Source organism: Hyalella azteca, unplaced genomic scaffold (genome assembly GCF_000764305.2).
Source record: "Hyalella azteca isolate HAZT.00-mixed unplaced genomic scaffold, Hazt_2.0.2 contig2070, whole genome shotgun sequence".
In the NCBI taxonomy this organism is placed as follows: domain Eukaryota; kingdom Metazoa; phylum Arthropoda; class Malacostraca; order Amphipoda; family Hyalellidae; genus Hyalella; species Hyalella azteca.
Genome location: NW_025932358.1, coordinates 14714 through 76551, shown reverse-complemented (window position 1 = coordinate 76551; position 61838 = coordinate 14714). Strand labels below are relative to the sequence as shown.

General features: G+C 43.7%; 2 protein-coding genes across 2 annotated transcripts; both read left to right on the top strand.

Annotated features, from left to right (window-relative positions):
- Nucleotides 1-20863: 20863 nt before the first annotated feature.
- Nucleotides 20864-53308, top strand: LOC108664486 (ribosomal protein S6 kinase alpha-1). The gene is made up of 14 exons (XM_018151081.2): nucleotides 20864-22264; nucleotides 25708-25827; nucleotides 27045-27126; nucleotides 27516-27676; nucleotides 27916-28022; nucleotides 28345-28522; nucleotides 28904-29069; nucleotides 29286-29447; nucleotides 29944-30095; nucleotides 31412-31570; nucleotides 35414-35652; nucleotides 42793-42910; nucleotides 50051-50211; nucleotides 50529-53308. The coding sequence occupies exons 1-14, from the start codon at nucleotides 20975-20977 to the stop codon at nucleotides 50653-50655; spliced, it is 3222 nt and encodes a 1073-aa protein (XP_018006570.2). The 5' UTR covers nucleotides 20864-20974; the 3' UTR covers nucleotides 50656-53308.
- LOC108664489 (rho GTPase-activating protein gacF-like) lies at nucleotides 50661-53308 on the top strand. The gene is made up of 2 exons (XM_018151083.2): nucleotides 50661-51666; nucleotides 51697-53308. Exons 1-2 carry the CDS (start codon nucleotides 50740-50742, stop codon nucleotides 52288-52290), a joined length of 1521 nt encoding a protein of 506 aa, XP_018006572.1. The 5' UTR covers nucleotides 50661-50739; the 3' UTR covers nucleotides 52291-53308.
- Nucleotides 53309-61838: the final 8530 nt, after the last annotated feature.

The following is a 61838-nucleotide window of genomic DNA, read 5'->3' as shown; positions in this document are numbered from 1 at the left end:
TATATATACTTTACTCAATTAAGCTAATTTAGGTCTCTAATTGCTAGTTTTTATGATTGTATCTGAAATTGTTAGGCGAAAATAGCCTGCTTGCCGAATTTCAGATCTCTGGAGCAATCAGAAGTGGGCTAATTTTCGTTGTCAATGTTAATAACAAACAAACAAATAAACAAACGCGAAGCTGAGTAAAGAAAAACGTGTTAACGGTGTTAATAACTAATAATAATAAGCTACAAAAAATAAAGGTAAATGCTAAAAATGACAACAATATGTTATCTAGAAACCCTGCTAAGATTTCTAGCTTAAATGGGCATTCGCTATAGGAAGCTTTTGATTATTTTTTTCATGTCGCTTTAATATTTATTTACATTTGCGTACCTACTCCTTAGTGAATAAAGAATGCAAATACGACATGGACTTGGCGCATGCCTTTATTTTATGTAGTCACATTATTTCAATCAAACTTTGACAGACTAGAATTTTTAAGTATCCACTATCTTCTTCAATCTCCACCAAAGTTTTCTATAAATCTTAAAAGTTTTCTATGAATTTTATCGATATTGCCGGGAGATTTACCATGTATCGAAAGTGGGCGATCCACTCCGCAGATTTTAAAGCGATTTGATGCCACGGGTCCAGCCTGCACCCAGAGAAATGAGTGGGAGAGTGTATAAATAGCGATGCACTTTTTGCTGATGTGCGAGTCTTCGTGACTCAGTTTGGCCCGACAAATCGGTGTATCAGTGCAAAAAGTCGGTCACTATTCGGACGACTTGAACCATAAATTTTTTTTGAGTAAACGCGATTTTTACTCCTCTGTTCTTCCAATGCGCTTTCTTATTAATAAAAATTCATTTTATAACTTCATGATCCATGCAATAAAAACTGCAAGATTTTGCTGGCTATTTTTTTAATTGCTTTATTTTTGTATTTTTATTTTTGCTGGAGTACACTGGGAAAAATGAGCGAAATTTTGTCCCAAGTATATCGATGCATTTGTTGCTCACCGTAAAAATGCGTATCTGTGCAACGTGCATAAAAATTGTCGCTGTTCACTCGTCTTTAAATTCATTTTTTTGGAGTGTAAGGTACAATAGTACCTACGCCATTAATTTTTCCGAGTGTTCATTAGAACACTATATAAATTTTTCTGAGTTTACATCATAAAGCTATTAATTTTTCTGAGTGTACGTTAGAACACTATTAATTTTCCTGAGTGTATATCAGAACACTTCCATTTCTTGAGTCTACATTAGAACACAATTAATTTTTTGGTGTATAATGGAACACTTTCATTTTTCTGAGTGATACAATAGTTTTAAGTGCCACAACGCTTGGTTTGTGATGCTGCAGAGCGACGCGAGGGTCCCGAGGGTCTCGTAATGCTGACGCCTGCCACCGTGCTGATGTCTCGAGGGCAGGCTGTGCTGAGGGCAGGCTGGTGCTGAGGGCAGGCTGGTGCTGAGGGCAGGCTGGTGCTGAGGGCAGGCTGGTGCTGAGGGCAGGCTGGTGCTGAGGGCAGGCTGGTGCTGAGGGCAGGCTGGTGCTGAGGGCTATCGTTCTGCCGTTAAAGCCGATGCGTTGCGACTTTGCCACGGTATCCTGGATACCGCTTAGAGTGCAACGACATTGTTGTACGAATACCGACGTAGGTACGACATGTGTACCTACTGTACCGCTGTGTGGTACACGAGGCCGCTGTGTGGTATACGAGGACCACACGATGCACCTGTGTTATGCAACTGAAATTAATTACTTTCTTCATTATGCAGATTTTTTAGTGAAACTTCCCTTCTAATCCTTCCCTCACTTCCGTCCCTCGCCACGGCGGTGTTTACCTCTGTCATCACGCGGGGAGGGTGAGGGCGGGGGAAGGGTGGGAGGGAGGATGGGATTGAGTGAGGGAGGGGGTAAAGAAGGGGAGATCCGGAAGGGGAAGGGGAGGTTGGGAAGGGGGCAAGCGTTTTCTTGGCTGCCTTCCAACGTCGCGACCAGCGGCGCTGGAAATATTTTTCCGGTTCAACACTCACATACACTCGTGGCTCTCCCCCCTCCCCCCGCACTCTCCACCCTCAACCCCGCTCTCCACATTCTCCACCTCTTCACCTCCCGCTCTCCACATTCTCCACCCTCACCTCCCGCTCTCCACATTCTCCACCCTCACCTCCCGCTCTCCACATTCTCCACCTCTCACCTCCCGCTCTCCACATTCTCCACCTCTCGTCTCCCGCTCTCCACATTCTCCACCCCTCACCTCCCGCTCTCCACATTCTCCACCCCTCGTCTCCCGCTCTCCACATTCCCCACCCCTCACCCTCCGCTCTCCACACTCTCCACCTGATGGAGATCACAACCTCGTATCCTGATAGCACGTAGGAGTGCACGCGGCCTTGACGCGCGGGATCCCCGCTGTGCATTATTGAAGTGCCGCCGCGCACTCACACAAATGAGTGGCACTTTGTCCAGAAAACTTTTGCCCGCGCGTGGGTTATCTTGACCCAGTTTGGCCCGTTAGAGGGCGTATCAGTCTCATGTGCCACTCTCTGCTCACCTTGTGGGTAAGAAAGTGTGTCATTATTTGGACAAAATGACACATTGATTTTTCTTATTGTGACCGATTGGCCGCCTGAAAAGCGACAATGATACGTATGCCTGGAAATTCAATAATAACTCGTTGTTTCTCTACTAGACAAATGTATACTTGTATAGGTACCATACAAAGCTATATTTATTTATTGATGATTAATTTATTTATTTTATGATGTAACTAGTGCTTTAAAGGGCTTTTTATAATGTCACAAAATTGCTGACATCGCTGGTTCGCCAGAAATTAATAGGCGAAGAAAATTCCAAAATGTTCTTTGAAAGGAAATGGTAAATTTTTGTGGAATTACTTTGGCTTTTGAATTTCTAGTACGAATTTATCTTACGTTTTTAGTTGTCATGATCGTGGTAGTACCTATACAGGGTTCGCCATATTTATGGCAACGCATGTTTTTTGTTATTTCTTAATGAAGCAAACAGGTGCATTGTTTTTTTATTGGATGAGCTAGTAGCCAAGAATTACCTAAATCATGAGGTGTTCTGCAGACCCTATACTCTCTAAAATAGCCCACACAGAAAAGTCGAGATGATTCAAATCAGGGCTTCTTGAGGGCCATTCAGTTTTGCTAATGAACCCTGCGATGTGACCCTGAATCCAGTTTTGGGTCATGTTTGAGCCATGTGATGGGGCAGAATCTTGTTGAAAACTCCATGGTGAGCCGTTGAAGTGTTTACGGACCCAAGGTAAGAATACAGCTTCCAAAATGTCCGAAATGTATCGCTGACTGTTCAATTTTACTCCTGAGGGGACAAAAACGAGTGGGGACCTCCCAGTGGCGGTTACCGCGGCCCAAACCATCACGGACATGGGATTTTGAGGTCGTGTTGCTGTTCTGGTTGCCACAGATCCAACCCGACTCCAAACTCTGTCATTTTGACGGTTAACGCTTTGTTCAATGTTAAATTTTTTCTCGTCACTGAACACCAAGTTGGGCAGCGTGCCATCCTCAATGAGATCCAGAATGTGCTGGCATCTTTCGAGCCTCATTCGTTCATGACGGTCTGTCAGTTCATGCCTTGTTTGCATCTTGTAAGGGGAGGTTTTGAGGTCATCTTTGACGACTCTACGCATTGATGTCTGACTGACTCCTGCTTCTGCAGCCAATTTTGCAGCTGAGTGACGAGGGTTTCTCCTCAACTTCTCCCTCGTGTTTTTGACCAATTGTTTTGTTCGGGCACTTCGTTTCCTTCCTTGACCAGGTCGATTGCATGTTTCACCAGTTTCTTTGAATTTATTACCACCTTCCACACAGTTTCACGACGAATTTGGAGCTTTTTTTGCAATGACTGAATTACTCTCGCCCTTTTAATGAAGGGTTACAATTTCATTTCTATCTACTGCCATAAGTAATAGTAAATTTAGACACCTTAGACATCTGCAATATAAAATAGATGAATTAATAGATGATATTAAGCTTCATTATATAAGAAAAGTCTCCTAGGAAACCAATTTATTTTTATATAGCAAACATCCGTTGCCATAAATATGGCGGACCCTGTATAAAAAATTTCCTCGCGTACGGTAACTCATCTGATTAAATATGTACCCTGCTAAAGATGTTTTTTTCCTACGTTTACGGAAATTTACATCATAAAGCAATATATTATTTATATTATTAATTTAGCGTTATCCATTGTTGCTTATTGGTGTACTGGTGTTGTTACTGAATATAGCATTTTGGTTTTTCTATCGGCGCCTGTTGCTTTTACCTTTGTGTGCGAATAGGTTTCACCTATCGTAGCCTATAATTGTCATATCCGTTGCCTAACTATCTGCTTTTCATTTCAGGGCCACAACAGCACTGAAGATATGACCATCGAGGAAAATGTAAGTACCATTTCCACGTTTTGATAGCCTTGTTCTAAGATAATGAAATTTTTAAGCAACTTACTTGGAAGTTAGATAAGTAATAGTAGGTTTGACTTAGTAACCAATAGAAAATTTCTCGTTTTCAATGTTACGCTTCCGTAGAAAACGGCGGATTCTTGTTGGCAGACTCCTCAATACTTTCCCGTGCGTGGAGCTCATATTGCATTCATATTGTGTGATTAATCTGTGTTTGGGCACACGCAACGTTAACTCTGCTTAGATTTCTAATAATTTAACACAAAATTTGACCGCAGGTCAAAACGGTTCCCTTCTACCAATAAAGTTACTCCTTCACTCGTCTGAATCACAAGATTCAAATTGATGTGAGATGAGGTCATGGTTCGACTGAGATGGAAAGCACAATTTTTATTTCGATCGTTACCATTGTTTTACGTTTCATATTACTTTATTTTTAAATTACATTTATTATAAATTTCATTTTTACGTTTATTATGTTTCGCTCATCCTAAAATTTGAGGCTCATATTTGATATTGAAAATCTGCGGTGTAATATTGATCGCATCATGAACACTGCATGGCGATCGATTAATAGCCCTGTGAACTTTATTTAATAACCAGGAACTGAAAAATGGTTACGCCTACCTGCTGTACAGTGGAATTTGGTCAATATTGTGCCAGAAAAGTGAAAATTTTAAACTTGAAACGGCGAACGGGAAAGTTAATAGAAAAATCGGATCTGGAAGGGGAAGTGTATAATGTTCGTTGAAAATTTTTTCATGGAATAAATTGACTTTTTCATTAATTGAATTTATTCATTTACACCATTAATTCATAAAATTCTTTGAATTTGCTCACCTACTTCATACAGTGACTTCATCCATTCATGGAGTTCATGATTTGCTAGTTCATTCACCCACGTGATGTAGATGAAGGAAACGTGCAGGCGCTGTAGCGGAAGTAGCAGTCGCGTCTGAAGCGCGGTGTTGCAACTGCGGCAGGAACTGCTCGGACAGTGTGGTGCTAACTGCTCGGGCAGTTAGGAGCTAATTGCTCGTACAGTTAGGGGTTAACTCTCGGACAGTTAGGGGTTAACTCTCGGACAGTTAGGGGCTAACTGCTCCGGCAGTTAGCGGTTACTTGCTCCGGCAGTTAGAAGTTACCTGCTCCGGCAGTTAGAAGTTACCTGCTCCGGCAGTTAGAGGTTAACTGTTCTGGCAATTAGAGATTAACTGCTCTGGCAGTTAGGGGTTAACCGCTCTTGCAGTTAGAGGTTAACTGCTCCGGAAGTTAAAGGTTAATTGCTGCGGCAGTTAGAGGTTAACTGTTCTGGCAGTTAAAGGCTAACAGCCCGAGCAGTAAACTGCTCGGGCAGAAATGGGCTAACTGCGTAACAACGCGCTTAATGCGTTGCCGTTGCTGCAGTTGTGTTGCTTCTTTCTCGTGTTCCTCTTGTTGATGTGGTGGCCGTTGTGCTCCTGTTATGTTTGCCTCTGTTGTTCCTGTTGATTTTTGCTCCTGTTTTTCCTATTGATTTTTGCTGCTGCATTGTTCCTGTTGACTCTTCCGCTGTTAATTCTGTTCTGTTGTTCTAACATATGCCGTTGCACTACAGTAGCAGACTTAACATTGCTATTGCCAGGGCGGCTGTTGCGTACAGTCGCGCCGCTTTAAAATGTCTTCCCTGCCTCACTTTAGGGCCATGACCCACTTTAATGGGCAACTTTTGACCTACTTTAAACGGGCGCCCTTGACCTAAAAGCCGCCTTGAGCGGGCACCCTTGAGAACCTAACAGCATAAGTTAGTCATTCGTGAGTTGCTCACTTTGTTGGTGCTCATAATAAAACATTAAATAAAAGTATACTTTGATTTAACTGATTAATTAAAATCAAACTTGTTGAGCTCTTTCTCTATAGATGTGTCTGTGTAAGTGGAGTGCCATTTTGTGTCCAGACACACGAGTTCTGTGTAAGTGGAGTGCCATTTTGTGTCCAGACACACGAGTTCTGTGTAAGTGGAGTGCCATGTTGTGTCCAGACTCACGAGTTCTGTGTAAGTGGAGTGCCATTTTGTGTTCGAACTGACTTGACGAGTTCGCCAGACACACGAGTTAATTGAAATTAGACGGCGATTATAATGATGTTTTTTTTTATGCACGTGACTGAGTTTGAACTTGCTATTTTTTAGCTGAAATTTTGGCATAATGACAGCAGTTAATATTCCAATTGGGATAGACAGTGAGAACAGGTTTGTTGGGAGTAAACTGTAAAGCTTTTTCTGGAAAAATGGTAACAACAGAAACTATACCGAACGGTATAGACAATCAGAACCCGTTAGATTCGAGGGTTATTTTCTATTCTTTATATTATAGGTTATATTCTTTACAAGCTTTTCTTGTAACGGTTATGACGGTGATCTAACTGAATGGTACAAAGAACAGGATCAGTTAATTTCGAGGGTAGACCATACATATAACCTTTAAGTACAATGGTTGTAACAACAGTGACTATTTTGAAAGCAGTTATAAGTCGGAGATGCTAAAAATGCAAACACAATTAGGAATGCAAAAAAGGCGCGTGACTCATAAAATGTGACTGGATTATTTGTAAAGTTAATTCGAGTGTCTCGCTTCTCCTGCTAACGAGCTTACCTGAGAGCCTTCACGTGCCCCCAGCGGTGAAGGTCGGGGAGCCCTCACCTTCCCTCGTGACTTCAAAGCACGTGACTTCTTTGCTAGGATTCTTCACTGTACGTAGGCTCTATGAGGGCTTCAGGTCATCTGCATGCTGGCTTCGTGACTTATTTATGTGGGATTCACGTTGTCGACATGTGAACATCATGTCGTCGTCATGTGGGCTTCGTTCATGCTGGTATCATGCTTGCTTCATGTTGGTTTCGTGTTGGCTCATGTCGTCTCCATGTTGACTTCATATTGCCAGCATTTTTAGCGTCATAATAGCATCATGTCATCTTCATGTTGGTTCTAGGTCGGCTTCAAATTATATCCATGTAGGATTTATGTCGTCTCTTTGTTGTCTTCATACAAACTTCCTGTCGTCATGTGTTATATGAATTGAAATATAGAATATCGATATTGTAGTCCTTCTCCAGTCATTTTATTCCTACTAATTAACAATTGTTTATGCAAAGTCTCCAAGCTATAGCCTATTTTTATTGAACAGCTTCTGAATTTTTCCCAAGTTTAATCTTTTTTATTGGAGAATGTATCGAAATTTTCTTCGGTGTTCTTTTCCAAGTTACAAGCTGCTTCTAGGAACTGTTCCCTCGAAGTGATCTTCTGTTCCATCATAGCAGACAATCTCAAGCTGTTCCCTCGAAGTGTTCCTTTGTTCCATCATAGCAGACAATCTCAAGCTGTTTCCAACTCAAGTTGTTCCCGTTACACGCCCGCACAAGTCTGGCAATGTGGGGCAATCGTCCAAGGCTGTTCCGCCGAGTTCACCTTTTCCGTTATTTCGCAACAAGAATCCATGCAATTTTCCGTGCGACATTAGCGCTTCATTGTTANGAGCTATTCATTTAAGTCGCCACTGAGCTATTCATTTAAGTCGCCACTAAGCTATTCATCACATGGAGCTCTCCTTGACACAAATCCATCAACCTTCCTCCAGGTGCGACGCGGAACACGGAATGGGATAACACGCATGCGTGTACTGTGTGACTCGCATGCGTGTACTGCGTGGCACGCATGCGTGTACTGTGTGACTCGCATGCGTTTACTGTGTGACACGCATGCGTGTACTGTGTGGCACGCATGCGTGTACTGTGTGGCACGCATGCATGTACTGTATCCTGTCGTAAGGTGACATGCACGTTTGCGTGTACGGCGGTTGTTAGCTGCAATAAATTATCGCCGACTCTTTAGATACGTTATTTTTTTATTGTTATTGTAATTGAGGTAAATAAGTCCAATCGTTTATACTGCCCAATTAGGCTTCATTGTTACAAACTATAAATTACTGACGGTGATTAACTACTGAAAATAATTATTCAGTATTTGTGATTAGTATGGATAATAAATAATAGTAATGAATATTAAGCTTGCACGTCAGCCTGCACGTCAGCCTGCACGTTCATGGCGCTCTGTTCATGGCTGGCGGGAACATCTTTCTCTCAAGAACCTTGACACAAAAATCAAATATTGAGGCACAAATTAATATATTGTGATAATGACTAGCAATATTACTTATGCGTGCATTAAAAGGTTATTCATGGAGTCGCGAAGGTTTGAAACACTCAAAGAAACGAGTGAGATTTGGTCCAATTGGCAATGCGCTTTTTGCCCTTGTGGGGTCCATCCTGACCCAGTTTGGCCTGACAAAAAGGCGTAACAGTGCTACGTCCGCCTTCAGTTCGTGCTGTGAGTGTGAAAATGGATCACTATTTGGACGATATGACGCATTAATTTTCGTTAATGTAGCTGTGTTGCGGTGCAGCGAGAGTTGCTCGTTCGAGGTTACGTTCGCTGGAAGGCGTGAACCTGCGCCTCGATTGTGCAGTTAACTGCCAGCGCTTGAATTAGGTCACCGAGGTCATAAATAAGAGCTTGAGTCATGAATTCCTGCTGCTCAACAAACTTTCATTTTCACTGCGCGAGTCTCCAGCTGTTGTTGCTGTTTTTGTTTATTTTCTGCACGCCGCAATACCAGCTGTGAGGTTTTTACTATATCAGCACCAGCTGACTTGCCATGTTAGTTGCCTAGCGGCGGCCGTGAGGGGAGGTGTGCGTCGCGGTCGCTCCCGCCCCCTTGACTGGTCGACATATCCTAACTCATTACTTCTGTTACCATGAGTGTTTAATGAAACATGTTAAAACATTCTTAAACGCAGTGATGTAGAAATGATTATATGTAATGATCCCTTCAAGTGTTATTGGTGACATCCTAGTGTGAAGGGTGGGCAGCGTTACAAGCTGCTTGTGTATAATGTATGAGCTGTGTTGTGTGAGACATTCTCTTGTGTTATTCAATGTTTGTGTGGCTCGTGGTCATTTTTAAGACCTTGAGTTAAGTAGTGCGCCAATATAACAATTCAAAGTGATTTCAATTTGTTTAAAGGTAAATTTTTTTACAACACGTCCAGGACCTGAGATATACGAAGAACAATACATGTGTAGCCTGCATATCTTTATTTATTTATTAAACACTATACTTTATTGAAGCCTCGTACTCTTTTTGTTTTGATGATATACTTGACTGACTTTGCAGCCTTGTCTTTGTGTGCGTGTGTAGTTGCGTGTGTATGTGTCTTTGTGTGTGTGTCTTAGTGTGTGTCTTTGTGTGCGTGTGTATGTGTGTGTTTGCGTGCTTGTGTGTGTGTGTGTTCGTGTACGTGTGACCAGCGTATTCGTGCGATTGCTGTGCTGCCTGTACACGCAATTGAAGGTGCAACAGTGAGAGGAAATAGCGGTCACCGCACAGCTGGACTGAATGTGATGTGTGTGGTGTACGGTGTCTGTGCTGTGTTACACTGTACAGTGTCTGTGCTGTGCTACACTATACTGTGCTACACCGTACAATGTCTGAGCTGTGTTACACTGTACGGTGTCTGAGCTGTGCTACACTGTACTGTGCTACACCGTACAATGTCTGAGCTGTGTTACACTGTACTGTGTCTGAGCTGTGCTACACTGTACGGTGCCCGAGCTGTGCTACACTGTACAGTGTCTGTGCTGTGATACACTGTACAGTGTCTGTGCTGTGCTTAACTGTACGGTGTCTGAGTCTTGAGATAGCGAGTTGAATTTTCATGTCTATCTTCCAGTCGAAAGTTTTCACTCCTCCAACACCGAACTAAGTCTAACATTATTGTTGCGGTGCTATAGTGTCCAATTCAATATTTATTATCTTCTATGAAACTATTTTTATTTGAGAGTTTATGTTATCATAAATACAAAGAAGTGTGTAGCTATTATTTATTGATTATACTGTTCGCATTGGATTCATTGCGATCTTTATTCTGCACGCGTCTCACCCGTACTTTAGCTCACAAAACTATGATAGGGTAAACACATTATATTATACGTTATACACATTATATATATACGTTTCTGACAGTGACTTTAGGGTGTTAGCTTCCACCTCCGGGACTTCCGATTTGCACATTTTAGAATCGCTGTACATCTTTAAACTTAGGCCCAGTTTGAATTCAGCTGCTAGCTCCTATCCCCTTGAAATTGTTAATAGATAGTTTTTTTTGCTCCGTCTATTACTTGTAAATTTAGGTTTTTAATTTTGTTCTGTGCTTTCAATGTATTAATTTGTGACTTCTGATTTGTGATTCTAGATTATACGAACTGACGATGGAGCTGGTCTCCGAAACGTTTTCTATAAAGATATGAATTTTTGTGGACTTTTCTTTGCTTTTAAATTCTTAGTTAATTTGCGATTTAAGCAAACAAGTGATATATATTCATTATATCTTATATAGTGATATTTCTATTATATTAAAAAAAACATTTTTATAGTCAATATTGCACACAATATACGAGTATGTAACCGAAACCATAACATGCGTTCGTCGCAATATCATGTCCTGCATTCGCGCTAGTTCCGACGCGTCTTTGATAATAACGTATTATATTGATTGGTGAATAGGTATAACATTAGGCATGCTTTTAATTAATTATTTCATTTATTAATTATTATTATTTTAATGAATTCATATCAAATATAACAATTAATGAATATGTGTATAGGTATACTTCTTGTTTTATTAATATTTAAACATTATTTATTTTATTTCATTTAATTTGGTTTGTTTGCAGCAGTTTTGCTGGCTATGTGGAATTGCTAATCCTTGGCATTGTTCGTTCATTTGTTGGCGTTTGTAGCATTCCCAGGACACGCTGGTGCAGCGCAGCCTTGATATTTCGCCACCCTGTCGCCGGTAGAAGTCTTGGTACAAATTTAACTGATAATATTTTATAGCGATTATAAAGATTATCGGGGCGTACTAAGAGTGCGTCATGCGTCGCGTGCATTTCTCTTCATTTTCATGGAATTCGCTTTGTTGTTTGAATTGTTCCTTAACTTGTAGCCACATGAATTATTCAACACTGGATGCTTAATTAATGCGTCGTTAGTTGCGCGGGATAAACAATTTCTTAGATTTATTCAATCCAGCGGTTGCTGGGGTAGAAATATTCTTGATGATACCGCGTAAATTCGTTTTATCAAATTTCTTTCTTAACCTTGGGGCCGTCGACACGTAGCGTCAGATTTCTCGTCTGTGATTGGTGGGTAGCGCGAAAAACTTTTAGTGATTGGCTGACGGAGTTACAAACTCGTAACTGTTTTTAGTAGTTTGGCCCCTCATAACCAAAATAATTTTAAGGCTACGAGAGGAATACGAGAGAATACAACGTTGTGACAGCGGGATTAATTATAAAAATGCACTGTGCTTCATCAGGTATGTTCAAAATTGTCATCTGCGTTTATTTTTAAGTGTAGAAAAGTATCATTTGCTGTCCAGCCCAATAATTGGAGATGAATTGATGAATTAGGATGAAAAATTGCGTAATTTTGTCTCACGAATTGCAATAATGCGAGAGAACCCCATGGGAGACAGGACAGCCTGCACTCAGAATAATGAATGTGTCATATTGTTCTAATATTGACACTTCTTGCACGTAGCATTGATAAGTCATTTTGCCGGGCCAAACTAGTTCAGGATGACCCATGCACGCAAAGGCAAAAGGTGCATCATCATAAAAGTGACTATGAATGGAACTCTTCTTAATCAAAATATCTACACATTCACGTTCAACATAGACTACCGCTTCAAAGTTTTTAGAAAAATTGAATTCAGAAATTGTCTTCCAAGTCAAAACCAAAATTTGAAATTTCGATTCCAGCCCTCATCGTCTTGCGATGTCTCATAACTACACCAGTAAGAATATAATATGAGGTCCCGGCTAACATATTGTGTAGCCACTATGAAAGCTTATACGGTATGTGTTGTTGCAAGGAGTTTTTTTGCCGTGTGTTTCACTGTCATCTCGTGCTATGAAATCCATATTCCATTAATGTATAATGGTGACATCTCCATTGCGAACATACAGCCAACATGCTTGCTGTGTGTCGAGCACGTCGCCTGTGTATTTGTGTAAGATATATATTCGTGTGACTATACAGCGATCCTCTGTATTCATTGGCATCCTGGTTTATACACGTGTGCGTGCAATTCACTTGAATTGATGTGACACTAGAGTGTTTTATACCTGTGTGAGTTCAATCAATACACTCTAGATTAACTATTCGTAAATCACCACCTCTGTAAACCACCGTGAATCGTCAGCTGTTAATAATCGTAACGTCGGTATTCAAGCCGAAATTAAATAAAATAACATTATGAAGCAATGCATGTATAATAATATAATAATAAATAATAAAATTCCCACATTTGTCGTGGCTCACAGAAGAGTAGTCGTTTCATGTGACGCTCACACGTGGGCGTATTGAACGATACAAACTTAATAATCGTGTGTAGAAATGCCGTGGCGGAAAGGTTTTCAATTGGCGTTATTTTTTAACCTGCAACTTGTATAACCGACGGCTTGTATGCATGCCACGCGATGCCTGCGTGCCATATGCCGCTGTGGCGTGGGTACGTGGGCGTTCCATATGCCGCTGTGGCGTGGGCACGTGGGCGTTCCATATGCCGCTGTGGCGTGGGCACGTGGGCGTACCACTGTCTCTTATACACATCTAGATGTGTATAAGAGACAGGCGTGCTTCTGGCCTTTACTTGCTGGTAAAGCGCTGCGTGCTTCTGGCCTTTACTTGCTGGTAAAGCGCTGCGTGCTTCTGGCCTTTACTTACTGGTAAAGCGCTGCGTGCTTCTGGCCTTTACTTACTTGGAAAGCGCTGCGTGCTTCTGGCCTTCACTTGCTGGTAAAGCGCTTCATGTTTCGATAAATTACTGCCTTAATTTTCGTAGTATAAAGTCTAAGTAATTATTTGCATTTTTACCTTGAAACGGTCATGCATTAATGGGCTACTGGGCTGGACTTTCCGACATTAACTGTGCAATTCGACCCTGTCTCACGGCCTTGTTTTAGCTGCGTGGGAATGAATGAGCTGCATAATGTCATGTTGGGTCAGCTGTGTGTAGGAGGCCATCAGCTGTGTGGAGGTTGTACAGCTGTGTGGAGGCTCTACAGCTGTGTGGAGGTTGCACAGCTGTGTGGAGGCTGTACAGCTGTGTGGAGGTTGTTCAGCTGTGTGGAGGCTGCACAGCTGTGTGGAGGCTCTACAGCTGTGTGGACTGCTAAACGGCTGTGTGGATGCAGCTGACACTTATGCAGGCAGCAGCTCTGACGTCATATTTGTGCCTGCTGTCACCGCGTCCGGAGGCTGCGGGATAATTTTTGCAGTGAAATTAGCGTACGAAACTTGAGGCTTTCTTTGACTTCGTCAGCACTTTCATACCGCTCTTATATCCCATACATGCCTCAAACATACCTCACTCATACCCCACACATACCCCATATATACACTCACACATACCCCACGCATGCCCCATACATACGTCACACATACCCCACACATACCCGATACATGATCCACACATACCCCAAACATGCCCCACACATTTCCCACACATGCCCCACACATTTCCCCGCACATGCCTCACACATTCCCCACACATGCCCACACATAGCCCACACATTTCCCACACATGCCTCACACATGCCCCACACATACCCGATACATGCCCCCACACATACCCCACACATACCCCACACATACCTACACATGCCCCACACATTTCCAACAAATGCCCCACTCATTTCCCAAACATACCCCACACATACCCCACACATTCCATATGCCGCTGTGGCGTGGGCACGTGGGCGTACCATATGCCACTATGGCGTGGGCTCATGGACGCTGGGGGCGGATTCATCGATCGCGTCGGGAGTTGTTGTGCCTTCTCACGTGGCGCTCTTAACCCCCGTTTTTAGTTCAGCTGAACGATATAATGGTTTATCAGTCCGTCTGCCAGACGGTATAGTGATACGTGGCATTGTTTTCGATAAATCTTTAACTTGACTTGAATCTTTATATAAACAATTGAAAGAAATGTCAGAACTTCTGTCAGGTTAACGGCATGCTGTTATACTCTATAAGTAATAAAAATGGTTCAGAACTTTTGTGAGTTTTGTCGGGTTGACAACGTGGTGATTACTATATAAATAATTGACAGAAATGAAAGAACTTGTGTGAGGTTTGCGGTATCGATGAGGTTCTTACGATGCCTGCGAGACAATGGCTGGGAGAAACCCAAGTCTCAGTGAAAGCGTAGCAAGAACTGAAGCTCTTCTTTGTACTGCGATGTTACTGCTGCTTCTTTGCTGCTGTTACTGCTGCTTCTTTCCTGCTGTTACTGCTGCTTCTTTCCTGCCGTTACTGCTGCTTCTTTGCTGCCGTTACTGCTGCTTCTTTCCTGCCGTTACTGCTGCTTCTTTGCTGCCGTTACTGCTGTTTCTTTCCTGCCGTTACTGCTGCTTCTTTCCTGCCGTTACTGCTGCTTCGTTGCTGCCGTTACTGCCGCTTCTGATTGTAACAATATAATCGATGCCATAGAGCAATTACGGGTGCTCATTATACTAATTCTGTAATTGAAAAGAAGTCCTTGTGTCGTCTTACTCTCCGCTCTGATTATTCTAGGAACGGTCAAATCTCTCGTAGTTCGATGATAAATGACTTCTTGATATTTAATGATGAATGACTTCTTGTATGAGTGAAACTTTGCCAAATATATTCAACGATTAATGTCCTTTTTGTATTTAATGATGAATGACTTCTTGCATGGGTGGAACTTTGCGATATATATCCAATGATTAATGACCTCTTTATTTTTAATGATGAATGATTTCTTGTACGAGTGGTACCTTGTTATTAATATTGCCCGCATTGTTGGCTTGCTTCTGTGCCGATATATATAAAGGAAGGGACTTTGTTGCCTCTGCTTCATGGAGAACGAGAACTTTGTTGTCTGCTTCATGAAGTGTTGTAGAGCGAAGTGTTGTAGAGTGCGGCGTTGTAGAGTGAAGTGTTGTAAAGTAAAGTGTTGTAGAATACGGTATTGCAGAGTGTAGTGCCGTAGCGTGAAGGCAACATCCGTTACCATGGCGTGCATAGCGGAGCACGAAGGTCGCCGAGTTGTTCTTGCTTAAACGCTGGGGCGCAGGTCGCTTTTGCCAGGAAATAAAAGTCCAAGGCGCAGCGTGCTTCTGGCCTTTACTTACTGGTAAAGCGCTGCGTGCTTCTGGCCTTTACTTGCTGGTAAAGCGTTGCGTGTTTCTGGCATTTACTTGCTGGTGAAGCGCTGCGTCTGTCTCTTATACACATCTAGATGTGTATAAGAGACAGATGCCGCTGTGTNACACATTTCCCACACATGCCCCACACATTTCCCCGCACATGCCTCACACATTCCCCACACATGCCCACACATAGCCCACACATTTCCCACACATGCCTCACACATGCCCCACACATACCCGATACATGCCCCCACACATACCCCACACATACCCCACACATACCTACACATGCCCCACACATTTCCAACAAATGCCCCACTCATTTCCCAAACATACCCCACACATACCCCACACATACCTACACATGCCCCACACATTTCCAACAAATGCCCCACTCATTTCCCAAACATACCCCACACATACCCCACACATACCTACACATGCCCCACACATTTCCAACAAATGCCCCACTCATTTCCCAAACATACCCCACACATACCCCACACATTCCCCACACATGCCCCACACATTCCCCACACATGCCTCACACATACCCCACACATGCCCCACACATGCCCCACACATTTCCAACACATGCCCCACACATACCCCACACATGCCTCACGCATGCCTCATTGATCAGTTTGCTACAATCTCGATGCAAGTTTTCGCGAAGGATTTTTTTAATTCCCCAGGATTTCCACGAAGAAAAAAATGTTGGCTGCGACTTTTTGCTCCATTTTTTACGTTTCCTTGAGAGTGTAAATTGCACAAGCATGAGAATTTCTCCTAGGGCTTGTGAGTTCTGTACACGCTGCTTGTGTCGTCACTAACGCAGATATTGTGAGTGTTGGTGAGGGTGATTTTGTCTTGAGTTTTGTGAGTGTCGTGGTTACACTCAGAAAAATGAGGGGGACTTTGTATGATTAGCGATGCACTTATTGCCCCCTGTGTGGGTCATCTAGACGCACTTTAGCCCGTTAACCCATTAATTTTTGTAAAAGAATAACGCTTGCATATTTATGACGTTTGATATTTTAGTCAACTCGAGTGACGTTAATTAGGTTCATTAAGGAAATAACGTTGAATATTTATAGATGTGATCTGTTTTGATTAATAAAATTATTCTTATTAGGTTGTTTAAGTCAAAGTGGTTAATGAGGTTAGGCAGGATAATGAGGAGGTAATCAGGACAGCAGGATAAGTTGCAGGACATGTGATGCGGTGGGGGGGGGCGGTGTTGACAGAGGGGGCTCTAACCGCCCCCCTTCCAAATCTGCTGCCCCCTTCACATCAAACGTCTTCATCACCCCCTCCTCTCCTCCTGACGTCAACCACCTCCGTCAAATCCCTCTTCATTCCTTTAATCCTATTCTGCGATATTTCCCCACCCCCACTTTCCCCTGATCAACACCCCTTCCTCTTGTAACTTCTGCTCACTCCTTAAACCTCCTCCCCTTCTCCCCCCCCTCCTCTTCCCCCTCCCCCCCGCTCGGCGTGAATGACCGGAAGTCAGACGCGCAGGTAACGCGACCGCTAATGAGACCCTCCTCTCCCTCCTCTCCCTCACCTCTCCCTCCTCCTTTCGCCTGCCCCCTCCTTTTCTCCTTCCCCCTCCATTCCTTCCCATTATCCCTCCTTTCGCCTGCCCCTCCCCCGTGCCCCCCACGGGGGGCGTCTAGGGCTGCGCTGGAATGTCTCGCCGATAAGGCGGAGTGTTGCTGGAATTACTTAAATTGCGTATCACTTTCTTCCTACACAGGAAAATGAATGCGTCACTTTGTCCAAATACTGACTCGCTAACTGCACGTAGAAATAATACGCTCTTCTTTTGAGTTGAACGGGGTCAGGAAAAAAACGGGGTCAGGAAAAAGTGTATAGCTTTTTTAGTCTCACTTATTTGTATGAGTGTAAGCTCGACTGAACGAGGTGATCATTATTCGTTCCAAATAATGATTCACTTTTTTTACGTGGGTCATTCTTACCCGGTTTGGCTCTGTAGAAGGATACATCAGTGCTACGTCATCACACTGCTCGTGTTGCGTGTAAGAAGGCGCATCACTACTGGGACAATGTGAAGCATTGATTTCCTTGAGTGTGTTGTTGTGGTTGGGAATGAAGCGCGCGTTTTTTTTTTTGGCAGGAACAGACCATCGCTGTGGGAGTCAACCGCCGGATGTCGGGAGGGAAGGGGAAGGGAATGAATGGACAGATGGAAGGGGGTAGGAAGGGAGAGGTAGAGGGGGGGGATGTTAGAATGGGAGAGGTAGAAGGTAGAAATCACAGGTAGGTTAGTGGCTGGTAGCGTCTGCCGCTACAGGCCCGCCCCGTAGCACGTGATGCTGAAATACCGTATGCTTCAGTGGGACGCTGGATATAGTGCGTGCTAGTGCTTCTAGTGCTGCTAGTGCTTCTAGTGCTTCTAGTGCGTGCTAGTGCTTCTAGTGTGTGCTAGTGCTTCTAGTGCGTGCTAGTGCTTCTAGCTGTCTCTTATACACATCTAGATGTGTATAAGAGACAGCGTGTGTACCGTGCTGTCGTGTGTACCGTGCTGTCGTGTGTTCCGTGCTATCGTTGTGCTTTTTAGACCTTATCACGACTGCCCCGCTGTTAAAAGCTGTGTCCGTGAGTAAGAAAGTCTGTCACAAGTTGGACAACATAACATTCATTGTTCAGGGTGCCCCATGTTTGCTGCTATTAAACCTCTGAGATAAAATGACAAATAGCTAGCGATTTTCAGTAACTAGCTTGCCTGAAGTCACTCCAAGCTACACTCAGAAAAATAAATCTGTCATTTTCTCCAGAAAGTGACACACTTCTTACTCACAACGCTAAATTCATTCACTGTTCCCAAGTTCTTTAATTACTTTCAAAGAAAATAACTACTAACCCACGTGATTGCCACATTCACTGCAGACACGCGCAGGATTGCAACACGTCTAGCAATCGCATGTGATTGCAAGATTGCCGCGCTTTGGTGTAACAATGAAGCGCTCAGCGACGTTGCTTTAGGTCCCACGACGTTGAACGCATCGAGAAACAATGGAAAAACGTACAGACAAAGCAAGTCTTACGTCGATCTCGACGGTCATTTTTATCCTTTGTGTAGCTAAACCCTTAACAATAGATCAATTTTGAGGCGTCCTGTGGATTGACATGCTTGACAAACGTTGCGTTCAGCAAACGTCACGCTTGACAACGCTGCGCTTAGCGAACGTCACGCTCGACAAACGTTGAGCTTTGCAAACGTCACGCTTGACAAACTTTGCGCTTAGCGAACGTCACGCTTGACAAACGTTGCGCTCAGCAAACGACACGCTTAACAAACGCTGCGCTTAGCGAACTTCACGCTTGACAATCGTTGCGCTTAGCGAACGTCACGCTTGACAATCGCTGCGCTTAGCGAACGTCGTGCTGGGCCTGTCGTCCTCAATTCTTCTTCGTCTGTATAAGTTCTATTGTATGTATATTTTGATATTTGTATTTGTGTGCATTTGTATATTTCTATTCTCGCTTTTATTCTTGCGCGCCGATGCTCAATTATCTGACCGTTATATTCTTATAATTATCTACTTCTCGTATCTTAATACAATTTAAATATGAATTGTACCTACATCGAGGCCTATTCTTCTAGACTACTTTAATTTAGTGTCCAAAACCATTCGCAACGACTGGTATAGGTTTTTCAAATGACCTCCGTTGCTTACCCGCCAGGCGAATAACGTTGGAACAACGTTTATTACGATCAGAATACGTTGAAACAACGTTTAATCTACGTTGATTATCCGACGTCAGATGCCCTTGGGGATGCGTTTTCCCGGACGCCGCGATGTTGCGTTTTTTATACCATGCACGCATGAGGAGGGAAAATCCCCTCATGCCTTGATCCCTCTTTTCCCAAGCCTTGATTCCTCTTTTCTCCAACCCTCGATCCCTCCTCCTCCCCCCAAACCTTGATCCCGCCTTCCTCCTCAAGCTTCGATCCCTCCTTCCCCGCAAGATTTGGTTCCCCCTTCCCACTAGTCTTGATTTCCCCTTCCCCCAAGGCTTGATCCCTCCTTCCCCCAAGGCTTGATCAGCCCTGACAAAAATAATCTGTGCAGCACTAAAAGAAAAGCACGAGACTTTGTCCAAATAGGAATGTATTTTGATCGCGTGTAGTTCATTCTGACACATTTTGACTCGACAAAAGGGTGTATCAGTGCTACGAGCAGAAAGTGTTGTTATTGGGACCACATGATCTAGGTATTAATTCTTCTGACTGTGTGGAGTGTGATGGATGTATTCGCACCTTTACTTTGATGTACAAGTGTCCTGCCTGAAAATTTGATGCATAAGTGTCCTACATGAACACTTTGAAGTGATGATATGACCAGACTACCCTACGGGGTTTGGTTGTAGTGGCGACCTACATGAGGCCGTCGGCTTAACCATGCGGGTGCCCGCATTAGCTGAGAAAAGAATTGGTCCAAATACTGACAAACTTTCCGCACGTAGCACTAATTAATACGTCCTTTAGCCTGGACCAACTGGGTCGGGATGTCCTAAATAAGCGCAAAAAGTGTTTCACTATTAGGAAAAATCTCTCGTATCTCTGAGTGTACCCTCTCTGTGAGTGTTCGGCCTTGCAATTCTATAGATCACTTCCGTGTTCTAATTTAGCGCTGCGCACTACAGGGCGTCCGTTCGAATTTTGCCTTGAATATTCAGGATTAACTGGAGGATGACGCACTTCAGGTGCCGTTACTTAATTGGGATCGAAAGGAATGAATAAATTGGAGCTCTTCGGAATGAATAAATTGCGTTTTTTTACTTTACTTTTAACATTTGCTAACAGAAAACTTGTGCACGGTCTTTAATAACGTATCTAATCCCACAGATATTTGTTCCTGGTAAATTGCGTGGTCCACGCAGACTCAGTGGTAATCTTGAGAATAGTTCCCCTGTTTTTCTTTTATTGTAAGCAGCAGTGAATTAAGGATTCATCTATTGTAAACAGCAGTGGAGGATTCAGCTACTGTGAACTGCAGTGAAGGATTTACCAATCGTCTTATTAATCACCATTACTGCCAAGAATTAAGTCAACGAACAGTACGTCCAGTTTTTTTTATAGAAGAAAAAAACAAGTATAAACGCTCTCAATATTAACAATTTTTGAGCCTAAATTTTTTACAACAAAAGATAAGAATAAACAGGATCTCAAATTTCGATTTTGAGTGTGGAAAATGTGCACGAATTTTGCGCAATTATGTTAGGAGACGCTCTTACCAAGGCCGCCTGGGCCTTCAAAGAAGTTTCTCGAGCCATACTGGGCTCCCCCGACGACTCCCGTTGGTCCAACCCCACCGACATGGCGGGTCTCAAAGGGGCGCTGTGTCCTGTGCTGCTGCCGACATCGCGAGCTACCGATGATGACGGCGGAATCGATCCAAGATACCTTAGTGAAAAGTACCAACCTTCATCGGTATCTTCCCGGTCCAAGCGAGGCTCTAGGAAACTACGCAAGTCCCGGTCCTCTGACTGTCTTGAACCGAGGTCACGATACTCAAGGGAGGAATATACCGTCGAAATTGACCCTAAGAACGTGATTGTGAAGGGACCGACCCAGACTAGTCGTTTAGGAGCTGAAGTAGTAACTGTGACAGATGGTGTTCCTGTAGAAGACCTACAACCCGACACTTTCAACTCCGGTGACAAGATCTACCCAAGTACTGTGTGCCAGAGGTTGGTGACAGTGACAACACCCGATCATCTGTCGAATTCCCTGCGACTTTGCCACAGCAGTGATGGTGACAGCGGTTTGGTCTCGTGCACCGATAGTGAAAACTACAGGACTGGCAGCGGGCAAGGTTTAGCAGCGGTCCATGGTGACATCAACCTCAACCCAAACGAAGTTTATTCCAGGAGGGGAAACTATGCAGACACCGTTTCTTCTGGTTTCTCGCAGTCTTCCCACCCCAATGGTTACCCCGGAACGCCCTCACCGTTCGAATCTCCGCCTCGAATGGACTCGGGTGACCACGATGTCGAAACGGCAGCTCTACCTTATTGTTCTAGACCTCCAGTTCCTTTTAGGCCAGTTTACCAAGACGAAATAGGTGATCCTGTTTTAGCACAGTCCCGTACCCCTGTAGCGTATGACGTATCCTCCCCTAACACACCACACGCAACTCCCCCGTGGGTGTTCACTAAGCGGGACGACATATCCTACATGCCGAGGCGGTTTGCCTTACCTTCTGAACCCGTAGAATTCAACGTGTTCATGGACTCTCACAATATCCTCAAAGATCCCTCTGATAAGCGATCGCCTCGACTCAGTGATCCTTGCAACCCTTATGAAGAAGTAAGCGTCACGGATAATCCTGCTGATCCTTTAGGTCACGTCGAAGATTACCATTATCCTCCTAGTGTCACTGAGACCCCAAGGTTCCAACAACATGCCTACCAAACATCTAAAAAATTCCACTTTAATTCTGTGCAAAAAAGTGCCAAGAAAGCAACCAACTCCCCGCGCAGTGCCTTCGTTTTCAAATCTCGCGTAAGTACATTGTATATCTGAAAATATTCACTAACTAATTATAATTATTATTGAAATTCCTCTGAGTGATTTCGGCGGATTTTCGTGAGCCTTTGAATCGGTAGTAGATCGCGAGCATAAAAACGGAAAGGGTTTTCAGGTTTTATTTTCAGTGCAAATTATCTTTGTAACCAAATAATATATACAGTTATTAACACGTTTCATGTTCGACTACTACATTTTTCTACCACGTTGGAGTCTGCTACTTCCTGGTCGTTAATAATATTGATAAGAGTAATATCTTTATATACGAAACCAGCAGCTTTGTGCTCCTTAATTGTAATATCATGAACAACGTATTGTCCTCGTCAGTGTGTCTCCTCAAGAGAGTGCATTACAACCTCTATCAATGAAGTACCTTAATAATGCTTTAATATCGTATATATTATAGCGTAAATTACTTGTATATAATAGCGCAGAATAGCGTACATTTATAATATCCTAAATATCATAAATATAATAGCATATAAAGGGCTTATTTATACGAGGAACTGGAAGGGTTTTCCCCGCCCGCTTCGATGACGTCAGCAATTCCCCTAATACGGGAGTTGTTCTATGGCCAGCCCTATTATCCGGTGGGCCGTGTGTGGTGCATACGAAGTGCCGGGAATGCCGAGTGGGCCGTATTTGAACACTAGGCCCCATTTATTGTTTTGAGTGCACGAATGAGCCTTCTACCCGATGAGATCGTCGAGATTAGTAGAACTTTTCTGTTTATTTTTTACTTTTTCCGTTTTTCTTTGTCTCATTGTCTGTGTTGTGTGGCCTAACAAGAACAAGTCTTTGCTTGGCCATACCCTGCACTGTGAAGAATGAATGTGTTATTTTGTCCGAATAGTGACGCCCATTCGTACCCACAGCAAGAGCAGAGCTTCAGTAGTACTGATTCTCTTTATTTCTCGAGCCAAACTGGGACAGAATGCAGGCTTCATACATGCAACAAATGGGTAACAAATGTATCGTTATTTTAACATTGCCTCCCTCATTTTTCCTAGTGGATACCGAGAATTCTGCGTGGTCTCTGACCAAATTTTGCCTATTAAAAAGACGTATCGATGCTACACGTAGAAACTGTGTCACAATTTGGACAATTCCACCCATTAAATTTGCTGAGCATAAGCTTATCGAATAAAACACAGGTTCTTTACTTCAATTAAAACGTAAGCAGTCTTATGCAAGTCATTTTTACTTGCTTGTCCAGACTTTCTTGATGTCTTCAGACTTTTTTTCGGGCTGGGAAAATCGCTTTGTATTTACTTCGCCCTGATTAAATTTTGAAATTTTTTTCAATGAATTGCAAACTAAATTTTTTTTGAGCTTCCGAAATTCAAGGTCACTGCTTTCAATTTGGATAACCTTGATAATTTACAACGTTAATAAAGAAATTATTATTGAATTTCGTTCTAGATAATTTCTTAGCGCGATACATTTGCATGTCTGCAGGCCTTGAGCTTCAGCCACACAAACCAGACAGATTTCATCTGCACAACCACGGCGTTTTTTTTATACCATTGCGTTCAAGGTCCAACAGGCTCCTTTAATGCTGCTGAACGCCAGCGTTCTATTACTGGAGTTCTAAGTTTCGCGTTATACGTTTTACGACTTGATTTCTAAGTTTCGCGTTATACATTTTACGACCTGAGTTTTAATTTTCGCGTTATACGTTTTACGACTTGTGTTCTAAGTTTCGCGTTATACGTTTTACGACTTGAGTTCTAGGTTTCGCATTATACGTTTTACGACTTGAGGTCTAAGTTTCGCGTACGTTTTGCGACTTGAGTTCTAAGTCTCGCGTTCTACGTTTTACGACTTGAGTTCTAAGTTTCTAAGTTCTATTCTTAATGATGGTCTGTAAACACGTATTATTCATCATATGCACCGGAAACAAAGAATAATAACTATAAGTAATTATATTTTGGAAAGAATAACCATCACCAGAATACTGATTATTTCTTGAAGGTTAATGAGGGTATTTTGAAGAATAACAATTCTTCGTTGAAGAGGAGCAATGTTTTTCTGCTGGTTATTCAGCATTCTTTCTAAGTATAACAAGGCTGTTGAATGGTGACAATTGTTTGTCGAAGGCTAACCAGTGTAAGTAATATTAACAAGTGTCTTTGTGATTCACAAGTTTGTGTTTGAAGGACAACAAGTGTTCGCTATGAGGTCAAAGGCAGTCGCCAACACTATGTATAGCAACCTTGATGTTAGTACATAATAACCCCAAACCTTTTCTGGCTGTACGTCCTTGAGCTGCGGTTTGTAAAAGCGGAACTTTGTGCGCCGAGGTTCCGGTTCATGTTTGAGCTCGTCGTCACTTCCGCCTTGAACCGAAGAACATCCCAGGAAATACTCAACGTTAAAACAACGATTATTCGACGTAAATTCGATCTTTAATAAACGTTGATTAAACGTTATGTATCTGGTGGGAGGTTGCGATTTACAGTGGGGGGAAATAAATATTCGTACACTTGAAAAATCGTATTTTAATGTATGTAAGTACACAAACTTAACAGGAAAAGTGATTTAAATTATGTATAATTTAAATCACTTTTCCTGTTAAGTTTGTGTACTTACATACATTAAAATACGATTTTTCAAGTGTACGAATATTTATTTCCCCCAACTGTATGTCCGAGCGCATCGTTGCTCCCGCCAATGATATTCTGGTGTTCAAATTATGAAGCAATTTTTGTAATAGGTTATTTTGGTGTTGAAAATTTCTTTGATAATACGCCACGCTGATCTAATGTTTGAGTATTTCTATTGATGTTTTTGCGTTCTATGTTTAATGTTATGTGCCTTGAGAGTCATACCCGTCTACTTCTCTACCATCTACCATTGTACCTCTCTAACTACCTTGATAGTACCCATCTTCTCTACCGTCACAAACTGGGTTGCTGGTCGCGGTAACGGAATTTCATGGGTACATTTTGTACCTCAACTGAAGTTTTTTAGTGGTTTATCATAAGACGGCTATTATATTATATTATACATTAAATACTTTTTCTAACCGATAAAATTTATACTCGCCGCTACGTTTCTTGCTCAACGAGCCCTTACGCTCTTACATACTCTCACTATCATGTTGTAAAAAAGAGCCTACCCTATCATGCTTTAAAATTCCTGCTCCAATTTTGCCCCAACTACCATGCCCAACTACCATGCCCCAACTATCATGCCCTACCATGCCCCAACTACCATGCCCAACTACCATGCCCCAACTACCATGCCCCAACCATCACACCCTAACGACCATGCCCCAACTATCATGCCCCAACCATCACACCCTAACTACCATGCCCCACCATGCCCCAACTACCATTCCCCAATCATCGCACCCCAACCACCATGTCCTAACGACCATGTCCTACCACACCCTAACTACCCTCTACCCTCACCAGGAGGACGACGACGAGTCACACGAGTACAACGTGACGGACGTGGTGCCGGAGGGGCACGACAAGGCAGCTCCCAGTCAGTTCGACCTCCTCAAGGTGCTGGGCCAGGGCTCCTTTGGCAAGGTAATTACTGATTCTTTTTTTCTTATATTGCTATTTATACTCCCGGCATGGGTTATTATTACTCATATTATGAGTTTTTATTAATCTTAGTATGGGTTATTATTACTCATATTTCGGTTATTATTAATCCCAGTATGGGTTATTATTACTCATATTATGGATTATTATTACTTATATTATGAGTTATTATTCGTCATTCTATGGGTTATTAATACTTATATTATGGGTTAATTATTCCTCTTATTATGGTTAATATTACTTTCATTATGGATCATTGTACTTATCCAGAGTGACCCCCAAAAAAAGTTGGTAAAAGTAAAGGCTTATAACTCGAAAAGTATTAAACTTAGAAAGATGAAATAAAAACCACATGAAAGAGTATAACTTCCAGTTTTATTCAGATTACAATAAATGTTCAAAATGAACTCCTCGCTGTTGAATACACAGCTCAATACGTTTATCAAAATTTGCAGTTACTGCAGACAAGGTATCCTGGTCAAGAAGAGCGAGAGTTTAATTTTAGATCATTCTTTAGAATGCGCCTTGCAGATTCTCTTTTTAATCCTGTTTCAGCTGCAAGTTTCCTCAAACTTTGACTAGATTCATTAATTCTTTCTTCAATCATGGCAATGTTTTCTTCTGATCTTGCAGTTCTTTGCCGTCCAGGATGACCTTTGTTTTGATTCAGGATCGTTATTTTATCTTTTTACTAACGTATCTAGTTCTTGATTGTGTTGAGACTAACTTCTTGTCTGTATTTGGTGGAATAACCTCTCTTTATTTTGGTTGGTGAAGTTTTCAGGTAAAATTGTTCGACAATGAAAACTCGTTGCTCAGAATTTAGCTGCATTATAGGGGGAATCTTGATCTTAAAGAAATAATGAGTTTTAACTATGAAATATATAGAGAACTTTGGTAGCGTGGATACCAAATAAAACTTAAAGATATACTCTTTAAGTTAAAAAAATGTACTTTTTTAGTTAAAAGCCTTTACTTTTAACAACTTTTTTTGGGTCACCCTGTCGGAAGTAATAATAGCCAGTTATAGTGATGTTACTTGTTTTGATATAGACTGATACTTATTTTAAAAATAATAGTATTTTATTAATATCGAGTAATATTTATATTGATATTGAATATTGATTGATACGTATTTGTTGATATTAAGTGATGCTAATATCTTGTCCCGCAATGTATTATTCGTCTTTGTGTTGCAGGTGTTTTTGGTGCGCAAGATCACAGGTCCCGACAAAGGCACCCTCTACGCCATGAAGGTCCTCAAGAAAGCCACTCTCAAAGGTGAGTCTTTGGTCACAAGTGAGTCTTGGTTCTGAGGTGAGTCTTTGGCCAAAAGTGAGTCTGGGCCCAAAGGTGAGTCTTTGGACAGAAGTGAGTCTTGGTTCAGAGGTGAGTCTTTGGCCAAACAAAAGTGACTCAGGGTCAAAGGTAATTTTTTCCATTTAGTGTTCACACATTTTTGTTTATTCTCTGCAACAATTCTACAATTCTCTTTATTCTTTCTCAACACTCAATCATACACGAAATACTGGACGCTTTACCCGCGTAACTGTTTATCAAGAAGTGACCCGTGACCGTAACTGTACCCTCACTCCCGCGTGTCCTCGCCACTCGCCACTGTACCCTCACTCCCCCATGTCCCCCGTGCCTGACCCGCATGTCCCCCGCAGTACGGGACCGGCAGCGCACCAAGATGGAGCGGGACATCCTAGCGGAGGTGCGGCACCCGTTCGTGGTGAGCCTTCACTACGCCTTCCAGACCGAGGGCAAACTCTACCTCATCCTGGACTTCCTGAGGGGCGGCGACCTCTTCACGCGCCTGTCCAAGGAGGTGCTTTGACGTCTACTTAGTTTGTAGTGCGCTAAGCAGTACTAAAGAAGTGGTTTACTATTAGTTTTTCTGCGCTAAATATGCTCTCAATGTATAATATTGAACTATAGATAATATACATATACTCTATTCCGCTGATCTATCTGTACTTTTTAGTATCTCATGACTTGGTCACACCTGCAGCTGTCCACCCACCCCTGATGCCCCCCAGTCCCCCATAATCCCCCTCCGTCCCCCAGATCATGTTCACGGAGGACGACGTTAAGTTTTACCTCGCGGAGCTGGCGCTCGCCCTCAGCCACCTGCACAAGCTCGGCATCATCTACCGGGACCTCAAACCTGAGAAGTGAGTCATCAACACAAGTGGGTCATCACGGGAAGTGGGTCACTCCGGTCCCCAGTGGGACCATTAGTGTCAACTTAGAACCTCGTGTCAATACGGGACCGTTTAATATGTCACATTGGGACTTTTTCCTTCTTTTTGGGACCTCTAGCTTTTTTCGGGACCTTTGGTCACTAATGTTGCTATGTTTCATATTTTACTTATTTGCTTATTCATTCGGTACTCTATATATTTGTCTGTTTATTACTGTAAACCCCCTTCTTCCTGCACTATATTACTGGCCACTGAAGGGTTACTTGACTGTTACTTGCCTGTCATCCCGCAGTATTTTGTTGGACGCTGAAGGCCACATTTCGCTCACGGACTTCGGTCTGTGCAAGGAGTCGCTGGCGGGGGAGAAAGCCTTCAGCTTCTGTGGCACCGTCGAGTACATGGCGCCCGAGGTGGTCAACCGCAAGGGCCATAACACCGCCGCCGACTGGTGGTCCTTCGGTGTCCTCCTGGTGCGTCCTTTGATCATCCCTGTGTGTTCTCTGGCCTCCATAGTGGCCTACCCAAAAAGTAGTGTTCTTCCTAGTGTGCTCCCTAGTGTATTAATTGGCCTATCTAAAGTGTAGTGTCCTTAGTGTGTCCATTGGCCATCCTAGTGATGAAAGATAACAACACGGACTCGTGCAGTTATATTCAATTTGTCATGAAAATATTGATTATAATTAAGAAATGAAATTATAGACAAAAACTTACAAGCAAGACCTGTTGTGTGCAGTTCGTAAGAATTGTCATGAAGAGAAATATTGAATTAAAATAGTAAATGAATACAAATGAAAAACGAATACAAGCTTTAATTAGAAGCATAATTAAATTATTGAACGTGTTGTGTGCAGTTTGAGATGCTGACAGGAGCGCTGCCGTTCCAAGGGAACAACCGCAAAGAGACGATGAACCTCATCCTTAAGGCCAAGCTCGGCATGCCGCCGTACCTGAGCGCCGAGGCGCAGAGCCTCCTTAGGTGCCTCTTCAAGCGCAACGCAGCCAACCGCCTAGGCGCCGGTGGGTGGTGTTGTGAGACCTCAAATAGAACCTCCATGATCCTTACAGGCTCGTGGAGAGGGAGGCGTGGAGAGCCTCAAGCCACCACCCACTCACCCCACTCACCTCTCAGCTCCCCACTCAGCTCCTTGTCTCCCACTCACTTCCTTGCTCCCCAGTGACCCCCTTGCCCCCCACTGACCCCCTTGTCTCCCACTGACCCCTTTGCCCCCACAGGTCCCGGGGGCGTGGAGAGCCTCAAGCAGCACGCCTTCTTCGCCCCCATAGACTTCGAGCGTCTGTACAACAAGGAGCTCACGCCGCCCTTCCGCCCCGCCGTCAGCAGAGCCGACGACACATTCTACTTCGACTCCGAGTTTACCGCCCGCACCCCCAGAGGTAGGGAACTTGATGGTATCCCCAGAGGTAGGGAACTTGATGGTACCCCCAGAGGTAGGGAACTTGATGGCACCCCCAGAGGTACCTGAGCTACCTTCCGTGCCTGAAGTACCAGAGGTTCTGAGTTCTGGCCAGCGTGTGAGAGTAGTGTGTGTTATGTCGACAATATTATAGGAACACCACTTGTCGACCATGTCACTTATCTACCGTGGCTCCTATCTACCGTGTCATTTATCTAGCTTGTCATATGTCCACTATGTCACTAGTGCACCTAGTAAAAAACCGACCCCCCAGGTCGGTGTGTTACTAGTCCTTTCCTTTTCGTTGGTCGGTGTTATACCCGGCCACGACTAGTCCACCAGCCTTTTTTTAACTTGCTTATTTCCTTGCGTGTTTACAAGTGGAAGTTTGATTGTCTTTTGAGACGAGACACATGTGCCATCCTTCACCCTCTCCCCTCCCATCTTATCCCCCTAACGTCCCCTCCCTCCCCTAGATTCTCCAGGAGTGCCGGCCTCCGCCAACGCGCACCAGCTCTTCCGTGGCTTCAGTTACGTCGCCCCACTCGCTGAGGAATCTGATGACGTCCTGGACGCCCTGCCTCCCCACCCACCCCAGCCCCACGACCTGCACACCCGCCTCAATAAGGTCAGCCCCAACACTCTTCCCAACTTGATGGCCCCAAGATCAACTTGATGTCCCCAACTCACTCCCAAGATGGCCTCAAACTCCCCGCCAGTCGGCAACTTGCCCCAGTCGCTGAGTTCTTGACCTGACAGTCTAGGTCCTAGCCCTGTACTTACCTGTACCTTTGTAATGACTGTACTGTACCACCACGTACCAATATAAGTCTAAGATAGACAGAGTTTATCTTCACTTGTCCCTCGCATATCTTTTGTTGCCGGTGTTTCGTCGAAGGCGAAAGACGGAACTATTTCGTAGAGCCTATGAGTCTAGTGCTTATTAATTTTTATCAATTCTTATCCTTATAAGTTTTTTTTATTCATCAATTGTCATCCAATTTATGTGTAACGTGCCTAAGAAGTTCGTTTTAGCCAGACGCCACGATGATCACTTCGTAGAATAATAATTTACAGGGTTGGTGATTTTTTTGATTTTTTTAAAAAAATCAAAAAAATCAAAAATCAATGATTTTTTTTTATTTTTTCATGATTTTTTTGATTTATTTGATTTTTTTTTTATTTTTTCAACTNAGTCTGTTGTGAACCCAACTGCTCAGGTTCACAGTCTGTTGTGAACCCAACTGCTCAGGTTCACAGTCTGTTGTGAACCCAACTGCTCAGGTTCACAGTCTGTTGTGAACCCAACTGCTCAGGTTCACAGTCTGTTGTGAACCCAACTGCTCAGGTTCACAGTCTGTTGTGAACCCAACTGCTCAGGTTCACAGTCTGTTGTGAACCCAACTGCTCAGGTTCACAGTCTGTTGTGAACCCAACTGCTCAGGTTCACAGTCTGTTGTGAACCCAACTGCTCAGGTTCACAGTCTGTTGTGAACCCAACTGCTCAGGTTCACAGTCTGTTGTGAACCCAACTGCTCAGGTTCACAGTCTGTTGTGAACCCAACTGCTCAGGTTCACAGTCTGTTGTGAACCCAACTGCTCAGGTTCACAGTCTGTTGTGAACCCAACTGCTCAGGTTCACAGTCTGTTGTGAACCCAACTGCTCAGGTTCACAGTCTGTTGTGAACCCAACTGCTCAGGTTCACAGTCTGTTGTGAACCCAACTGCTCAGGTTCACAGTCTGTTGTGAACCCAACTGCTCAGGTTCACAGTCTGTTGTGAACCCAACTGCTCAGGTTCACAGTCTGTTGTGAACCCAACTGCTCAGGTTCACAGTCTGTTGTGAACCCGACTGCGTGTACCTAGTTCTGTGGCATGTGTTATTACTCAATACCAATGTATTAATATTTAATACCGATGTATTAAGGCACCCCACCCCCGCAGGTATACGAGGACGAGCAGCGTGTGTACCTGGTGCTGGAGCTGCTGCAGGGTGGGGAGCTCCTCGACAAAATCCTGCGGCAGAAGTTCTTCAGCGAGAAGGAGGCGTCCGCTGTCCTACAGACCCTCGCGTCTGCTGTCAGATACCTCCACCACAACGGGGTGTGTGGCGTGTGGGGTGGCATGTGTGGTGTAGCGTGTGTGGGTGTGAGGCGGAATTTGGCATTTGTGATGTGTGAAGTGGCATGTGGCATGTGTGGCGTAGCATGTGGTGGGCACGTGTGGCGTGTTTAGAGTATCCTGATGGCCGATGTCGTGGGCTCTACATATAATGACCTCGCCTAGCTGGCCGTCCTCAGGGAGAAGGCAAACTAGGTTAGGATTTTCCTGGCTGCTCTAACCAAGCCGTACTCGTGGAAGGATCCAAGGAGATCCTTGGAGATCACCTTCCAGTTGGAAGAATCCATGCAAGATCCTTGATGAATGAATATAATAATGAATAGTTCTTTATAGTGAATAGTTCTTACTTTATAATAGACTGGTTCTTCAGTGTAGACTGAAGCAGTGTTCGCAGATCCTCGTTACTGACGGCAGGAGTTTCCAACGAGGAGTAATTCAGTGAAAATCTTCTGAAAACTTACCACTATGATGTGCAGAGGATGAGTGTCGACACAGAAGGTGATTTACGTGAAAATGTTGAGGGTGTATGGTAAATATTTACAACGCCAGGACTGATGACATACTTGACGTTGTTGTTGTTGTTGCTGTTGTTGGTTGTACCGACGCTCATGCTCGCAAGGACACGGCTAAGATGGCGTACAAGGGGGAACTTGATGGTAAGGGATGACTCCGACCGTCGGTGGCCGGAAGAGGGGAGAGGTTAGCGACGGAAGGGAGGGTGGCTAAGAAGTCCGCCGCCTACTGTCCCACAGTGAGGAGACGCTGAGGGTTGTGAGAAATGAAGGGCAAGCGAGATGCTGCGTGGATAGGAGGGGTTGCCTCACTCAGGGCAGGTAGCGCCCGACCCTGAAGGTGCAGGATGCAAGGTAAGCGGAGCTGGGCCAGCGCTAACCGGCGAGGGCGGGAATGCCAGGCTTTTTCTGAGGCGGTGGTGAGAGTGGGTCAGCCAAATACTACACAGATAAGAGGCCAGGGGCCTCGATGACGCAGCTGGATATCTCACGGGGGAAAGCGCGCATGAGTCGGCTGGCATGATGCCGTCCCTTAAGGGGGGAGCCACTGGATGAGCGTATCTGGATGGGAGGAGAGCCTTCATGGGTCAATCTCCGGTTCTGGGCATCCTCAACGATCAATTTTGTAACGCCTTCACGAGAGGAGATCTCTCCGACTTGCCGGCCCCGGCCATCAGCCCGCACCCAAATATTCCAGACATTTCCGTGTCCACTATTGGAGTCAGGAAACTTCTTTCTGGTCTAAACCCCAAGAAAGCCGCCGGCCCGGACAAAATCCCATGTCGACTTCTCAGAGATACGGCTGCTGAGCTAGCACATGCACTGACGGCTCTCTTTAACAGATCGCTGTCCACAGGAGTCGTCCCTGCCATCTGGAAGCATGCCCTGGTGCTACCAGTATTCAAGAAGGGAGACCGTGGTCAGGCGGCCAATTACAGGCCCATTTCTTTTACCTGCGTGTACTGTAAGCTCCTAGTGCAAATCATCAGATTGGAGATCACAGACCACCTCGACCGCAACAACATTCTCAGCTACGCGCTATATGGCTTCCGGAAGAGGAGGTTTTGGGAAACCCAGCTGATCCTGACGGTGGATGACCTTGCAGCGGAGGTCGACAGAGGTGGCCAGACCGACACGATCCTACTCGATTTTTCCAAGGCCTTTGATAAGGTCCCTCATCAGCGCTTACTCGCATAGCTGGACTATTATGGTGTCAGGGGCGTGACCAAGAGATGGATTTCCAGCTTCCTCTTAGACCGCACCCAGCAAGTCGTTGTAGAAGGTGAGAGCTCCAGCATTGGGTCAGTCGTGTCAGGAGTGCCTCAAGGTTCCGCTTTGGGGCCTACCCTCTTCTTGATCTATATCAACGACCTATGTGACGGAATTCAAGCCAAGGTTGGACTCTTCGCAGACGACACCGTGCTTTATTCTCGCATCAGAAGCCCACATGACGTTGTTCTCCTGCAGGATGACCTCAACAAGCTGGAAGCCTGGGAGCGCACTTGGCAGATGGCGTTCAACGTCGAGAAATGTCACCTCCTCTCAGTAACAAGGAAGAGGTCCCCGATACCTTCCAGCTATACCTTGCATGGCCAAACACACTGGAATCCGTCAGGGACACCAAGCACCTGATGATGATGATCACCACAACGTCACTCGACTGAGTGCCGCCCAGGCCCACCCCCCTCCGGAGCGCCGAGCCGGTCTTGCCACACTCTGACCAATTAGGACACTTCCACTGGCTTATTCCATAGATCTTCAGGCTGCAGGCTCTTCTCCCTCAGTTGCGAGGCCGTCATCTGCACATGGTTCTTCAGAGGCAGGACAGATGTTTCGTCGTGAAGATGTTGTGCGTTGGTGTCGCGTGTGTGTCCTGTGGCAATTCTCAGGGCAGAGTTCTGAACAGTTTGTATTTTCTGCCAGCCACTTTCCGATGTTATGGGACCCCATATACTGACGGCTAGCACCTCGGTGTTACCATCACCAACAACCTGCATTGGGGGAACCATGGGTCTGTCGCAGCAAAGGCCACGACGATAAGCGCTTTTACCTACCGGAATCAGAAAGGATGCACCACGAACGTCCAGACCCACAGCATTAAGAGCATGGTCCGACCGATTCTGGAATACGCATCGTCCGTGTGGGACCCGCACCAGCAGGGCCTGTGTCCGCGCTGGAGGCAGTCCAGCGCGGATCCTCAAGACGTATCCTTGGGGACTTCAGCCCACAATCAAGCGCTTCATCGATGGTGTCAAAATTAGGCCTCGAGTCACTTATGCAAAGAGTAGCGGGCAGAGCCTGCATGATGTATAAAATCATGCATAAGCTGGTGGATATGAACGTCCCACCTGTTAGGCTTCAGCCCGCTGTCAGAATCACCAGAGGTCGCCATCAGAAGCTCATAGTGTCGCACGCTAGAACGGATGTATACCGTCATTCATTCTTCCCTTCCGGTACTAGACTGTGGAACTCCCTCGCCCAGGAGACCGTGGCAGCTCCTGACCTGACTGCCTTCAAAGCAGCTGTGAAGGCCTGGCAACAACGGCAGGGACAGGTGCCAGTGCTTATTTAATCTTGGGCCTTTTACTCTGTTCTTATGAATCGAATGCCTTATCTCATATATGTGCCAATGTATGTGTGTGTGTGCGTATGTATGTATGAACGTATATATAATTTTTTTTAATTCAATATGGATATTTTACTCGAGCTATCGGGGTAACGATTTTTCTTTAATAAATAAATAAGAGCGGAGACGATGGGAAAGGAGGGGTGGTGAGGCCGGAGGATGCTAGCTAAGAACTGCGAGCATGCGATGTCCAGATGAGTAGACAAGGGGAGAACGCTTGTCTCGGAGTGGAGGTGTTCAACTGAGGTCATTTTGAGGCATCCAGTTGCTATCCTCCAGACCAAGTTCTGTATCGTTTGTAGGCCTGCCACAGCAATGCGGGATGCGACGAGGTTCTAGATGGGAGCTGAGTAGTTTATGGTTGGGCGTGTAATTGTTCTTCAGCATACATTTCGTCAGCATACACTTCGTCAATAGTGCTTCTGAACTTAGCCCTCCTGACGGCGCTGTATCTCAAAGCGTGTGCTACACCCCAGCCCCGCCCCAAAAACCTACACCTCAAATCCATATGACCTGACCTGAGCTAAAATGTCAGCCAAAATCCTGACGAAGACCTCGAATAAACTTCGAACAATTGAAACTTTTAATGATATCTTACCCAGATTTACCCTAACGCCGTAACTCCTAACTACCACATAATATACATTATGCCATCTAACGGCGTCTCACACTCCTTAACTCCCCTAGGTGGTGCACCGAGACCTCAAGCCCTCCAACATCATGTACGCAGACGCCTCCTACGCCCCCGAGTCTCTGCGTATCTGCGACTTGGGCTTCGCAAAGCAGCTGAGATCAGAGACAGGACTCCTGATGACTCCCTGCTACACCGCCTCCTTCGTGGCCCCTGAGGTCCTGAGGAAGCAAGGATACGACGAGGCCTGTGACATCTGGAGCCTTGGGGTGCTGCTCTACACCATGTTGGCGGGGTACGTGTAAAAGGGTGGCACGTGTGGTGGCGGGGTACGTATAAGGGTGTGGCACGTGTGGCTGGGTACGTGAGGTGAGGTATGTATGGTGGGGTCTCAAACTTATACAAGCGTCTAGATTTTAGATAGTTCCTCTAAATTGCATTGAGCAAAAAAGTTCAGTTTTTGTTCATAAGGAATTGTATTACTCATGCATTTATGCATTTTTTCTCCAAACAGGTATCATTAAAACTTGAAAGCGAAGTGTGGCAGGATTATTAAAACTTTGAATGATTATGCACTATCTTTAATGGTCTATTTAAATAAAATAAACTTTCAACTGTTTTTGAACACCAACTTCCTTTAAAATCTTTTTAGTTGACTTAACGGTTCATATTTTTCTTTGTGTGGTTGTGGTTGTTCATGGTATTGATGATGGTTGAAATATCTTGTATGACGCTGCTCCAAGCGTCATGGGATGATGGAAACCGTCATTTTATGATCACGGAAAAAATATTCCAGTATTTACCATTTAAATTTGGTTTTGACGAGTGGAATTGTGTAAATAGTTAATTGAATGTTCTCAAGTTAGAATAATTTCATGATCTTAATACATAGTTGAGACGATCCTTCATTTAAACTGACAGAATATTTTCACTTGAAATTTACTATAAAATTTTGACAAAACCTTTTCAAGGCCTAACTAAGAGAGAGGCCAAAACGTGCAGGAATTTATTGGAAGAAATCAATGATGAGGAACTGACAACTTTTTGGCATTCTGAACATTTCAGGAAATCCATCATCACTGAAATCACACTTGTCAATCATTAGATATTGTGTCTTGAAGCGAAATTGGAAATGAAATTGAGTAAAACTAAACGAAAAATTATTTGCCATTTAAAATGCACAGAGTTGCTACAAGATTACAAATGATTGCTACAAGATTTTATGCTGACGCATAAAAACCTCTTTAATTCATATTAAATTCACCCACTTAACACAGTCTAAACCAAATAACATTCAGGGGCCATACTTTCAAAAAAATTTGAGATCGTAAGTTCATCAGCCAATCATTGACGGCCTTTCAAGCAAAATCCACCAATCATAGACAAGAAAATAGAGCGTAAGTACAGTACTTACGTTCACTTAGCCAGTTCTGAAAGTATGGCCCCAGAACCTCTTATCCACTCGAAGCAGCCTGTCCTTCGGTTTCGTAACTATGTATAATTTTACTTTCGTTGTCCATTTTATCATATTAATCATTATTTACTTCTTTTGCTTTACAGAAATTGCATCTATCACTCAAATTTGATGGTAAATGCGTCTAGGGTTCTTTAATTAAAACGGTTGAAAATTTTGAATTCTCAGAACTCAGAAGCACCAAAAAACCGAATCAGAATTTAACCAAAGAATGTAAACGAACATCCGATGAGTAAATTAGTTTTGATAATGCCATTTAAGATAATGTGTCTCACGTACAAAAGTTTTGATGGTGTTAAAAATTGCCCACCAAAAACGCGCGACTTCTTGTGCGTCGTANCCAGTTCCTGGAAGTGTCACTGTCTTCCTGCCTGCCAGTTCCTGGAAGTGTCACTGTCTTCCTGCCTGCCAGTTCCTGGAAGTGTCACTGTCTTCCTGCCTGCCAGTTCCTGGAAGTGTCACTGTCTTCCTGCCTGCCAGTTCCTGGAAGTGTCACTGTCTTCCTGCCTGCCAGTTCCTGGAAGTGTCACTGTCTTCCTGCCTGCCAGTTCCTGGAAGTGTCACTGTCTTCCTGCCTGCCAGTTCCTGGAAGTGTCACTGTCTTCCTGCCTGCCAGTTCCTGGAAGTGTCACTGTCTTCCTGCCTGCCAGTTCCTGGAAGTGTCACTGTCTTCCTGCCTGCCAGTTCCTGGAAGTGTCACTGTCTTCCTGCCTGCCAGTTCCTGGAAGTGTCACTGTCTTCCTGCCTGCCAGTTCCTGGAAGTGTCACTGTCTTCCTGCCTGCCAGTTCCTGGAAGTGTCACTGTCTTCCTGCCTGCCAGTTCCTGGAAGTGTCACTGTCTTCCTGCCTGCCAGTTCCTGGAAGTGTCACTGTCTTCCTGCCTGCCAGTTCCTGGAAGTGTCACTGTCTTCCTGCCTGCCAGTTCCTGGAAGTGTCACTGTCTTCCTGCCTGCCAGTTCCTGGAAGTGTCACTGTCTTCCTGCCTGCCAGTTCCTGGAAGTGTCACTGTCTTCCTGCCTGCCAGTTCCTGGAAGTGTCACTGTCTTCCTGCCTGCCAGTTCCTGGAAGTGTCACTGTCTTCCTGCCTGCCAGTTCCTGGAAGTGTCACTGTCTTCCTGCCTGCCAGTTCCTGGAAGTGTCACTGTCTTCCTGCCTGCCAGTTCCTGGAAGTGTCACTGTCTTCCTGCCTGCCAGTTCCTGGAAGTGTCACTGTCTTCCTGCCTGCCAGTTCCTGGAAGTGTCACTGTCTTCCTGCCTGCCAGTTCCTGGAAGTGTCACTGTCTTCCTGCCTGCCAGTTCCTGGAAGTGTCACTGTCTTCCTGCCTGCCAGTTCCTGGAAGTGTCACTGTCTTCCTGCCTGCCAGTTCCTGGAAGTGTCACTGTCTTCCTGCCTGCCAGTTCCTGGAAGTGTCACTGTCTTCCTGCCTGCCAGTTCCTGGAAGTGTCACTGTCTTCCTGCCTGCCAGTTCCTGGAAGTGTCACTGTCTTCCTGCCTGCCAGTTCCTGGAAGTGTCACTCACTTCCTGCCTGCCAGTTCCTGGAAGTGTCACTCACTTCCTGCCTGCCAGTTCCTGAAAGTGTCGCACGCTTCCTGCCTGCCAGTTCCTGGAAGTGCCGCTTTCTTCCTGCCTAACAGTTCCTGGAAACAATGTCAGCTCTTGCGTCCAAAGCCCCTCAGTTCCCAGTGGGGAGATCCTCGCAATTTTCGCAGCTGGGAGCACCGCGCCTCAGCGAACGCAATATTCCTTTCTTCGCTTGCAAGACTGAGCGCTGCTGTACAGCTTTGTTCGTCTGTAAATTTCCGTAATTTCGTTAGAATTCAATTCCGCGCTGCCGGCCGGAGTAGTTGGCTATTCACGCGGGAGCTGAATAATTAAAAAATAGCTGAAAAGAGCTTAGTGATGTTACTAAAGCTAGCATTGCTGAGGAGTAGCGAAGCTAGCTTGTGTCTCTGGATACTTGGAAGGACATATTAGAAATATTTTATTTAATTCTTGTAGAAAACTTCTTGTCGGTATCATCTTGCTAGCACCGATGATTATGTTTAAAATTTGATTTGTTATTATTTGATGTTATTATTTCGATCTTTCTCCCCAAAGTAACTCGATATTTATTTGTCTGGTTGGTTTCCGTAGTGGCTTACTTTATACGCGTACGTATGTCAGTTCTCGTATGAATAGGTTATGGCAAAAATCGTACAGAAAGAGGGTTGCAATGAAACACTGGTGCATTTATTATTAAATTGGAGAATTCATGTTCACATCTTTCGTTAACAAAAACCTCTAGTACAAGAAAAATAAAATCCGAACGCAATCAAAATTGAAAATCTATCAGTTTACATCATTCAAACTTACAAGTTACCAGAAAACGTTGATTCGTCGCAGTTTCGTTGAGCCGTATGACTGTCGTGAACGACCGCATTGCACGCACGCGTTTGCGGCCGTTTTCCACCGCAGCCGTTGCTGTGCGTCTTTTATCACAGTAACTCTTTCATCATGGCCGTATTTCCCGCGCTTACATTGATATCTCACGGCCGGTCTAACCGTAGAATTTATGACGACCGTACTTCTGAATAGTGACGTATGTCTTAACCGTCAATGGTTTTACTCCAAGATCGTTGCCGGACTTCTGCTGTTGGTGACCGCGACCTCACCGCTTCTTATGATGAAAATTGTGACCGCACTGTGCTGATGACCGTTCTGATTAGAATTGTTGCACTGTGCTTGATAACTTGAATCTTCAAATCGCCGGCGTTATTATCGTTTGACGTCTCGTGGCCTCTCACGTTGCCTCACGGCTGAATCGCAGCCGGAGTGTTTATGTTTACCGTTCATAAATGTATCGAAGTCGTTCCTAGAAGATTTTTGACGTTATTATATCGGAGTCGTAGTGGTTTGAATGACTCGACGTTTCGCGCGGCCGTTATTTCGCGACCCGCCGGCCAAGAACGAAGCGGTTGGGGAGATGGCTGCAGACCGTACTGGCGTGACGGTCACCACAGTAGAACAACCTTTTAGCCCGAATTTAAGGGTCCTTATATAGGCACACATAAGCCTACCAAGGGACGCTGTGACAGTTTCCAGTTCTACAAGGGTCAGCCCTCTGATACCCTTGGCCATTCCGAACTATAAACAAACTCACTCTCACGGTTTTCTACCCCAACCTTACGGTCAAGCCACATCCTGCCTATAATTGCTTAACACAGCTCAATCCCTTCTCCACTTTACAACATGAGCTATTTTCAATATTATAGTATAAAATATAGTCAGGATTACCCACGCTTTATTCACCGAATATAACAACACTGGCACTTGGCTTAGGTCATTGCGTCTTAATTTTGTCCCATTTACTGCCGTAACGTCTCAGTTTACGGGCGGTGCGTCTCAGTTTACGGGCGGTGCGTCTCGGTTTACGCTCGATGTGTCTTAGTTAAAGGCCGATAGTCAGTTTACAGCGATACGTCTTAATTTACAGCCCACAGTTTTAGTTTACGGCCGTTACAGACAGTTTACGGCTGTTACGTCTGAGTTTACGGCTGTTACGTCTTGATCTACGGCCGATAGCCGTGTTACACACAACATACAGCTTACACATGTGTAGCCGTGCTACGCACACAACACACAGCCTACACATGTGTAGCCGTGCCACACAAACAACACAGCCTACACATGTGTAGCCGTGCTACACACACAACACACAGCCTACACATGTGTAGCCGTGCTGCTACTCATTTAATACAAGGGCTGTGGCTGTAGTCAGCTGATAGCGAGGGAGGGGCCCTCCACAGGTGCTTATTGATCTGCTGCTGCTGCTGCTGTGGTGATGCTGCTGCTGCTGTGGTGCTGCTGCTGCTGCTGCTGTGGTGCTGCTGCTGCTGCTGCGGTGCTGTGCTGTTGCTGCTGCTGTGGTGTTGCTGCTGCTGCTGTGGTGCTGCTGCTGCTGTGGTGCTGCTGCTGCTGTGGTGCTGCTGTGGTACTGTGGTGTTGCTGCTGCTGCTGCTGCTGTGGTGATGCTGTGGTGTTGCTGCTTTGGTTCTGCTGGTGCGGCCGCCACAATTCCACCAGTATTGCAATTTTGCCGCCGCTGATTTCCCTGAGTTTACTACTCGATAGCGTTGCGCTTTCGTCCAGCCTAAACGCACGGTACGCAGACGAGGCTCGGTGTACGCGCCAACTTAGCACTGTGCCTCTAAACTGTTGGTTGTGCCTTTCAATTTTGCACTGTGCCTTTAAACTTTAGGCTGTGCCTTTAAACTTTAGGCTGTGCCTTTCAACTTTGCACGTTTCATTCAACTTTGAACTGTTCCGTTCAATTTTGCACCTTGCCTTTCAATTTTGAACTTTACCTTTTAACTTTGCACTAGGCCAATTTAACTGTGCGTTATGCCATTCATATTTGACGAAAGAAAATGCCGCTACGACTAAAAGAAAGCGTGACCTTTGATATCAGCGTTCCGAAGCATGTGCAACAGATTTCAAATCTGTAGGTCGAATTAACCTGCTTACGAAGTGCGGATTTTTACACAAGTTTAGCTCGTATTTTTGCGCCCGCTAAGAACTTTGCAAAGAAAAAAAAAACAGATAACTTGCACTGCACTACTTACCTTGAATAGAGGAAAATTAATTTAGTTGTATTATGTTGCGTTGCATTCTCGCAGTAACTTTTCCAAGAGTTGATTTTTTCACGCGTCGGCTCCGCTTGTCCTCCGACGAAGATTATACGTCGCCTGACGAAAATTATACGTCGTCTGATGGAAATTATACGTCGCCTGACGAAAATTATACGTCGCCTGACGAAAATTATACGTCGACTGACGGAAATTATACGTCGCCTGTCGAATATTATACGTCGCCTGACGAAGATTATACGTCGCCTGACGAAGATTATACGTCGCCTGACGAAGATTATACGTCGCCTGACGAAGATTATACGTCGCCTGACGAAATTATACGTCGCCTGACGGAAATTAAACGTCGTTTGACGAAGATTATACGTCGCCTGACGAAGATTATACGTCGTCCGACGAAGATTACACGTCGCGTCGTCTGACTTGGAGTCGTGACTGCTGAATCAGCAAACTTGGTGCAATCACCGAAGCTGCGGATTTGTTCCAGACGAGATGTCGAACTTTTCAGTCGGGCGATTTTCGTGGATTTCTAAATGCGGGTTGCATTTTTTGTGAGCTCTGATTCCGGATTAGAATTTTCGGGACTGGGACGTTAGTTTTTTGCAGATTGTTCCTTCATGGCGATGATCTTGTCTTGTTGTTTGTTTGTGTTCTTTTTCATTAGAGTTTTTATTGTTCCAATTAAAGTTTTGTTCTCCTTATTTTTTATACTGTTTCTATCAATTTTCCGTTGTTTACAATATTACTGCCAATCCTGTTTCAATAATTACAGCTTTATCACGAATATTTTTATTATACGAGTCATTTTAGCGCATTTTCTCATTTATGAAAAAATGCACTATTGTGCTCGCCATGTCCGTCTGTCCGTCTGTCTGTCCGTCCGTGACTTCACGTTTTCGTCGACGAGAAAATGCGCTCTATGTCACTCACTGCAGTGAGTACTGAGTTACATTTTTTCCGAATTATTCTGCTCAAAAGTATTCACCAAATAAATATATTTCCTAAAGATTGAAGTAATGTCAGTTGATATTACAAAATTCAAAAATGTGTAATTAGATATTTTGATATTATATTATGGAAATATGCGTACCAAAGATATCTATCTTCAAGATCTTACATGTCGAATATTATGTTTAAAATATATCGGCTAAGAAAAGTTTTCCCCCGTGACAGGTCATCCCCGTATGCCACGGGTCCCCACGACACAAATTCATATATTTCCCCGTGGGTAATATTCTTTCCCCCGTGACAGGTCATCCCCGTATGCCACGGGTCCCCACGACACAAATTAATATATGTCCCCGTGGTTAATAAGATTCTTTCCCCCGTGACAGGTCATCCCCGTATGCTACGGGTCCCCACGACACCCCCACGGCAATCCTCACGCGGATAGAGGAGGCAGACTACAGCCTCGACTCCGGCAACTGGACGAGCGTGTCCAGCGCTGCTAAGGTGCGTGGCCTATCTTATCTTAATACTATCTTAGTCGCATCTTGTCTTTATCTTATCTTAGTCGTGTCGTATCTTAGTCGTATCTTATCTTAGTCGGGTCTTACCTTAGTCGTTTCTTATCTTAATCCTAACTTAGTCGTATCTTATGTTACAATCATTGCAATCATATCGCCACAAGCATTAAATAAGATGAAGAAAAAATCATTCCAGAAATTTGCAGAGTATATGGTTGGAGAAACACTGTGAGCTTGAACAAAATCAACCCTTGCATTAAGTGTAATTTCAATGCGTTATTTCTGAAGAAACTGAGTAATTATCGAATCATTACTCATAATATGGAGTCAGACAAATAAATGGGTCATATTGTTTAAAGAGTGACACACTTTCTTTCCCACAACACGACCAGGGAGCGGACGTGCTATGCGCCTTTTTTCAGTGCCAAACTAGGTCAGAACGACTCATACAATTACAAAAATGCGTCGCTAATTGAACCAATCTCGCTTATTTCTCTGAGTGAAGGCTTAACTAATTATGTGGCACCTGTTCATTCTAATTGCATAGGATTTGCATAGGATCCTTGTCCTGGATTGTTACAAGGTAGCTGCCAAGCCATGCAACACAGTAGCTTATAAGACGGTGTTGCTTGCCGTCGGTGCTCGAAAATGACATCAGGAAATTATCACCAGTTCCCCATCAAAGTTTCATGGCAAGCCGACAAATAACTGATGTCGGAGCGCCGTTCAAAATCAACAGAGAACACTTAGGATATTGCTCACGAACGTTGGTTTCTATGGCCACGACTGAATTTAATGATTGATGCGCACAGATCTATATGAAACATTTGCCATCTGGAAAACGTGAGAGGCGGCAGTTCGGTCACGGTCATAATTGCTCTTGAAGAAGGTTGCGGACTTGCTGTAGGAATTTCCATTGCCGTGCCGAGAACCAGACTTATTGTGCGAGGAGACGAGACGTGCGCTCTCCAGTATTCGCAGCGCGAATTACGAAAAAAAATGAAATGCGCAATGTGCCTGAACACACAATGAAATGCCTGAACATGCATGTGTGACGCGATGTGGGTTATGTTCAGGCCTCTGTGTGAAAATGTAAGGAAATTCTTGATGAAATGCGTGGAATGCATAGAAACGTGCATGTAAATCCATGTTAACGCAGTGTACCATGCATGCGGTGGAGGCAGTAGGATGCAGTGCGCCGTGAAGCATGCGGTGGAGGCAGTAGGATGCAGTGCGCCGTGAAGCATGCGGTGGAGGCAGTAGGATGCAGTGCGCCGTGAAGCATGCGGTAGCTGGAAGAGAGAGCTGGCGGGGACGTGGTATGCCTAGACTTTGCTAAAGCTTTTGACAAAGTTGACCATTGGGTGCTCCTTAGAAAGCTGAGGCTGTTGGGGGCAGGAGGAAGCCTGTTGAAGTGGATCCACAACTTCCTTACAGATGCAGCAATTTAGTACAAGCATTCGAAATTGGAAACTCGAAATCGAGAGAAGCGAAGGTGAAAAGCGGAGTTCCGCAGGGCTCGGTGCTTGGACCGATCCTCCTCCTCATCCACATCGCCGACATGGACTCCGAACTCACCCACGCATCCACATCATCATTTGCGGACGATACAAGAGTGCTGATGATTATCACAGAGGACATAGCCTGTGAGAGGTTGCAGGATGACCTATCGTCAATCTACGATTGGGCCCTAGTGAACAATATGCAGTTCAACGGCACCAAGTTCGAAGTAATGAGATACAGAGTCCGCACAGAGATCGAGATGCCACATCGCTACTTGGCATCGGATGGCACAGAAATCGAGGAGAAGCAAATAGTTCGAGATCCCGGAGTGTTGATGAGTACTGAAGCCACGTTCGATGCCCATATCGTGGAAATAGTCGCGCGCACCCGGCAACAGATGGGGTGGATCTGGCGTGCTGTGAGAAGGGGAGTTCACCCTTGCAACATTCAAGAGACGACTGGACAAGTGACTGAGAAAGATCCCGGATTGTCCGGTAATGAGAAACTTTCCTCAGTAAGTGACAGCAAAGGCATTTTGCATCAGCTGGCCCAAAGGAAGGCAAATATACGGAACACGTCAAACGTTACATCCGGGATCCGAGGGCGGGGTGACCTGCCTAGCGACGACTCTGAGACGGAGGACGACGAAGGCGGCGCATCAGCGTGACCTTGAGACTAGGAAGTCCCGAACTCATCATAAGGTCCTATGGTGAAGGTTAAAACGACTTCGGTATATATATTTTAGTGCTGCGAGTGGTGGGTGTGTGGGGAGTTGTGGGTGTGTGGGGAGTGGTGGGTGTGTGGGGAGTTGTGGGTGTGTGGGGAGTGGTGGGTGTGTGGGGAGTTTGCTAGTGCTTCTAGTGCCTGCTAGCGCTTCTAGTGCCTGCTAGTGCTTCTAGTGCGTGCTAGTGCGTGCTAGTGCGTGCTAGTGCTGCTAGTGCTGCTAGCGCGTGCTAGTGCGTGCTAGTGCTGCTAGCGCGCGCTAGTGCGTGCTAGTGCGTGCTAGTGCGTGCTAGTGCTTGCTAGTGCTTCTAGTGCGTGCTAGTGCTGCTAGTGCGTGCTAGTGCTTCTAGTGCGTGCTAGTGCTTGTAGTGCCTGCTAGTGCTTCTAGTGCGTGCTAGTGCTTCTAGTGCCTGCTAGTGCGTGCTAGTGCTTCTAGTGCGTGCTAGTGCGTGTTGCGGTGATCACTAGTGCGTGTAGTTACTGGTGCTAATTGCCTGAAAAGGTGCTTGTGCTTCTTTTGTGTACATTTCGGTTACTGGTAATTACAGTCACTGCTCATACATGCGCTCATACATCATACATTACTCCACACAAATTTCAGCTCATTCATCATCCAGTAATTCTGCCCATACACGTGCTATGAAATTGACCTTGAAGTAAGGCTGTCAGTGGTTTTGGACTCTTCGTCATGTTTTAGCTTTGATTTTAGGTGTTTTTGACCTCAGGTTTTAGGTGCTGTTTAGTTACACTAATTTAGTGTCCAGGCATTATACTGTCGCTGCCTTTAGTTTGAGGTACTTTAATTGTTTAGTTTAGTCAGCTATTTCAGCCCGTCTTCTTTGTTATTTTTTACAAGTAATACTAGGTTGTTTACATCCTGCTAGTTTTTGTCTGTGTAGCGCCGCTTGCAGCCTCAAGACGACGCTAGAAATATTACCGGTCTTACTTTCCACGAGCGTCTTACTTCCCACGAGCGTCTTACTTTCTAGGCAGGGTGCTAGTAACTAGTGCACCAAACTGGTAACTAGTGCAACTAGTGCATTGATCTATCAAATGGTGAACTGAACTAAAATTTTTGTACGTTCTCGTGTCTGCAGTTGCAGTTCGGTCATTTTACCAAATATCACTTGAGGTTTATTAGTAATTATTACGAATTTGTTATTATTACAATTATCAACTTAAATATAGCCTCAGTTCACTATCGTTTAGGTTTGTTTCTAAAATAACATAATAAGCCTTTGCATTCGTTAAAACGCTGCATTCTATCGTTGGGTTATCATATTAATAGGTCATATCATTATTAGGTCACCATATCATCAGGTCACCATATGAACAGGTCATCTCATCATAAAGTCACCATATGATCAGGTCACCATAGTCACCACACATGATGGGGACAACACTATTTAACTATGATGAACTCTACCGCGATGATGAAGTGACGCCTTCAGCCAGCCTTGATATCGCTGGGCTGCGCATGGTGAGTAGATAAGTAGATAATGAGGTGTTGGGGAGGAGATAATGAGGTGTTGGGGAGGAGATAATGAGGTGTTAAGGTGAAGATAATGAGGAGTTAAAGGAGTAGATGATGGCTGTAATGATGGTCGAGCAACGGAAAACCAGGAAATTTATGTGTTTTTATTATATATATCTATAAATTTATGCTCGCTGTAAATAGAAATTAAAATTCAACTAAGTGGGGATAAGTCATAATTCACCTTCATGATGATGAGTCATAATTCATTATAATGATGGTAATGATGATGAGTCATAATTCATTATAATGATGGTAATGATGATGTGGTCCATCACCTCCTTGCCTGTCATCATCGCTAGCCGCTCAGCGGCTCAGCTCAGCTCTCGCTGTTCCGACACTCACGGTTTTTTTTCAAATCACTTCCGGTGGATCTTGTTGTGCCTTCCCCCTCTCCTCTTCTCTTCCTCCCTCCCCTCTTCCTCCCTCCCCTTCTCCTCCCTCCCCTCCTCCTCCTCCCTCCCCTTCTCCACATTCTTACTCCTCCCTCTTCCGATTTTTTGCCCCCCCCCCAACCTCCTGTTCACCGGAAGCACAACTTTCGCTTAGTTCCGACCTTTATCTCTACCAATCTTTCCTTAGGCCTCTTTCTTATGCCATTTCTATCTCTTTATTCTCTCCTATTTGTCTTTCCACCATTTCCATCCTATTTGTCTTCCCATTATTCATCATCTCAGTATGCGTAGATATTTCCTAAAGTTGTTTACACCGTAATCAATTGACCGCAATCTACCGCTGATAAGAAATTCATTTCACGAGGAATGGGTTCTACTGATAGCAAGTTTACCATAGATAATATTAAAGGCATTAATAAGAAGCATTTGTGATTATCTTATGATTGGGAATATTATGACACGCAAGTCGACATTTATTAATGCAAGAGACTAAAGCTATGACGTGGTATAAGTGTGACGTGACATCGAAGCTTTATGGTGTAACGGTGTGACATCGAAGCGTTATATAACTCGGTATGATTTGCGTTATTGTAATGAGAGTTCTGGAGTGACGAGAGTTCTGGAGTGATGAGAGTTCTGGAGTGATGAGAGTTCTGGAGTGATGAGTTCTGGAAGTGATGAGCTGTCTCTTATACACATCTAGATGTGTATAAAACCTAGAAGTTATGTCTGCCTAGAGGTTACGTATACCTAGAAGTTACGTCTGCCTAGAGGTTACATAAACTTAGAACAGAACACACGTTTACCTATAGGTTACGTAAAATTAGAAGATAAGTGTATCTAGGGGTTACGCAAACTTGAAAGTTTTTTTACTTAATGGGTGCGGGTAGTTATAAGTTACGTGTACGATGTACTATTGATAATCCGGCCCCAGGGAATAACTTAGACGGAGAACGACGTTGTTTTTGCTTTTTTTTCATGATGTACGCGCGTTATCTGTGTTGCTATAATTGATGCTCGGGAATAACACGCGTCGGGAACAACACGCGTCGGGAACAACACGCGCCAAGAACAACACGCGCCGAGAACAACACGCGCCGGGAACAACACGCGTCGAGAACAACACGCGCCGAGAACAACACGCGTCGGGAACAACACGCGTCCCCTGCTGGCACTCCTCCTGCTGGCACTCCCCCTGCTGGCACTCCCTATGCTAGCTAGCATCAGGGGGAGGGAGAGCTGTGAGCCAGTAGAAAGTTTCTATTTCTTTGGTGAGTGAGTGGAGGGTGCGGTGGTGTGTATAGGTACGTGTGATGTCTGTGTGGTGGTGCATAATGTGTGTAGATGTGATGACTTATTCCCACGACTTGTTCCCACGTCGTGTTCGCATGGCTTGTTCCCACGACTTTTTCCCACGCTCACCTCTCACCCCCTTCCACCCCTCTCCGCTGTGCACACGACCGGAGTTCTTCACACGTGCGTGGCAATGTAGAGTGGAGCCCACCTGCTGTGCAGAGTGCGGTGTGCTGTATGTGGTGTGCTGCACGTGTTATATGCTGCATCCTCTGTGCAGAGTGCGGTGTGCAGAGCGTGGTAGGCTGTACCGCCGCTGCTGCTTCCCTTTCACTTTCACCCTTGGCCGACGAACGACTTTCGATGGCCGCCTTTCAACGTGCGGATCTTATGTACCGTGCTGACCATTACCGTGCTGTCGTGTGTACCGTGCTGACCATTACCGTGCTGTCGTGTGTACCGTGCTGAGCATTACCGTGCTGTGTGTACCGTGCTGACCATTACCGTGCTGTCGTTGGTACCCCGTGTGGAGTATGGCGGGTACCCGCATCTTCCACGAGGCAGTGCCGGGCCACACACACGGGGCACTCGCCGCTAACGGGACGTCGCTATACGAGGCGCGGGGGATGTTGAGGGATGGAGGGATACGGAATAGAAGGGCAGGAATGGGGAGCGGGCCTGGCTAAATATAACCCCGGGCCCGCTGATGAGCGGCGGTCGCTCCTCTTCTCCCCCTCCTTTCGCTTCCCCAAGCCCCCTCTGTTATTCCTCTCCCCCTTGCCGTCTTTCTTCTGGAATTTTCTCGTCATCTCCTGCTGAGATGAATCCTGCATCCTGCACCGCCTCCTGCATCCGTTTACATGTAGAGTGAACGCAAAAGGAATTGCTCTTATTTTAGGATCCTTATAGTTATTATAGTTTTCATATCTGGGTCTTGCGGTCTCGTCTTTTAGGTTTTGCACCTCAGCGCTTCCTTCTTCCCAGGCATCTGACGTTGAATTAAAGTTGAAATAACGTTGACTTTACGTCGGATAAACGTTGCGTCAATATTTGTGTCGGCGGAGGTGCGTGTAAGTAATGTTTGCTGGACACTCATCAAGTCCGTGCCGTGGTCGAAAAGCAGGCAGGATGCTTGTAATGTCCATTAATTCCTATCCGTGTTGTTTTCCGTATGTTGAAGGATCGAGTTATTTTGTAACGTTTGGTCTACTAACGAAAACTTTTGTTAACAGGGGGCCATACTATTAACATTCACTACGTTCACTTGTGTACACTTAGCGGCCTTCGGCTTGAAAAATCGTCATTGATTGGCTGATGAAGTAACGAACTCGTAACTATTTTTGATGGTACGGGCCCTGGTCTATAGGTACGAATGGCATCGGCAACGGTGAACAAGACGAAGGGATAAATTTTTCAGTACTGTTCATAATTTTCATTACCAGGCACTTTGGTACGAATAGCATTAGTGGCGGTCAATGCATCAGTAAACAAATGGGTGAATTTGTCCCAGCAACAAAATCTACTAATGATCATCTCCAAGTTACCATTATTCTTTATTACTTTATACATTTTTTCGTGGCCTCATGAATTTGTACGTATGGTGCCATGCATTTTCTTCATGTTCTCCTGCATATTTCTTTATTACCTCACACATTTTCCTTCATTACCTCACCCGCAGGACCTCGTAACGAAGATGCTTCACGTTGACCCGAAGCAGCGTTTAACAGCTAGCCAGGTGTTGTCCCACCAGTGGCTGGTCATGAGAGGAGAGTTGCCCTCACTCAAACTACACCTGCAGGAGGCCTCAGTCGTTAAAGGAGGTCTTTCTGCCACCTACAGGTACCATAGGAAACTTTATTACTGAGTCATGGGTGCTTTAATGGGTACTTTATTACTTGTGCTGGGTGCTGTAATGGGCAATGACGATTTAGTGATGATAGTTCACGAAATTTTCGACGCTGACGTGTATTCACTAACTCGTTGTCGCGCTCTTTACAATTTTTACGATATAGTTTCCTTTAAATGGCACTGGGAGTTTTTTTTTACTTCCACTTAGATAAATCGGTTGAATTTGTTCATTATATCATCGCTGTTCATTTTATACATTAATGCTATGATGAATGAATTTTTATTTAGATAATTGTTTTCTCATCCAGGGCCCTGAATAACTGCCCCCGCGCTCCTCATTTGGGTCCGGTAGAAAACTCGGCGTTGGCAATGCGCCGCAAAAGACAACAATTTCCCATAACAACGCATCGGCCAAAGTCTTCGACCGAAGTCTGACATTTAGTGCAAGCTCTAAACTTCCCCTTGCTCGTGTCGCCCACGCAACCTTGTCTTAACCATGACGAGGAGCACGTCGGTGACATGTCTGTGCCAAGCTTTTCTCTTGCCTCTGAATCGCGAATTGGAGGAAGAGATCGGCCTTTTAGAGGCGACGATTCCTTTTCCACTACCGAGAACCCCGACTGTAATGGTGCCCTCGGGGGGCTCTATGGTGGAGAGGGTGTTGGTGCTGTCACAAGCATCAGCACTTCGCCTACCAAAGCTAACATAGCATTTGTGCATTCTAGTGCTAGTGATAATAATGATAGATTTAGTGATAATTTAGGAAACTGTGAATACGTTCCCGGTGTGGGAACTTCTTCTGGAGTGACCGTGGCATCCGGTGGCACTTTATACCACGATGCTAATGGCAAAGTTGACTCTTGTCTCCACATGGAAATGTCCTCTAAGTCTCAAAGCGGTGCTGTACGTTTCTTCCCTTCTTCGTTTGTAAGTACCTGCCCCTTTAATGGTTCTTCCTCGACCATGAACTCAGGAAATTACAATGAAGGACCGTCAATCAACTTCATCCCAACCACCAATGACGTAATAGAAACTTCTCGTGTACATCACGTAAATTACGAAGCGTCTGTTGAACAAATAGAAACGTCCTTCTTTGGACATTCTGAGAATAAGTTCGATAAAACATCATTTTCTGATATTAGAAACTTAGCTTCTACTTCTGAAACCCCTGGATGCTGTGAAAATACTGCTTTAGAAATCTTGCCTTTGGTCGTGGAATCTTTGAACCGGTCTCAGCTTGCCGTCCCAGAATTACCCCCGAGACCGGATTCCAATTGCTCGGCCATGTCGGTGAGTTTCGTTTTCCCTGATCCTCCCTCTGCGTCTGTAGAAGATCAGTCCAGTTGCAGCCGGGATCAAAAATTGATCGACTTCATTGAGTTTAATAACCGTAAGCTATCGCTCTCTGAAATATCCAAGTCCAGTGTTGTCAAGAAAAATAAGCCGCAGCTGCGAGGGTTGGAAAGTACCGCTAACACCTTGGCAGCTGGTGTCTCTAACGCTGATAACTCCATCCGTGGTAAGCATGTGTATAAATTGGTTGGTAACTCTGGTAAGCTCGAGTCTGACGTGTCAACCCTCGTGAGGGAGAAATCTCCCCACAACTCCGAAATTAACCACTCACAGAAAAGAGGGGAAGATACGCGATCGAAACTTGACTCGATTTTCTCACGATTTTTCCCTAAAAGCAAAAACGGCAAGAAAAAAACTCAAGATTCACGTGGTCTTCCACCAGTTTCATCCTCCCCTTTTCTCCCTCTTCCAACTTCGCAGCATTCGAGTTTGCACCATCCTTCTTCTCCCTCTACATCATCGCAATCTTCAATGTGCCTGCCTTTGGACTCCAACGTCTACAACAACAACAATAATAACAATAATAACGAAGAAAAGAATGGTGGTGCATCGTTATTTTCCACGTCAAAAAACAACATTTGCAACAACAGTTACGATGGCAACGCCAACAAAGCGTCGTGTCCCTCCAGCCGACCGGGGCCGGCGAAGCTTAGAAAGCCTTCCGTTGCCAGGTCCAGGTATCGTAGGCGTCGCAAAAATACTTCCAGCGTTTCATAAATAAATCGATACGCTTATCCCTTTATCCCTATTTCATTTAGTTTACATCCTGTATCATTTCTTCTTGCATTGTGTTTAGTTTCCCGCATTGAATATTCATTTTGGGAAATATATATTAATATTTGGAAGGAGATTGTGTTATCTTTGGCTGCAATTTTTTTATTAGACCGAAACTTTTTACGGTTTCGGAATTGTCTGGCTTTTGTAGCTTTTTATATGCCTGGTGCTATTGAAATAAAACCTCTTTCATATGCCAGAAAGTCATTGTCAATGTAAGTGAGAATCTCAGATAATTTCTGATACGCTGTTGAGAACCATTGGTTCGTGGGTCGAGAGTTTGGTGCACTGTGGACCATCTTAGCCCGGGTTTTTAAGTATTTTTTCAAGAAAATTATTTAAATTCGCCGATATGGAAACGGCCTACACTAACCATATTGTTGCCTTTTCATGTTAATTACTCAGCAAATATTCCGTTTAAAATGTCATATAAATCGGTCCGATGCTCGAATGTAAGCAGTGAAATTTTTGAAAGCGATGGTTTTGTATTCATTTCTGAAAACCTCTTTTCATTGTAAACTTATTTCTTCAGAGCTTATGGCAGAGCCTGCACTAACATGTCATGTCTGAACGAATTAGGTGATTCTGTTCAAACTGATATAATTTTATTGTGTTCTGTTTTAAAAATCATGAAATGGAACAGTGCGAATCAAGTTACCTGTTCATGAGTTTTCGGCAAAATTCATGGAAAAGAAAATCGCGTGACAAGTTTACTGTTCATGAATCTTGTTCGATTGGTTTTCCAGGCAGCAGGATGACATTCTCAGGCCTGCCGCTTTTATCTTCAAACTTTACAGTTAGGTCTATTCTATGCCTAAAGTTTGTTGTTCTACGCCCACTCTATTCCAAGCCCAAGTCGATTGTGAGCTCTGCACCACTTTCTCTCTGTCTACTCTCTTCTGTCCAGCTTTGCAGCACTCCACTCTATTGTGTGCACCACTCTTTCCTTCACTCCACTCTATTGTGTGCACCACTCTTTCCTTCACTCCACACTATTGTGACTCACACTCTCTTTCCTTCACCCCACTCTATTGTGTGCTCCACTCTTTCCTTCACTCCACGCACTCTATTGTGTTCACCACTCATTCCTTCACTTCACCTCTCTCCCTCACATGTACCTCTCAAGTCTCTCACAAAGGTTCTATGTATTCAGTTCTCTAAGAACTGAAATTATCCATCACTCGGTCCAGTTTCCACGAGATATCCTTCCATAATCTTCCTAGGATTCTTTCAAGATCCTCTCGAGTATCGGGAAAAACATCCTTCGACTCTGTGCATCTCATTTAGTAAGTGCTAATGTTTCTATTAATCAATGTTGATATTCCTCAGTGTTATAAACAATGTTTATTGTGTCGGTTGAAATAATTAAAGTTTCACGGCGTGAGTATCATTAAATTATAATTATAGATGTTGTGGGGTCCCAAGCTTCGTCTCGCGCGAGAATTATTCAAAAATAAATATAGTTGAATTTTCTGTGACGTTGAAGCAAATAGTTTTAATTTTTTCAATTCTGCATTTAGCCAGCAATCAAAAGATCGTACACTCAGAAAAATTAATTAACAATATTGTCTAAATAGTTGAACGCTCTCTTACCCTCAGCACGAGCAGAAAACGGACATTTAGCTCTTTTCGCCGGTTCAAACTGGGTCATGATGACCCATATGCGCAGGAGCAAAAAGCGCATCGGTATTTGGACAATGTCTCCCTCATTTTGCTGAGTGTGCGTGTCTATTCCACCTTGATTCTTGTTATGCGTAATTTGCTCGCTCGTACGCAATCGACTATTGTACGTGCCAATGCGTATATACGTGGCGTATATGTATACGCTTGTCGTATATGCATGGCGTATATGTATACGCCAGCCACATAAACGTATAGAGTACATGTATACGCTTGTCGTATATACGTGGAGTATATGTATACGCCTGTCGTATATACATGGCTTGTATGTATACGCCAACCCCATATACGTATAGAGTACATGTATACGCTTGTCGTATTTACATGGAGTATATGTATACGCCTGTCGTATATGAACACGGAGTATATGTATTGTTTACCCCTGCGTATATGTCGTATTATGCGAATTACGCTTCCTGTTCCGGGGAAAAAAGTGTTGCATTGGAGAAGATAATAAAGTTGATTAAGAAAAGAGCATTATTGTGTGTCCGTGATTATTATTAGAGGATTAATGTGTGTATTGATTAGATATATTGTGAAGCGTCATGGGCAGACGCGGTGTTCAGTGTATAATATTTATAATGGTCTTAACTAAATGTTCATAATAATTATAAAGATCTTGAATAAGTGTTCATAATGAGTATAATAATTATAATGGTCTTGAATAAATGTTCATAGTAAGTATTGCACGTTGAGAATTTCCACGTGAGGGTGTTGTTATGAATTAATTTTTTAGTGAGAAATAAATATTTTGCGATCGTTTTGTGCTACATCGATCCTTTAATTAATTTCTCGCAATTATTTGTGCACTTACTGGTCCATTTAATGGGTTACAGAGGGTAAGCCTTCAATGTCCTCTTTAAGAGACTGAGGGTAGCAGCATCACCGCCTCTTAGTGTGAGAAATTAATGTGTCTGCTCGAGTGTCGCTTAAAGGGGAAATGTTAATTGATATTGTTCTTGTTGGCGATATTAATACAAAAACTTATACAATACTAAACATTTTTCTTTGATTAGGCTGTTTAGGAGCTGTTAAATACTAAAGCTGTTACCATGTAGGAGCCGTTACAATGATCGAGCTGGATTAATACAGAAGATATTACCATACAAGAGATTCTACAATAGTAAAGCTGTCACAATAAAAGGGCTTTGACAATACTCAAACTTACTATACTGGATTTGGTTCAATACTGCAGCTAGTATAATACAAAAGCTTCTACAATGCTAAAGGTGTAACAATGATGAGATTGTTACAATACGTGAATTAAAACTATTTAGAAGCTGAAGCAGTTATAATTCTGGATTAGGTTCAACACAGACTCTATTACAATAAGAGATCTGCTACAATACGTGGGATTTCTGGGTACAATTGTGCCCTTGGTAAGGCTCTTCTCTTGTAGAAGAGTTTGATTGTTACTTTTTCTCATGACGAATACGATTAAAAAGATTATTGATTATTGGATAGGTTTTCCTAGATTTACCTTGCCCTGCAGAATATGACAAATACGATCCAAGTGTTGAATATAAAGAGTGAACTGGTATATATATGAAAATATGGCAGTGAAATGGCATGTTGAAAATATTACACTGAACTGGTGGTATATTAGAGATATATTACTGAAGTGGTATGCTTGAAATAAATATAATGTCGCTGTGGCATTGAAATCTTTTTTATTGGTGCAGGGGGATTTTCTCGAGATTCCAAATTAATATTTGTGTAATTTGTAACACATAAACTTGTTAATTTTGATCGAATTAAGCGTATCTCGATATTTTATCAAGAGTAATAGTACATATTGGGGGCTTTCATACGCCCGCTTGTAGAATTGTCGGCGTTAAAAAATATCATAACAAACATGTGCTGTGAACATGAAGTTTCTAATGATCATTTCTTCAGATCCATTTTTCACAATTTTTTCGTGATAGTGAAGACTGAAGCGGACATGTTAATATGTATAGTCTGGTGTTGTAACATGAAAACTGTTGTTGTTGTTGTTGCGAATTGTTGACGTTGTCGGTGTGTTCTCCCTTTGATGAATACCGTGGATTGTTGCATTGTTATAGAATAAATATTTATAGTCCAATAAGAGGAAAGGGCTCGTAACGCTATTAACGTCTTCAGAATTTTGTTCTGAATTTACATTTTTGAATAATTTTGTTTGCCTTTAAGTTTGTTTGCATGATGTCTGAACAACCCCAACTTCCGTGAGTTCTCAGGTGGAGCACTAAGGAAAATGAATGGAATATATTGTCCATATAGTGACGCACTTTCTTACCCTCGTCCCTCAACGAGCAGAGATAGAGGACGTAGGACCGATAAGTAGCAGTCATCACCAGGCCAAACTTGCACAGGATGACCCACGCAAGACAAAAAGTGCATCACTATTTGGACAAAGTCGCACACATTTCTCTGAGTAATATGTTCTATAAAGTAACGCCCTTTAGTGTTTTTTTTATTAGTAATAACTTATTACCTGTCACATTTTTTCCGTTAGTTGTCGTTCAATTTCCTCTAATTTGCGTCGAAAAATTCTCATTATTTCTTCCGACATTCCATGACTAACAAATTTTCTAGAACTAGTGATTTTACTGGTACTAGTGAATTTTCTGAGTGAATTTTGTTCTTTTGTAAAATAGACGCTGTATATTTCTCATTTCAGTTCACAGTCCATTATGTTCGCAGTGATCAATTATTTTAGCAAGTCTTAAAGGAACGACCAACCTCACTGAAAACAGAAGAAAAGTTATATTAGGATCCCTTAAACCTACCTGCTGTTACTGATTACATATCTTGCCATATAGTATAAAATTGACGTGGAGCAGCGTGACATGAATGGTTTTGCATTGTTTTGTTACATATTGTTCTTGCTAGGTAAAAAATATTCATTGGAATTGCGTGACAGGATTTGTTAGGTGTGAAGCCTGCGTTATCCCTCATTCCATTTCTCATTTCATAGATTTTGATTTGTTCGTGTAATAAGGGCAGCGTCGGGGGTTTGTGAATAGAAAAATAGGTATCAAGAGTATGAGATTTCTGAAGGATATAAGGGCTTAATGAAAACAAGTGTAGGCAAGTCATTTTTCTAAGTTTTGCATGTCATTTAATTGACTAGTTTTGCAACTTATATGAATAGTTTTGCTAGTCATGTGACTAGTTTTTCAAGTCACTTTGACTAGTTGTGCGAGTCATTTGACCATTTTTGAAAGTCCAAGAACGTCCATTTGACCATGTTCTGTTGCGCATGTTGGTCGAGGACTTGATGCTGCAGAATTTTCTTTAATTTGTTAAATTTAATTTTTCATCTAGGTGCATAGGCTATAACCGATGAAAACTTTATGAATAATTATAGAAAGTCTTAGAAACAAAACTAAAATAAATGCCAATTTCAGCATGAATAGTTTTATTTCTTGCACTGAGATTTATTTAATACCACGATGACTACATGGCGCCTTAGAACTTACACCCAAAATTTCTAAGTTCAGTGAATAGCCTGAAACTAGAAGGAAGTAAATCAACGTGACATGTCCTAAACTCCGGTTGATTCATCGTAATCTGATATTTGTAGGATGTTCTGAAACTTCCGTGGATTTAACCGATTACGTATATTCAGTTTAATGCAGATTTTTTATTTGCTATGCGATCGATTCTAGAACATTCTAGAATTTTCTCGAACCTGCGATTCCAGCTTAGATCGGTTAAATCCGGATTATTCCGGATCAATGCAGATCTAGCCGGTTTCTCCGGTATAATGTGGATTTTTTTTATTGCTAATCGATCGTTTATCGAACATTCTAGAATCTTCTAGAACCATAGATTCCATTTAAGACCGGTAACATCCGGATAGTTCTAGATGATATATCTAGAAATCAATGCTGATTTATAGATATATCATCCATTTATAGACAATGAATTTTTTTCCATCCGGTATATTCACGACCAATGACTATTGAATGTTGAGTTCTCTTGTCTGTTTAACTCACAAGCTGTGAGTTGCTTGTGAGTTGAACTAACAAGCAACTTAAAATTCACAAGCAAACTTAATTGTTTATCTCGCAAGGTGTGTGAGTTGAACAATTTATTCAACTTATTACAAGATGCATCTTTTTCCAGAAGAAGTGTTTTTTTCTGCATTTAAAAGCGAGCCTTTTCTTCAGTTGTGCTGCTCGGTATCGTGAATACTCAAGAAGTCGAATATCTGTGCTGCGACTCGTGAAAAAATTAGCTCTGTTTGAATAATATTGAATTGTTATACAAGGACGAGATGTTGGGCTCTGTGTACAGGCTAGTTTTCGCTCTTACGTCTTTTCGTGTACATTCTCACTTCTGATGTCAATCATTCTAGCTTTATTAGGACGAATAAAATAAAAAGAAAATTTAGAGTGTGTTTTAATTCCTTGTCCCGATCTCTTTTTTGACTTTGATTGTTCGGCGTTGAATTATATAGCTTGATTTTTAATATAATTATGTAGCTCGGTTTCTACATACGTAAAGCTCATACGTCACAAAACCAGAAATTTTAAATTGTATTACTTTTCGGAAATGAAAATTTTATGCTTTTTATTCAAGTGATTCACGAAATGTACGTTTAATGACCACCTACTTCTGTACGAATAGGACGGTCATTAAATGCACGAATAGGACGGTCATTAAATGTACGAGTAGAACAGTCCCAAAATGGACGAAGAGGACGGTCGTTAAATAAATAGTGTAGTGCTAGACAGAATATAATAATTCAAATGTTAAAGTAAAGTAAAAAAGGAAAATAAAGTCTACATGATTTCAAATATCTAATACTTAAGGACAAGAATAACTTGCGCCAGTAATCGACAGAGATTAGTCGAAGTTATTTTTAATGCATTTCATTAAATTGATTCATCACCGTAAATTGCTGTTAATGTTTCTCCACTTCAGGCAGCGCTCGCTGTCACGATTTACATTTTAGGGCGCGATGATGAAATGAAAGGAGGGTTACGGGGGTGGAGGGGGGTGGCAGGGGGCTTTAGGGGGTGGGGACAATGGTGTAGGTTACAGGGGTAGAGGGAGACAATGTGGGGAGGAATATGGGAAAGGAGAATGACCCCTCAGCATGAAAATATCCCCAAGAAATTGGTAAATAGGCGGTACGCTGTTTATTGACATCGACATCGCCCGAGTGAAAGCAGTCCATTCATCTATTTATTTATTAAGTTTATTGATAACCCAACAGGTACGGCAGAATAAGAAAAAAAAACGAAGTTCAAAAAGCTCGAAAATATCAATATGTTTCATGCCAACCTTCAAACAAATATAAATTATTTTCTCTATTCTATATTAATAATAAAACATATCAACTATTAATTAAAATTGTAATTGATATGATATTGACACAATAGTTCTATTACCTCATGTACTAACGCATTCTTAATAATATTACACGTTTTGATAATTAGTATGATTTTTTAATTATTACTATTATGATAATTAGTATAATTCTTAAACTCACCAGCTACAGAAACAACGCCTTATATCCATCATTAATAAATAAGTTTTAGAACATCATCATTCCTAAACAAGAATGAAAGAAACAATAGGAATGAAGTTCACGACGCAAAAATTGATGAAAAACAATAAAAAATGCGGACTTGGAGAAAAAAATAACTCGAAAACGACAATAAGACAATAAAACTTGCACAAAAACACCCATGACCTCCAGCAGCTGTAGGTACCATGACCTCCCGCAGCTGTAAGCACCATGACCTCCAGCAGCTGTAGGCACCATGACCTCCAGCAGCTGTAGGCACCATGACCTCCAGCAGCTGTAGGCACCATGACCTCCAGCAGCTGTAAGCACCAGTACCATCATGCATGACCATCCCGTGCTAAGCGTCCATTGCCGTAACCGTAACGCCCACTAATGGCCGCCTATAAATCGGCCCTAACCTCGAAGTCTATAATTTGCTCTCAAATTAGCGTCGGGATCAGAGAGTTACGGGCCCGGCCCCGCGTGTCCGGCGCCCTTTCTTGGGTCCCGCATGCTCGCCGCACAAGCCTGGGCCCCTCAGGCCCGGTGCCCCGGCCGGGTTCAGGGTGCCCGCCACCTCTGCCCGAACCCGCGAGCCCGGGGCCACTGCGCCGCTAACTGTCCCGCGATTTTCTATTATTTCACAGCATCGGTAAATAATGAAATTTTATTCAAGTAGGTCGGATGTATCGCCCCGACAGTAAGTTAAACGTTTGGGCGTCTTTCCAACAGTGCAAATCTTTATGAACATCTTTAACATGATCATTCTTATTATTCTGGCAAAATACGAAACTTATAACGGAAGGCACGAGATTAATTTTTCCATTAATTTTCCCTTAATTACTTTTCGCGTAATTAAAAAAAGGCAAAAACCTGAAGACCAAGTGTGCCCGAGGCCCCTGGCCCGCGTGCCCGGGCCCCTTGACCAGGCATCGAGTTCCCAGCGCCCTGCTCGGGCCTGGCGTGCCCGGGAGAAGTTTTGCAGCGGCGCTAAAATTGCAAATTTTGTCGATGCGATGGCGGTGGAATTTGATGGAGGAGAAATGATGTTGTGATGGTTGGTGGAAACGATGGTTGGGTGGAAATGATGGTTGGGTGGAAAAGATGGTTGGGTGGAAATGAGGGTTGGGTGAAAATGAGGGTTGGGTGGAAATGAGGGTTGGGTGGAAATGAGGGTTGGGTGGAAATGAGGGTTGGTGGAAATGAGGGTTGGGTGGAAATGATGGTTGGGTGGATATGATGGTTGTGTGGAAATGATGGTTGGGTGGAAATGATGGTTGGGTGGAAATGATGGTTGGGTGGAAATGATGGTTGTGTGGAAATGATGGTTGGGTGGAAATGATGGTTGGGTGGAAATGATGGTTGTGTGGAAATGACGGTTGGGTGGAAATGATGGTTGGGTGGAAATGATGGATGGGTGGAAATGATGGTTGGTGGAAATGATGGTTGGGTGGAAATGATGGTTGGGTGGCATTTGATGGTTGGGTGGAAATGATGGTTGTGTGGAAATGATGGTTGGGTGGAAATGATGGTTGGGTGGAAATGATGGTTGGGTGGAAATGATGGTAGTGAGGAAATGAAGGGTGTGGAAATGATGGTTGGTGGAAATGATGGTTGGGTGGAAATGATAGTTGGGTGGAGATGATGGTGCGATGGTTGGACGAGAATGATGGTTCAACTCAGCCTTACGTCAACATGGCCGGCAGGCTTCCATAAACTCGGGCAAATTATACTGCGATCTCTAAGCATCCTGAGAACCTGGGAGGTTTTCTTCGCAGAACCCGGGGCAGTTAAGGTGCAAGTACCTTCTGGGGAGCGTGGGTGGCTGAAGTACCCTTTGGGGAGTGCGGGTGGGATGAGGGTAACGAGTTTAGCCGCTAACCTGGCGACCTTCTTTCCAGGAACGCGGGAGAGGCTGTGACGTCACTGCCGAAATATGAAGAACATCGTTCCGGAAAATGGACGCGCGTCAGAAATTGCGATTTTTTTGTCTGCAACGAAAATCTTTATTGCTGAGAAATTGTAATGGAAATTCAAGGAAATTAAAGCAGATAGTAAATAAAATAAAATGGCTCATGGAAACTAAGCGGCCGGTAGATATTTTATTAATTGCAACAATCAGAAAAATTAATGAATCGTATTGTCCAAATCATGAAATACTTTCCAAAACTGCATCGCTACTACACGTGGGTGTATAACACGAGGGTGTATAACACGTGGGTGTATAACACGTGGATGTATAACACGTGGGTGTATAACACGTGGGTGTATAACACGTGGGTGTATAACACGTGGGTGTATAACACGTGGG

Bases quoted from the DNA above. Each gene is read 5' to 3' on its own strand.
- LOC108664486 (XM_018151081.2), top strand. From the start codon at position 20,975: ATGTTAGGAGACGCTCTTACCAAGGCCGCCTGGGCCTTCAAAGAAGTT. The intron at 28,023-28,344 runs GTGAGTCATCAA...GTCATCCCGCAG, and splicing joins CGGGACCTCAAACCTGAGAA to TATTTTGTTGGACGCTGAAG. The intron at 31,571-35,413 runs GTGTGTGGCGTG...TAACTCCCCTAG, and splicing joins GATACCTCCACCACAACGGG to GTGGTGCACCGAGACCTCAA.
- LOC108664489 (XM_018151083.2), top strand. From the start codon at position 50,740: ATGTCTGTGCCAAGCTTTTCTCTTGCCTCTGAATCGCGAATTGGAGGA. The intron at 51,667-51,696 runs CAGCTGCGAGGG...AGTACCGCTAAC, and splicing joins TTGTCAAGAAAAATAAGCCG to ACCTTGGCAGCTGGTGTCTC.